Genomic DNA, 72089 nt, shown 5'->3' with positions numbered 1-72089 from the left:
CTACGTCTGGATGCTCTCCTGATAAAATCTTGGTGTGCACCGAAACTGGTAACAGTATATGATGATTAAGACCATCCTGTCATCACATCAATATGTGGGAAGTTTGTCGCATACGCCATACAATCCTTTCCAAGAGACTTGCGTGGCACATACCTTGGGCCGTAGAGTTGTTGTATGAGCCACAGACGATTAATAGTATACATGTAGTTAGGAAAGCCAGAACAGACATTGGTCGCATAAATGTGGGAGTGTGAAAAAGAACAACATCGGCGTCATTGAAGGGACAATTTGAGATAAAATTGTGCATCCCAGCGGAAGCCAAACCTAACCTTTCTGCTAGGCACTGACGTGGTCTACCACAGAGCCACGCCACGCGTAGACCCTCTTTTGGAAAAAGAGCTCCTGCAAACGTAATGTCGCTTCAACGTTCCTTGTGTTTGTGCTGTGGCTAGACCCGAAGCCAGAATATTTTTTTGGGGGGCGGGGGAGCGAGGCCGTGGTCGGCGACGTTCAAAAACAGATGTACTAATTATTTTTCTCGTTACAACAACCACCTTTATACGCATGTCGGAGGTGGAAGAGGTAGGTGCATGGACGTGCTTTTTGGTCAACCCTGTTGGCTACAGCACTGGGGCTGTCTGTGTAAATTTATATCAAAGCAATAAGCTCTAAATACGTACTCCTAAGGTGAATTAATGTCTCTGGTTGCAGTGATGGCTCCATTTTTATAGCGGACTAATAAACATTTTTATTGCATTAATATTCTGCAAGTTGTACTCAACCATTACTTGATCTCATGATAAGAGACTAATGAAACTTTCCTGTAAAATTCACATCACTGCTCTGTACAGTGCACTTAGCTTCAGTGCTCTAATATGAGTGCTGACGTCACGCCGGAACATGTTACCCCGTAAACCCCAGTCTTGAAATGCCCGGTGAGCCCTCTATAAGCACATAACTTCACAACACATCGATCCACTTTGTCACACCTGGTTGAAAGCTAAAAATTACATAGAACTGCTCATTGATCACTTCAAATCATGCTAGTTCGATTATTGTGGGGCATCTGCCGAATTTTTATTTCTATTATTACTATTCAGTTCTACAATCGAATGGTCATATTTGGAACGAGACCACCACGAGTGTCTGTCCACGAAACTATGTTGTCAGGCCCCGAACACGTCCAACAGCAATATGAAAACGAATCTGTTGAAATAGAGCACCGGTGTTGGTGCCACCGTCAGCATTGTCTGAGAGGGAAATTGTTAATGGTAAAGTGTCATATGGGCAATCTCGGCATGAGTTTGTCATCTCCTTCACCACCATCTCTGTATAATGTTCATATCAATAAGATATCTCGGCGAACTGTACATTCTACTTGCGGGTATTAGCGCGAGTAGGGTCGTTAATGTGGCTCTTTCAGAGATCAAACAAGCCGGCTTACCTCCATCGTGGTGCAGGCGATAACACCTCCACACCTCTTGGACCAGCCATCGTATGCTCAGACAGAAAGAAAACGCCCCGCCCGTCTCTAACAAGCTTTAATTGACGCATGAGAATAGTGTGGTGGGTTCCAGTGGCAACTGTGAACTTTCATTTTACGGGTGCGGTTGCCAGCGCTATTATCGGCAGCTATCATTGTGTGGCTTGTACATCTGTTTATGTGCTACGCTCTCACCGCCAATAGTGCCCCTGGAGGGAGCTGTATTTTCTGTCCTCTTGTAGTCTTGGGTAAGATCTCATACAAAACAGCCATCAGCGAGCCTCACCTTTTATCACGATATAATTTGTTGACAACATATTTGTTCAGGCAGCCTTTTGATTAAACATCTTAAGTTCAAGCGGAAATTTAATCCCGAACTTCTGCGTGGCTAGCACGTGTTTGATCAAAAAGCCGTGCCTTCATCTGAAACTGTATTGTCAGAGTAACCCTGCATTACTATCGTGCACTCGGACAATACATTCCGGCCTGAGTGATAGACTACGTGGATATAGTATTCTTGTAGGCGTAATGCCCATCAGTCGAGGCAACGACATGGATCTTTTAGTGACGACAACCAGCGCAGAGAGGGGAGGGAATGATGACGAGGTCATCACCCCCCCTCTCTGCGCTGGTTTCTCCTTACACCCGAGGACCATGCATGTGAGCCCTTACACCCGAGGACCTTACATGTGAGCCCAAGTGTAAGCTGTGTGGCAAAGGTCATCTGACAGCATATCGGAAACGCAAGGAAGCATTCAGGACCCCTTATACAATAAAGAAGAGACAGTGGGAGGCCTGGCGACGAATGTAAGGAGATGAGCGGAAGGCGAAAGACGCCGATCCACAAACGTGCAGAATGGAAGAGACCAAAGAACGGTCCAGGAGCCGGTCGAAGCATCAAATAGGGTCAAGAAGAAGAGCAGGTTACTTCCCAAGACTACCGGAAAGACAAGAAGGAGAGCTGCCCCCAATGACTGGTCCAGTAAACGAGGGGAGTTCCAGCAGTGCTCTCCTCAATGGTGGGAGACCCACGTCGCCGAACCGCAAGGTGGGTTGGGGAGATAGGGCCTCCCAGGATAAACGCGATGAAGAAATGTTAACCATTAAGGAAGAGAATCGCATGCTTAAAGAGCAGCTAGCAATGATGAGTCGGCAAATAGAGGAGCTTCAAATAGCTATTAAGTCGTCTAACAGAACACCGGTTTCCCTAGCATGAATGCCACAGAATCAAAATACAGAAAGGCCGGAGAAGCAGAGAACTACTCCGCCTCCAGAGAAAAAGAGGGCAAAAGAAGCGGAAAAGCCCGTAATAGATGAGAACGTAGAGACAGTGATAGACATGAAAATAGCGCAACTGGAGGACAACATTGAAGCCAAATCTACCCAGGACGATGAATGGCGTAAGGCCTTCGAGAAACGAATGTTCGAGATGTTTCAAAATCTGACAAATAGTTGCATCAGCGGGATAATAAACTTAGCGAGGAACTTTAAAAAAAATTCGCGAAGAGGGATCGCGCGTATGAACAGCTCGCCCAAGAAGTATTAGGCAGGCCGATGAATCACCTTTGTGGCAATCATGGCTCACAGATTCAGTAAGAACCCCGTTTGGCAATGAAACTGCAGAGGCTTCACGTGCAAGCGTGCGGTTCTGCAGGAATTGCTGAGGAAAGGGGATCGACCGGATGTTATAGCTTTACAGGAATGTGGGAGAAAGGCTACATTGCCGGGTTATAAATCTTATGTAAGCGAAGGCACGAGTACGCAGGTGGCCACCCTGGTCAGGCGAAACGTTACGGCGGTGCAGCATGACATTGGTAATGCACACATCGACCATGTTCTCATAGAACTAATACCCCCAAAAAAGAAAAACGCTAGCTTGTTCGTATTAAATATATACAGCTCTCCCAGACAAAGGCGACGCGACTTTGGGGATCTCTTCGCTTCTACGCGACGTAAGAGTAGGAACAACCCATTGCTGATCGTCGGTGACTTTGCCGCTCCCCACACGGCATGGGGATATAAGCAGGCTTCAATTAAGGGCAGAAAATTGTGGGATGACAGGCAAACTCATAATCTGGATCTAATAACCGACCCGTTGCAGCCAACGAGGAAAAGAAATAGTGTCACGGTTGACACCACACCCGACCTTACTCTGACGGGGAGCGGCACTAGTGCCACGTGGTGCAACACAAGCGAGGACCTAGGCAGTGATCACATGATCATAGAAATAGTGGTAGAGGGAGGCTCGGCAACACCTCAGAAACGAAGGGTAGAAGCCGTAAATTGGAACTCTTTCAGGGACCTTAGGGGCGACCCGACTCCCATTTCCGACATTGCCGAGTGGTGCGATGGGGTGTTACGTACTGTTAAGGAAGCCACTGAAGTGGTGGAAACCAAGGAAGACAACGAAGTGGTAGACACGAGATTAGTAAATCTTTGGAAGAAAAAGAAAGCTTTAGAAAACCGACTCCAACAGAGGAGATGAGATCGGAGTATCAGGAAAAAAATAGCGGCTTTAAACAGGCAAATTGAAAAGCACGCCATCACGCTCACGAAGCAAAGGTGGGGGAACGTCTGTCAGGAGATAGATAGGAATATAAGTACGTCCGGAACGTGGTGACTTCTTCGTGACCTGTTAGATCCAGAGAGCACGAAGACAGCGTCTAAACAGCAATTGGAACGGATGGCGCACCAATTTGAAGGCACTAGGAAGGAACTCTTAGAAGACGTTCGGAGCAGATACATTAATCCCACCGGATCCGAACCTCTCCCAGATTATGGAGGACGGGAAAACGCAGCCCTAGACGCCCCTATCTCCCTGGCTGAGGTGCGAGCGGAGATTAATCGGCTAAGGACTAGATCAGCGGCAGGGCCGGACAGAGTGACCAACAAAATGCTCCGTAATTTAGACGATAGGTCCATCGCTAACCTAGCAACGTACATGCAGGAGTGTTGGCAAAAAGGGACGATACCGCAGGAGTGGAAACTCGCAAATGAAATTTTCATTCCTAAACCGGGTAAAAAACTCCGTTTCGAGAAACTTAGGCCGATATCGTTAACGTCTTGCGTAGGTAAGCTCATGGAGCATGTCGTTCAGACGCGGCTCAATTGGTACTTGGAAGACAATGGTATGTATCCGGACACCATGATCGGTTTTTACGCCGACTATCAGCGTGCGACGTGATGCCACAGCTCAAGGACCAAATTATAGACAAGCCAACGCGAGACACAAAAGTTATCGGGGGGTTAGATGTGGAAAAAGCATTTGACAACGTGAGGCACGTATCGATCTTGGAGAATCTGAGCTCCCTGAACGTCGGAAAGCGAGTTTATGACATACGTCAAGGACTTCTTTTCGAACAGGACAGCCACTTTAAAAATCGGGGAAGAATCCATCGAGGACATTAAATTAGGCAACAGGGGGAAACCTCAGGGCTCGGTGTTATCACCCACCCTTTTCAACATTGTGATGTTGAAACTGCCTGAACAGTTAAAGGATATTGAGAATTTAAATCACACCATTTACGCGAATGACATAACATTATGGATGAATGAGGGCAGTGACGGCCAAATTGAAGGCTCTCTGCAAATCGCCATTGATAAAATCGTGGAGTACCTGGAGCCCAAAGGACTTAAATGCTCGGCCGAAAAGTCGGTAGCACTCTTCCTCATGCCCACCGGAAAACGGCGGCTCCACAACAGGCCTGTAGTGAACATCCACTTGTATGTTAACGGAGCAGAGATCCCCGCGGTCGACAGTATCCGTGTCCTTAGACTAAGGATTCAGGCGAACCGCAAGAATTCTGAAACTCTTGCTAGGTTGGAAGCCAGTTCTAATCAGACATGCCGTCTCATCAGACGAATAGCAAACAGGCATGCTGGGATGAAGGAGGCGAACCTTCTTAGGTTAGTGCAGACCTTCATAATAAGTAGGATAGTGTACGTGGCACCTTATTTAAAATTAAACCAAGCGGAGCGGGGCAAACTCGACACCATTATCAGGAAAAGTGTGAAAGTCGCGCTCGGACTTCCTCGAAACACTTCAACTGACAGACTTATGAAGTTGGGGGTATCTAACTCACTCGACGAGCTAATTGAGGCTACTGTGACTGCACAACATCAAAGACTACTCGGATCTAAAACGGGGAGAGCAACATTAAAGAGATTGGGCTATAAGCCCACGCGTGAGCAAGCGCGTTCAAAAGACATACCGATACAGATGAGGGACAGGATAAAGATACCTCCGCTACCCAGAAATATGAACCCCACCTTTCACGAAGGCAGGCGTAAAGCCAGGGCAGAGGCATTACAATCCAGGTACACCGGTCCACAGGACGTCGCGTATACAGACGCTGCGGAATATGAAAGCAAAGGGGCACACACGGCAATGGCGTTCAGGGAAGATGGTGGCCTGATTGCGTGCTGCACAGTCCTTGGTGTCGAGACTGTAGAGGCCGAGGAAGTGGCCATAGCTTTGGCCACCAGCCAAAAGGGGGTCAGGGTGGTCATCAGCGACTCCAAAAACGCTGTGAGAAATTATGAATCGGGAAGGGTGACGGAGACTGCCGTCCGTATAAAAAACATGGTAGGAGTACCCAAAGAGCAGGTTCTGCTTGTCTGGGCTCCAGCTCACCAAGGACTTAGAGGGAACGAGGAGGCTCATTCGGTCGCCCGAGGTCTCACCTACCAGTCGACCCCTGGAACCTCCCAAGTTACCAAACAAAGGAGCGAGTATATGCGCACATACCATGAAATCGTCGCACACTACAGGCTGAATCGGCAAGTATACCCGGGAGCGGACAACTCACTAAGTAAGAAAAACGAGGTTTTGTGGCGAAAGTTACAGACCGGGGTATTTCCAAGCCCCGCACTTTACAGCAAGTGGCACCCCGCAGTTTTCCAGTCCCAGTGTAAATTTTGTGATGAGGTAGCGAATTTGGTCCACATGGTGTGGACATGTCGAAGTCAAAACGATGGTTCTCACACTGTAGAATCATGGGAGGCCCTGCTCTGCAGCCCAGATCCCAACGTCCAGCGCGACATCATCAGTCAAGCCCTTGCTGCTGACGCGTCCCAAGGGATTCCAGCAGACAGCTAGGGGCGACGGGCCATGCCTGAACAATTGACTGACTTCTTAATAAAGTTTTCTCTCTCTCTCTCCTTACACGTTAAGGAGAAAATTTTTCTATCATTCAAATATTGGTGAGGCACTGTATTTCAGTGACAGATTAGTTGCTATTGGCTTTGCTTAGAGGTAGGTTTGCGTAGGCAACCACGCACTCTTGGAAGCCATCTCTCCACTGCGCAAACACAGCGCCCAGCCATACACCGCCAGCTGTCTATGTGGATCTCTGTGAGTTCAGATGGCTCATATAGCCGCAAAAAAGGCGACGACGTGAAAAGGCAGCTCAGTTCTTTGAAAGTATTTTCACAAGTGGAAGACAATGCCGAAAGATCACTAGAACCGGCGATAAAACGATGGTCAAAGGAGCGATGGTTGTCGCGAAATGGCGGGCGAAGCGCCGGAAATAAGACGGTGCCTCGGCCAAAGGCCAACAAAGCTTCGGTGCTGGTTCATGGTAGTCAGTTTGAGAAACTCCAAAACATCTTAAGTTTGGCAGGGTCAAAGAAAACTGCCGTCTTTTGAAACCACATATCCTAAGATCGAGACCTTTCAGGCGGTGAAGTTGCATTTCTTTAGATTCAGTTGCAGCCCGGTGGAGGAGTACAAGACACGATTTGCTCGAGGCGGGTTGAATGGGTAGAAAAAGCTATTGAAAAGATGACCATGTCATTTAGAAACGTTACAAAAAATATTAAACTTAAGGCTTCGAGTATCGTGTTCATCATTTGCACAAAAAAAGCTAGCGCGTCGCAAAAGCCGAAGGACATGAATGAATTCACACAGCCCTTTATAAATACAAATAGGTAGATCTTTACGTAAGGATGGTTGGGAGCATAAATGGTCGAAACAAATGACGAGGCTGCTTGCAGGTTTAAAAAAAAGTTACGAACACGAGAAACACAAGCTCCCACCAATCAAGCCATAAGAACACAGAAAAACCACGCACTAGCGAATTTTCACTCGTAACATGACCCAAAAGTCATGCGCTCTAGGTTGATTCATGCTCACCGGCTTGAGTGTTCAACGCGTTAAGGGAGGTGTAGTGCTTAACCATGGTTACGAGATGGGTTGCTGAGTGGTGAGAGGGAAGCTTCAGACAGGTTGGCACAGGCCTTGGGACCTCGAGAGAGATCTTGATGCTTGCGATTGTGATGATGAAGAGACGGATGTAGTTAGCGACAGCGTGAAGCCCGTAGCCTGAATTGGTGGACCGCAATGGTGACGTACGACAATCGGGTCCAGCCACCCGACCGTATCCAATCACTAACACCGACTGTATTTTCCTTTTTTGTGCGTGCATGAGCGTCCTTGCCCTCTTCGTCCACTACCACACACACACACAGGCCCACTCGCTCCTTGGCGTGCACAACACACAAGCTCCCACGCTTATTTTTTTCATCAAACAATACGAGCATAAAGCGAAACATGAGCGAATCACATAAGGGTACAGTCAACACAATTCCCTCTACATGTGACTCTAACGTCGTAGTCTAAATACGGATACTTTAGGCTGGCTCAAGTTTGCAACACACTACATCAAACAATCAACTGCACGCTCATTTCCAAGTTACACAGTCCTCAAATTATAGTGAGTCCAACTCTGAATAAAGGACACAGAAGCTACTGCAGAAATATACTCTACCAAAGCCATTTGCAACGCACATATGTGCCTTCATGCAGGCACTCGTGTGGCAGGTGACAAAACAGTAGAATGAAGCTCTTGCAAACGCGATCACGGGATAGCAATAGCTAGCATTAGGTAGACAAAGTTGGCGTGTTGTTGTGACGAAAAGTATGCGGGCGCTGTTGATCGCTTGGTTAATTTCCAATCTGGCAACAAACGACGCGGATCAGTTCCTTGAAGGGAAGCACGGAAGACTAGCGCATGGAAAAAAAGTGCGACTCCGTTGTTTACATGGTTCATGAGCAGAGCCGTCTATGTAGTGCCAAGTTAAGACAAAAAGGGGAAAATCTACCAGGAGCGCGTCTCGCAAGAACCAGGGGATGCACAGACGCTTCGTTTTAAGTTGATTGTTTGGGATTCACGTGTGCTGTTTGAAAATGCCGCAAGGTTCAACCAATGGGCCAACCGAAACATAGTTGCGGTGTGCATTTATCATTTGGCGACAATGCGGCTTTTCAAGCATGCGGGCGAGCTTGCCCTTCCCCCCCCCCCCCCCCCACAATAGGGCATTGCCGAGTGTTCTTGGGATGATTTTTTTTTAACGAAGCCAAGTTTAATGCCTGAGTTGAGAGAGCTCGATCATAGGAAACGGCTACCGGTGGACGTCAGCCAGCCAATTTACTGGGTAACAGGGCAGTGACGAGAGGTGAACTAACACGGACCCATGGACTTACGGTGGAAAGGGTATGATGACACGTGTTGGGCAGAGAACCTATGTCTTTGCTTGTTTTATTTTGTAACGTGTTTCTTATCAATTCAGTGTCTGTTCTGAAAGTGCTCCTTCAATTCGTTGTGGCCATATGAGCCCCAACGTGTGTGGGCTTGTGTGAAAAACCATTGTTTGACAGACGATTAAAAAGAGGGTGTTTGGATGTGAAACGAGGGCGGAGGTTCTGGCATGCAGCTAGACAGACGCCTGAGCGCTGCAATAAACCGTATCTTCACGAGACGACCGCTCTTCCTGCATGCTGCCAGCAAGCGCTTGAGTCAAAACACTTGCCGAACCTCGAACACCTTCTCTCCTTATGTAGTGTTGAAGCTGGTTGAGGAGAAGAAATTAATTGCACTTTAGCACATATTCTGCGCAAGATGCTGCACTTCTTTGGAGCTGTGGAATGCAATGGCCTGTTATGGCTTTTTGTAAGGACTGCCCCTTTTATTGCATCCAAAGCATCGAGTTGCTGCACAAAGGTTTAGCAAAAATTTACCGATTTACTCTGACACATAGCTGGGTACTACGGACGCTTCTGCTCTTTAGTGTATCTGATCTGTCTTGCTTTTTGCTTCCTTGAAGGTGGCTTGAACTAGATGCTGGTCTACTTCAGCATACGTAGGAGTCGACTCATTTCTTTGTTCTGAGTTAGCAATGTCATCTTCACCTCCATTATGTCCAGTTGCTTCAACAAAAACTGTTTTGCTGCTCATGGCTGCAATAGCGCTAGTGGTCTTCGGCTGAACCGAGAGCCAAGGAAGGCGATACTGTGAAAGATAATGTCGCGCATATGTGTATTTAGAGTTAGACCTACTATAACAAGGATATGTAGAGTTGTATTGTTGCTCAGTTTGAGGGATTGTGTTAACCGGCTTTCCTGCTTGAATTACAGACTCCGATAAGCACACAGGCTGCTTGATGGCTGCAGGCGACTTTTTCGATTTTTGTCAATGCACAGATCGCGACGCTTTTTTTTCGGAGAAGCTTTCATCGTGAATGTACCTGCACGCTCTTGAGGCATCAAAACCGTGCATCAAAGAGGGAAACATTTTGTATTAATTCTGCAATTCTTTTTTGCTGATAGCAGACTTCATAGGCGACGCTGCTGCCCAATATTTTTGTTTCCAGTCAGCGTTGGTGAAGGGTATAGGATCTCTTACTTAAAAAATCACCAAAAGAAATTCGCCAACTACAGAGGGCGAGTCTCTTTCAGACCTGTACTGTCATTACAGGTTTCCAGCCTTTGCATACGGCCACCAGGGATGTTACCGATAATTACACCGAACATAAGAAGCTCCATGCACCTATTAAGCTGCTTTCTTGTGTACTTAAGTGACGACAGATACAACCTTGCCTCTGGGAGCTAAAGTGAGGGCTTGTCCGCCAAAAAATCATTGTTCTGGTACCTCCCGTTAGTGCGCGTAAAGCACCACACTTCAATTAACGACTGCTGTATTACTTCCGGTATCACGTAACGCTCTCATGTTTTGTCTGAACACATGCACTACGAATGTTTGGATGAAACTTTTGGTAAAGTCTCCGTCCTATATGTCGATTATTCTTGTCGCTCGTTACGACAACGAAAATTATGGATGCGTACGTGCTTCGAGACACATGAGAATCGGCTCACTCCTGTTTCATGCTTTCGCTTGGTGTTAGTACTTCCCCTGGCTTCTGCGCTAACACGCCCCCCACTTGATTTGCGGGCCTGCTACGCCCGCATTTGGCCGCAAGACGCCCCATTCTCATACAAGGCTGACAAAGGGGTGCCCTGTTTTTTGAACGACACGCCGCAGCGGCATAACCGAAGTGGTGGTGAATAAAGCATTTTGTTTGTGGATGTGGCGGGGAATCCTTGTATCTACATTCGCTTTAGGCAGTAGGGTCTCCGCGTGTCTCTCGGAACTGGCACACATTATTCTATCGCTGAGCTTTCATGACATGGCCGCATGCTCCTGACATTTGTGCCAAGGTCTCGTCGTTTTTCTCTTTGCTAATTACTAGCAGCTTGTAACAACAATTCTTTAGAAACTGCTCAGCAGACATAAAAACCCTTATGGTCTCAAATGTTTTATTTGTACCAGGCAATTCGGTTCATCAATCGAAGTAGCCCTGAAGACGAAACACAAGCTTGCTGCCTGTTTCGAGGTACTCAGGCTTACACAACTGAAACTCTTCGTGGTGCCTGTACGCTTAAACCGCAGTCACTGTAGTAACGCTTTATTATCTTTTTCATAGTCTAGCGAGTCAGTGAAAACAGTCGTCCATACACTGTGAGTGTCTCGTCCGTAGGAAGCATACCTAACGCGGTGTCCCAATTCACTCTCGGTAGACGTACCCTGTTGCCGTCATTGTGAACCACCCGCAGTACCCGAAGTAAGCATCGAAATACACTTGTTTTTTTGTAGAACGCTGAAATAAAATTCCGGGTACATATTTGCAGTTTCACAGAAGGATCAGGAATGACAGCCATCACACTTCATCGACAAAGCTCTCCACAAGACGCCCGGATGAAACATCGACTACGGAATCATCCCCTAGTAGTACACAGCGACCATCACCATGACAGAACCGTCAGCTGACCTTGACCTTGACATTTACGGACCTGTGCAAGAGTGGTACAACATATTCCAGCTCCAAGCAACGGCGGCGTCCAAGTCGGAATGGGAGATGGTCACAAACTTCAGCGACCACATAACCGATAAGGCACACAAATTTTACATCACTCACATCATCCAGATCATTCAATCGTGGTAAAAGATCATAGAAGAAATTATTATCTAGTTTCAAGACTACAATAACAATTCAATTACAGCACGCCAGTTTAATGCATTCGAACTCGGTCATTGTAGCCCTCGACAGCCTACACGTAACTGAGCACGGAGCATACTATTGCAATCCCCTTTATGAGATCTCAGAAGTCTGGTCATAGAAATACATCCCGGCCGCTTTCCCGTAAGACCCCACCTTCCACGTCGGTTTCCATCTGCACAAATAACACCAATGCTCACCTTTTTGCAATACAAAAGGCAGCCATTATTCAACCACCCAGGGAACTTTACTCCTCATCTTGCTTACTTAGCCACCACTTAATTTGCGTAATGTAGCTTTTCTGGTGGTCGTCACTCTTGCTATACCCCTCACCATATCGCTAAATGCCTGACAGACCATTTGAAATATCGTGCAATTACCTTTTCAAACGCTGCCATTCTGAAAGCAGTCACACTTTTGGGACATTTGCCTCAGTATTGCCGCTAAGAAACATACACTTTGAATTGAAATCAGATTACATGTTTACGGAAATGTTATCTTCTACAGCTGGCCCATCAGAAAGTCTAACGAGTAAAACTACTGAACACAAATGTCATTGAGAATAACGAAAATGCAGCTACCTAATTCGTTGACACAAAGCATGTTTGCATCTCACTCGTCATTTGCGCTGAGACTAACAACACTATATGCTAATTCAACGATGGTGACCACCTGCAATTTCCAAGTAGCGTCCACACCAAAGCACGCAATGGCAAATCTACAAACTGACGCGACAACGAGAGAAACTGTAGAAAAGGAAGCGACCAATGAAAATTTCAAGAAATGTGTACTTGGGGCTTGAAAAACATCGAAAAATAAATTTTTAACACAAATGTCATGTTAAGACAGCAAGATGGCAAGTTGGGCCACTTGGATTACGTTCATAATTGAAACTTTTGTTGAAGCGCACTAAAACACTGCCGGATAGTAGAGGTTGACAAGGACAGCGCTTGCTCTCACAACTGAAGGTTTATTATTCAGAAAAGGTATTCGAAGCGGATACATAATCTCTCTCGCATCTGCATCAGAACAGGGTGCAACATAAACCACGTTTGTCAGTATTACAAAAATTGTACATATTATGTATTATTTGTTATATTGTACAAGTACTAGGTGTCGAGATACACGCACTCTTTATCATGCAGCACAATCGAAGCTTGGCTAACACAGTCATGTCCCCTCTTTCTGATGTCGCAAGATTCCACTATCTCACGCATTAGCTGATCCTTGCGTGGAAATAATATTTTTGTTTCTTTAAGCTCAGGATAACATCCGCAGTTTCTACAGTGATCTGCAAGATGACTGTTGCCTGATGCCTTAACAGATGCGCTATGTTCTCTAAGGCGGTCGTTCACGCATCTTACTGACTGGCCTATGTAGACTTTTCCACAAGAAAATGGCGTCATACATACTTCTCCCTTTACGCACTTCACGAACATGTTTCTGTTTTTTTTACGGAGCAAACTTTCGAACCTATGGGCTTATTAACGCGTGGACAGAAGCTTGCTAGTTTGCTTTTTGCCGAAAACTCCACGTCTACGCTGTATCTATTTCTAACGTGCTTTAGGTTGTGTGCCAACTTGTGCACGTGTAGAATGACACCCATTTTCCCTCGCTTGGTAGGCCCGTGTGCTCAGATATGGGTGCACGTTAAAGAACCCCAGGTGGTCGAAATTTTCGGAGCCTCCACTACGGCGTCTCTCATAATCATATAGTGGTTTTGGGACGTTAAACTCCGCATATCAATCAATCAATCATTTTCCCTCGCTTCTCTGTCTCCGACCTAGATCTTTGTTTTTTGCCCTTTATTTCTCTGGCTAGGACCGTGCACACCGAAAGAATTTACTGTTTCAGGTAACCGGCCTTCTGGAATTTTCCACCTGACTCCTGAAACTTTCATTGATTAGATGCTTACACGATTTCTGCAAAGCTGACATAATACAATACTTTGCTATCCCCCCTTTTTACCAACTTGGAGTGCCCAGATGCGTAATCTAGCACTGGCCTTGCACTTCTTGGTTGATTACGCCAGCAAATGTGTTCCCTACCAAGTTCCAATTTGAAATCCAAGAATTGGAACTCGTTATTTTAAGGCTGCTTGGTAGTGAACTTAAGGCCCATGCTACTTTCCTTCAACACCTTTTACACGTTGACTACCTCTCGGGAACGATCAATGCCATGTGTGAATATCAGAAAGTCATCCACATACCTGAAGAGATGTTTATCAATTTCAGAAATGTTCTAAGAGTACTGCGCGGTAGAAAACATGGACGGGAAGAAGGCAAGGACAAGCACAAGACAAGGAAAAGACAAGGACAAGATCATGTACCACCAACTGGCCCAATCATTCACCTTGAACCAGAAATGTGCTGCTCAATTTCCCTGTCAAATTTAATCATAGTGCGTAAAGCGAATAGTATATATTGCTACGGGGCGCCAAAAACGAACATTGTAGAAAAGAGGACGATGTTTAGGGCAAGCTCGTTCTGACTGGGCTCCATATTGTATGCCTGCCGGTTTACCAAAAGTAAAGGTATTTTTCAGACGCCTTCTCCCCGTACATTTTAGTGGAGAGTGCGGGTCTTCTCACAGTCAACACCACGACGATTCTACGCAGCGGACGTTCCTTGGCTGCCTGTGCGATGCCTGATCAAGACGAGCACGAGGATTCTTCGGAAACTACCCCAACCGTGCTTCGTCCAACTACGCAGCAACCAACAGCACCGAATCCAGCTGCTACTAACCGCACCGTCGTCCTGACACAACCGCGTGACCCAGGCACCTTTTCGGGCAGTGACAGTACTGACGTGGAGGAATGGCTTCAGCTGTACGAAAGGATGAGCACTCTTTACAACTGAGATCCGACGCTCATGTTGGCCAATATTATTTTCTACCTTAATGGTACAGCTAAAGTGTGGTTTTCCAACCACGAGGAAGATATCACGAGTTGGGATACCTGTAAGCAGAAACTCATTGATCTCTTCGGCAAGCCCATCGGGCGTCGTCGTGCTGCGCAGAAAGAACTAGCGTGCCGAATGCAGTCCTGTACCGAGTCGTACGTTACGTACATGCAACATGTGCTCGCCCTCTGCCGGAAGGTTGATGACAAGATGCCGGAATCTGAAAAGGTCGCGCACATCCTCAAAGGAATCGCCGATGACGCCTTCAATCTCCTCGTATTTCGAAACTCATTTACCGTAGGCGACATTATTAATGAATGCCGACGCTTCGAAGATGTGAAAAGTCGCCGTATCACTCCACACTTTTCGCGTCTACCCAACACGGCTGCAACATCTACCTGCGAGGACGCCCGTTTGCCACCAGCCCCTGCTGCTTCTGACAATATCGTGCGCATCGTGCGCCACGAAATCGAGGCAGCGTCTCCCCTGTTTGACCAAGTCCAGGCCCCCAATGACTCTCGCGCCACGATTTCTTTGATCAAGAGTGTCGTAACGCCAGGAACTGGCCAATGCCGGACTTCAGACGCTATGCCCCGTTAACCGACCTGCCTACCGACTGCCCAATACACGTAGTATGTCCCGCGGACTGAACAACCGCCCACGTCACCGGAACCCGGCAGATTGGCGAACCTCCGATGACAGGCCGATCTGCTTTAACTGTGGACGAGTCGGCCATACTTCACGTCATTGCTGCACTTCCTGGGGTTGGCAGCCATGGTCGCATTATGCCAACACCCGACGCCCACCTGCTGGCTCTCTGATGCCGATCTACACGGCACAGGATGATGCTTCGTCATCCAGGCCCGCCCAACCAAGCCGCTCCCCGTCACCCTCTGGACGCATGTCTCACTCAACTAACCGAAGTCGCTCCCCCTCACCCTCCTACCACCTGTCCTCGGAAAACTGACGGGCGCAGCTCCTTGAGGTGAGCCTGCTTCGAAGACCCGACCCGAAATTCCTCTACACACGATACCCGGACACAACAACTTGAGTAATGTAAATGTTGACGGTACTTCTGTGGTAGCACTCATTGGCACCGGTGCTCACATATCAGTCATGAACTCCAGCCTTTGTGCTCGACTCAAGAAAGTGCTCACTCCTGCTCCGATCACTGTTGTCCGAGTAGTTGGTGCAACGCAAGCGGTGACTGGGATGTGTGCCGCCCGTGTCACTGTTGCTGGACGTCTTACCACTGTTCTGTTTTACGTACTGGACCACTGCCCACATGACATCATTTTGGGACTCGATTTTCTGTCGGAGAATTTTGCCCTAATTGACTGTTCTGCTGGTGTTGTTCAGCTCGTCCTACCACACGCCGTTGACCTTCCTGATCCTGCGCCGCCAAAGCTATGCTCCGCCGACTAGGTTCGCCTATCTTGTCGAGCTGTGACGTATATCGACGTCTCTTCTGATCCACCTGTGGCTGACGGTTATTGTGTCATTTCACCTAATCCTAAAGTCCTCTGTTTGCTCGATGTTGCATTCCCCCACACCATCATCACAATGAAGGACAACGTGACATGTCTCCCTATTGTGAAGTTTGGACTTTGCTGTGATGTGCTGCCACGAGGGATATCCCTTGCAAACCTTGCCCCGGCTGGTGACTACCACATATCGGACTTAACAGATTATACACCGTCATCTGCAAGTATTCAGTCGGGCAGTACAATAGACTGCATAACTGGAATGATTGCCTCTGATCTCCTGGCCGAGCATGTGTCTGCGCTTCGTGGCCTTCTTGCGTCGTATCAAGACGTCTTTGATATCTGCGACCAACCCCTAGGTCAAACGACCGTCGTAAAGCATCGGATCAACACCGGTGATGCAAATCCAGTACACCGGCGACCCTATCGGGTTTCCTCCACCGAGCGCCACGTGATCCAGCAAGAAGTCGACAAGATGCTTGCCCGAGACATCATTGAACCTTCTTCAAGTCCTTGGGCTTCGCCCGTTGTGCTTGTGAGAAAGAACGATAACAGCTGGCGCTTCTGTGTCGACTACTTAAATGTTACAAAGTTACAAAAAAAAGACGTGTATCCTCTGCCGCGGATAGATGACGCTCTTGACTGCCTTAGTGGAGCAAAATGTTTCTCTTCCATCGACCTTTGTTCCGGGTACTGGCAGATATCAGTTGATGATCTGGACTGTGAAAAGGCGGCATTTATTACTCCCGACGGGCTCTATCAGTTTAAAGTAATGCCGTTCGGGTTATGCGATGCCCCGGCTACATTCGAACGAGTGATGGACGCTCTATTTCACGGTTTCAAGTGGTCAATCTGCTTATGCTACCTTGATGACGTCATTGTTTTTTCGCCAACTTTCGAAGCTCACCTTGAGCATCTGTCAACAATTCTTTCGGTTTTCCGCAAAGCAGGGCTCCAACTAAACTCGTCGAAATGTCACTTCGGCGGCCGGCAGCTCACTGTCTTTGGACACCTTGTCGATTCTTCTGGTGTTCGTCCCGATCTTGAGAAAATCCGCGCCGTCAAGGACTTCCCTCTGCCGACCTCTGCGAACGACGTTCGAAGCTTTGCGGGCCTTTGTTCTTACTTTCGTAGATTTGTGCGGAATTTCGCTGACATCGCATGCCCGCTCACGGAACTGCTAAAAAAATGTGACTTTTGTGTGAGGACCTGAACAAGCCAGAGCATTCATTGAACTGACGAGTAGACTTACGACGCCACCGATTCTCGGCCACTATGATATATGCGCTCCAACAGAAGTGCGTACCGACGCCAGTGGCCACGCAATCGGAGCTGTTTTGGCACAACGACAGCATGGCTGCGAGCGCGTTATTGCATATGATAGCCGTCTTTTATCGCCAGCAGAGCGAAATTACTCCATCACAGAACGCGAATGCCTCGCACTCGTCTGGGCAGTGGATAAATTTCGGCCGTATTTGTACGGACGCCCGTTCACGGTTGTCACTGATCATCACGCCTTATGCTGGTTGTCGTCCTTAAAAGATCCTAGTGGATGTCTCAGCCGGTGGGCTCTACGGCTACAGGAATATTCCTACATGGTTGTATACAAATCAGGTCGCCACCATGAGGATGCTGATTGCTTGTCGCGTCATCCAGTAGACCCAGCAGACCTTTCTGAGAGCGATGAGCCTACTTGCGTTTTGGCACTTTCTGCGTTTAGCAACATCGGAGATCAGCAACGCCGTGATCCTCACGTCAAAGATATAATCCTTCGGCTTAGTGGTCCCACAACTCCTCCGCCTCTCCGTATGTTCCTGCTACAAGATGGCGTCTTATATCGCTACAGCATGCATCCTGACGGACCTGAGCTGCTGTTGGTCATACCACAACATATGCGTCAGACTGTCCTTGCACAGTTACATGATATTCCGACAGCTGGTCACCTGGAAGTTTCAAGAACTTATGACCGCGTTCGACGTCGCTTCTTTTGGCCCGGTATTTACCGATCCATCTGCCGTTACGTCGCCTCATGCAAATCCTGTCAACACCGCAAAAAACCAGCAACCCTTCCAGCGGGATGCCTTCAGCCAATTCAGATCCCATCCGAACCTTTTTATAGGGTAGGTGTTGACTTACTAGGACCGTTCCCTTTATCGACCAGTGGAAACAAGTGGATAGCAGTCGCCACGGATTACACCACTCGGTATGCCATCACGCGAGCCCTTCCTACCAGTTGTGCGACCGACGTCGCTGACTTTCTTCTAGAAGACGTCATATAACACCACGGCGCTCCTCGACAACTGCTTACCGATTGGGGTCGCTACTTCTTATCACAAGTTATCCAAGACATATTGCACTCTTGCGCTACAAAGCACAAGTTCACAACGGCGTATCATCCTCAAACCAACGGGCTCACGGAGCGGCTAAATAGAACCATCACGGACATGCTCGCCATGTACGTTTCTTCCGACAATCGTGACTGGGACTCCGCCCTTCTATTTGTAACATTTGCCTATAATACGTCTCGGCATGACACTGCAGGTTTCTCGCCATTTTTCCTCCTGTATGGACGAGAACCTACGTTGCCTTTTGACACGCTCCTTCCAGCCGTTACCCACAGGTCAGAACATGCACGCGATGTGATCTCTAGAGCTCTAGAAGCACGTGAAATTGCTCGCCGGCGTCTGAGCGATTCGCAGGAACGACAACGACAGGTCTACAACGCGTGCCATCGTGATGTCCACTTCAGTCAAGGTGACACAGTCCTTCTCTGGACACCATCGCGGCGAATTGGCCTGTGCGAAAAGCTGACTTCACCGTACTCGGGTCCGTACCGTGTGGTGCGCCAAGTCACCGACGTGACATATGGAATTGAATCTCTTAACGCCACCAGCGCGCGATCGTTTTCTGACGTTGTTCACGTCACGAGGCTGAAGCGATATTACTCGGACCAACCAAGCACCAAGACGGTGCCTTCGCCGCTGGGGGTGATGCTTCGGGGTGCCACAAAGGAACATTGTAGAAAAGAGGACGATGTTTAGGGCAAGCTCGCGCTGACTGGGCTCCATATTGTATGCCTGCCGGTTTACCAAAAGTAAAGGTATTTTTCAGACGCCTTCTCCCCGTAACAATATGATGCCCATTTCTTGTGGAAAAGTCTACATAGGCCAGCCAGAAAGATGCGTGAACGACCACCTTAGAGAACATCGCGCATCTGTTAAGGCATCAGGCAACACTGATCTTGCAGATCACTGCAGAAACTGTGGATGTTATCCTGAGTTTAAAGAAACAGAAATATTATTTTGACACAAGGATCAGCTAACAGGGGAGATTGTGGAAACTCACCCCTTCCGAAAGAGGGGACATGACATTGTTTGCCAAGCTACTATTGTGCTGCATGATAAAGAGTACGCGTATCTCGACACCTAGTACTTGTAAAATATAACAAATGATACATATTATGTACAATTTTGTAATCCTGACAATAGTGGTTTCTCTTGCACCCTGTTCTGATGCAGATGCGCGAAAGACCATGTATCCGTTTTAAATACATTTTCAGAATAATAAACATTCAGTTGTGAGAGCAAGCGCTGTCTTGCTCAAAAATTTTCAAATATGAACGTAATCTAAGTGGCCCAACTTGCTATTTCGCTGCAAGATATTTTTTGTACTCAGCGTTCTCTGTAACCTAATGTATTGTCGGACCCAGCCTCGTTGGCTTCAGTAATCGCTGTCACGGTGTGCAGTGCAAGGGTTGCTTCATGGTACATTCGTCAGGGAACGTGCCCGCCAGATTTACAGGGTTTCTTTGGGTGGATGCACCCTACTGTGGGGCATACTAGAAGGGTATGCTGCATCATCAGTTCGGAGCTATTGTGGCAGGTCTGTTGCTTCAAAGACCATCTCAGGATAGCGTGCAGCCGGGAAAAAGAAGGGCGAAATTGGCGTCGATCATACCGGGAGTGGTGCAAGACCAGTGACGCAACAGTGGAGGGACTGTGGCGAGTAGTGGTGCCTCATTTGCCGAAAAGGAAATTGCCGAAAGGGCAATTCAACAAAATTTTGAATTTTGCAACAGCACTGTGACACCAAGAAAAGCAGTAAGTTCACAATGAAACAGCGTTTTCTTAAAACTACTTAGGTGTGTGTGACTTTTTTTGAGGAACTAAACCACGCACAACCCCTCAAGAATTCAAAGAAAACTCATATTCCTATTACATAATATCATCACTACGGCGTGCCATCACCCTGCAATGTTAAGCGGCGTTACAGCATTACTGTAGCTATAAACAATTCTGTCTCTAGTGGTTGCCCTGATCATGCCTTACTTTCCAGTAGAAATGGTGCCCTTTTGGAAGTTCATAGGGGCCAAATTGAATCAGTAGCCAATAAAAATGAAACACTAGGGCGCAATCGTTTGCTGAACGAACATGTATTCTTTGTTATCGAGAACAATATGAGATAACGCTTGTGGTGAATCTCTGTATATTATACTGCATTATTCAAAGTTCTAGATTATAGATTCTGGTTAACAAAAAAACAATGCTATATAAGCAGAACAAGATTACGGGATGGCTGTTGCAATTAATAACAATTTCTGCTGAACGAAAATACAGATGAAACGGGACAGAAAGAAGCGCCTAAGTTACATTATATGAATGCATTATTTAGTACTATAACATAAAAAATACCCTCTTTAACGCCAAATGAAATATAATTTTTCATGGTCCACAAAAAATAAACGCTATTTGCAGCGTGAAAAGAGCTACATATTGCAAGTGACCATTTAACTTTAACGGCTAAAAGTGTATAATACTCAAGGTAGACATCATCCCAGAAATGACAGTTCAGAAGCCTCACTGAATAAAAAGAAAGACACTAGCAGTACCCAGAAACAGACTCGGGGATTTCCGCATCCCTTGGGCTGACCGTTACTCATAGCGGGCAAAAGAAGCGATGCGCTTTTGCATTTATATGGTGCCATAATTGGATAATTACTGCGCTGGCATAGGGACAGTGTAGTCGATGATGCTTCCGTCTCAAGCAGACAGCAGAATTGATCAGGAGTGCTGGTTTTCTGAAATATGATAGATTGTCGGCTCTCTCGTGTTTTCACATAAACAAGTGCGACTGATGAATGCACTCCCCGAGGCATTCTAATAACGCCTCGCCTCCGAACACTTGCGGAATCCCTAATCAAGCTGTTCGTTTATCAGCATGCTAATTTACTCATATTAACCGCGTAAGGTGCTCGCAGCGTCAAACATATTAGTATTAGAGGCTAATAAATACACCATAGCGAACAAAATAAAACAATGAGGGAAAGTGAATTGGTGTGTAATAAGCAAGCTCATGTACATACTGCAACAGTAAGAGCCATTCATTATAATAACGCGGGTAGCGCTATTTATTTCAATTTATTAGGAAAGTCGCACTTCACCATGTAACGTATTTTATGAAAAATTTGGCAGCATCGAAAAACTTCGAGATGCATGAAAACAGGTCAAAACAAGTCAATTACGTTGTCACAAAAAATAAGCTTATTTATAAGTGAGCAATGCGTTGTTGCTTTTCAGTAACACTGGGCAACTGTGGTACTGCTTATCGTGAAAATTCTTCAAACTGTTTCGGCTAGCAAACATATGTAGAGACGTGTTACACTCAGCGTTGTATGTAAATTTCTACCAAAACTCGCAGAACTTGCATTGTTTCTTCATTTTGCCGTACTGGGGCTAGTAATTATGCCATCAAATGTGACAGGGGGTGGGAAAGTAAAATAATAATGTGCCCCGTGCTACTAATTGCGTAACGAGTGGGTCACTTTCGACTTTGAACGCAATTCAGTTAGGTCAGCTATAACTCTTTGTCGTCCTCAGCCACAGTATTGTTAACCTAACATAGTGCCTTGAAAAGTGTAGCGGGTACCTCGCTTCTCCACCGAATGACAAATAATGGCCTAGAAGGCGACTTGCAACGTTGCAAAAGTTTTGAAGATTTATCACAGTGGGCATGCCGCGCAAGTTTACTTGTGGTAGTCACCCAAAAAGCGTTTACAACGTGGTCCGATTACGCACCTCTTTCAGTTTTCGCTATTGCTGTACTGAGTGTTTCACGAAGGCCTAGCGTACTTTTTATTGTTTTCATATTTCCACTGCCAAAAATGTTCTTGTGACTTGACATTTATTGCATAGAATAGCACTGATAATGCTATGGTACGAGGCAGGCTGTGATGTAAGCCGGGAATGTGTTAGAGGAAGACGAAGTTGTCGGATCTGGCCCGTAAACTTCATTTTTGCCTGCCATTGCTGGACCTATCGTTCTGTAAAAAACTCCACCAACCTTAATTCAAAGGTAACAAATTTTGGTGGAGGCGCTGCGTAGCCGACCAAGCTATATGGTTTTGCAAGTGCGTGATCTATGCACTTGCAAAACGCCACTTTGCAGTCGCCACTTTGCTGGGCTGCCTCGGCTACGAAAAGCGGCTAAAATGCTTCTCAGCGAAGAGGGAACCTGGATCCCTGCAGCTGCCGACCGTGCACCAGTCTAAGCATCACCACTAGTGCAAGCTTCAGCCGCAGCTGATCTCTGGTTGCGTCAGTACCTGATAGTGTCTCGTATACTTGGTGACAAATCTCGCGAGGTTGTGGACGCCTGGCTCATACACTTCAAACGCGTGAGAAAATACTACTAGTGGGACGCCGTGACCAAGCTGTTCAAATTAGTATTCTTATAGACAGACACAGTGCTCTGTGGTATGAAAACAACAAGGATGCCCACACGACATGGCATCGTTTTGTCTCAGAAATGAGGGAGTGCTTCAGACACTCAGTATTAAAGAGAAAGCAAGTGGAACAAACGGTACTGCACAGAGCCTATGTCTCAGGAGAGAAGTGCCCGACCTATAGCGAAGCTATCTTGAAGCTCTGCGAGATCCTCAGTCCTTCTATGTCAGGGGAGGACAAAGTTGACCAACTGCTGAAGGGAATTGCCCAGGATGTACTTAGGCTCCTGATCACCAAAGAGAGCCTTTGCACAGTAGCCGACCCCACGAGCCACAAGCACTCATTCGAGACTATGAAGATGTGGTGTCTCACAGCGAAGTTCGGCCGTCTACTGAATGTAACCATTGCATTGTTGCGAGTGTTGAAAAGTACGCGCGAGATCATGTTGACAAATACACGCTGATTGATTTCGCATCCACAATACGCGTGATTGTTCGTGAAGAGCTCACCCAACACGTTTACCCAACGGTGTACGAAGCTTCTCATCATCACGTGACGATTGCCGCAGCAGGCGTAGATGACAACAACTACAAGGCAGGCACACGGCCGAGGCCATAGCGCAGTAATGCTGGGTGTATGGACGAGAAAGTTAAACTTAGAGATGCCTCCTTGTGAAATGAAGGCGGGCATAGAGTTTCCTAAAATGAACGGGAGAGGGCTCTGGTGATGTGATCGTTCAGGGGCGGTGGGAATGATAGGTAGTACGCAGGGTCGTCTAGGCTTCGTACTTCGTGGCTTACGCAATTGTGGCAATTGTGGAACGCAATTGTGGCTTCGCGTATTGCTGTGTTTTGGGGTTATCCTAATGAAAGAAGAAACCATCTTGAACTTGTTAGCTGATTTGAAGTGGTGAGCCTAGAAGTTTAAGGTAGTAAAGTTCAACTGCTGAACATATGCTGAATTTTATTTCTTGCCAAAGCAGACTCAAACCACGCGAAGTAAACCAGGACCAGAACTTCAAAGATTGTACAATTTCGTGTACTATATTTATCAATCTCATGATGGCTTTAGAACTCTGAACTCCATCTTCCCTAGACACTAGCGCCAGAGTTCCCTCTAGTCTGTATATAGAAAACTTTATGAGTGCGGGGAACATCGAGCACCACGCCGGAGTTATCTCTCTCTTAAAAGTGATGGGTGCTCGGCAGCACTGATATTTGTACCCAGTAACCACAACACTGGAAGCGCACCTTCTAAATGCTCGAAAACCGGTCTACATGGTGCTTGCCTCTCTATCAAGCGTTCAGATATTGTGCTGCTTTAGCCGTACTAGTTGACAGTGAAAGACAGGAATTAAATGTTGCTTGAACTGGTAAACCTAACGTTCAGCTTACAGTTGAAATAACAAGCAAATAAGATGTCTGGATGATTCTGAAGGTGAGGACTTCATGTTGTTGCATCGAAATATATTGCATGGTCCATGCATGCATAAAAATTAGAAACTTTTTACCCCTGAAGTGTGTTTTAAACAGATATTTTGGCATAGTTTCTTTTTGCCAAAGTACTATTCTTACTTAGCTTAGAGCACAAAAAATTCTAACCCCTGTTGATTAATAAGTGAGGGCGGAAATAATTTTTTTTGAAGGGTGAGCAAAAGGTTTATAGAAAACTCATGCCATGATGTCCATAGCCTTTTAAATTCACTATAGTGTGCTCCAAACACAAGACACGATATTTATTATTCGTTCATCGGTCGTTTGGTAAGAACAACACGAATGATCACTAGGAGGTAGGATCGAGACATGTTCAAAAATTTTTCGGTTTGCTCTGTCATTGTATAAGGTGAAGGCAACAGGCAAGTATCTGAAAACCACGCAGGGTTGGACGAAGAAAGTACAGCTTTCACTAAATCGTCATCTAGTAAAGGTTGCGTGTCTTCATTGTGATCATATTCACTCAATACTGTCTCAACAGCCACGTTGTCTTGATTTTGGCTTGGAGCTCAACGGATAAAGTTGCTAAGCACGCTCGTCCTTAGAAAAAACAAATCTCTTCACCATTTTTTATACATGAAACGTGGGCAGTTGGACAAGATTGGAAGTCATACAGCAACTCTCCATGGACTCCTATGGCTCCTCAACTGCCCGAAAAGTGACTTGAATGCTTGATGAGCAGAACGCCAGTAAGAGTACATAGTAAGAATAAAACACGCGTTCTCTGTGGGGCCAAGAGCAGTAAGCCTTCCTCCCCTCGGAAGGGGTTGTGACGTCGCTTTACGAGTGAATGGTAGTGCTATTCCAACCATAGACAGTATTAGAATTCTAGGCATGCACATACAAGCAAATGGAAAAAGAACACTGAATCTATGCGGAGACTCGAAGCTAGTGCGAACCAGACGTGCCGCCTGCTTTAACGCATTTCTAACAAGATTGCGGGGATGAAGGAAGCCAATCTTTTAAGATTAGTTCAAGTTTTTGTGATAAACCGTGTACTATACGTTGCTCCTTATCTTAAATTAGGTAGAGCAGAAAAAGATAAAGTTGAAACCATTATAGGGAAAGGCATCAAGACTGCGCTAGGGCTTCCCCCGAACACCTCTACAGCTAAACGTCTTGGGCTGGGTGTCTTCAACACTTTAGATGAACTAATAGAAGCCGCCATGATGTCAAGCACCAAAGACTTCTGAGAAGTAGAACCGGGAGGAAAATCATGGAGTGCTTGGGGTTCGAGCCCGCGGAGTGTTCCAGGCAGACCACTAGCATACCTAAATATGCTAGGGCAAGACTGAAAATTATACCGCTGCCGAAAAACATGCAACTGGCGTTTAATAAAGGCAGACGCAAAGCTATAGCTGTAGCCCTGCAGGCAAAACTTGAAGGTCGATCTGGCGTGCTTTACACGGACGCTGCAGAATACGAGAGAAGGGCAGCACACACAGCGGTAGTGGTTCGCGAGAACGGGGACCTAGTCTCGTGCTGCACCTCTAAGAACACAACCACCACAGAGGCAGAAGAACTTGCGATTGCTTTGGCAATAGCTCAAAAAGGCACACGAGTGATTGTTAGCGACTCTAAGTCAGCCATTAAAATCTACGATATGGACAGGATCTCTGCTACAGCCGCCCAAATTCTAAGACAAGGACCAGTACCCACAGAGCCAATCTCACTAGTATGGTCCCCGGTTCATCAAGGTCTGAAGGGGAATGAGAAGCGCACGCGATCGCCCGAGGGCTCACTTTCCGGTCGATCGACGCTGACCCGCCACCTCCGCGCGAGCAGCCCCTCTCCACAAGAGACGAACTACGAACGTTTCAGGAAATCACCACACACTATAAATTCCACCGTAGGATTTATCCAGAGGCAGCTAAACAGCTGAGCAAAAAGAAGGTGTGATGGTTAAGGACGTTCGTCACTATGTTTGCTTATAGCGGTCGAGAAAGGATTAACATGAACAATTTATTTGATGGCATGGGTGGAACGGCTGACGGCGCACGGATACGCTACCGTGTGCAGCGCCGTTGAGTCGGACGTCGTGGCCAACCCAGCAGTCAGGGTCGCAACTCCGGAGGTCCAGGATCAGGCCATGGCTCATGAGGACCACACCCGGTAGGTCTCGCCCACGAACCTGCTCCCGGCCACTGCACCCAGGCAGGAGCCGTTCAGCAGGCCCCGTCCTTGGACCTTGTACAGGCCAACGGACTCGACCCCGAAAACACACCGGAGCTCGACCTGGCCGACACGTACGGGTCCCACGTCAGGCTCAGGAACGCTGCCAGGATCTCGTCCTCTCGTGCGGCGCACCGCTTCCTCTGCCTTCGTGGCCTCAACCTTCGAGCTCTTTATCACCGCCCGGGCGTAGCGGTTTCACGTGCGGGTTCGGGCAAGCACAGCACCGTCTGTGCCGTACTGAAATGCTGCTCGCCCCAGCTGCGGTGCGGCAGCTCAGTCACCGGCGTTCCTCGCCTTGGCCAGGGCCCCGCCAGGTACCCTCGGGTGCACACTGCAGCTCATGAGCTCGCGGCCAACGTCCGAGTCTGGCGCGTCACTCGGCACCGCTCGGCGATCCTCGATTACGCTGCAGCTCATGAACTCGCGGCCAATGTCCGAGTCTGGCGCGTCACTCGGCACCGCTGGGCGATCCTCGATTCAGCCAGCGACTTCCCTGGCAACTGGATCCTCGGCCACCCTGGACCTTGCACGGCTCCGTGGTCCGTGCACACACCCGCGTCTCGCCCGGCAGAACGTCTCGCTCGTCCCTTGCTGATGTGCGACGCTCTTGTGACACCGGCGCTTGATGGCATAGGTGCGACTACTGAGCAGTCAACCCGCATCGGAGACGCGACGCTCCATGCGGGGAATGGCCAGCCCGTCCAGCGAACAGCTTGCGTCGAGACGCAATGCTCGGCGCAACCGTGACCATTAGCCAGGCCGCGTTCATCGCTGTGCCGAACGGCTGACCATTGAGACGCCTCGCCTAGATCCGCGATGCCCTCGGTAAGGAAGAGAACAGCAGGCCAGGCCGCGCCCCGAGATGTAGTGCTCGTGCCGGCAATGCCGCCCCAGCTGGTGGTTGGACGGCAGCAGCGTGGACGGCCGCGTTCCCTGGCCGGAACGTGGATCGCCTGCGTCCAACGCTTCGGCCCGCTGTCTCCCGTCTGCCGCTGCTCCGGCTCGTCCCCAGCCACACAGCCTACTGCTACGTAATGGTCGCACGTGGCCCAATCGTGGCACGCCACCTCTCTGGGCCATCACTGGCCATCAGCTGATTGGCGCACAGTTGGCTCGTAATCGCACGTGCCTTCTTCTTCTCTTCTTCTTCATTTCTTGTTGTCGCCTTCGTGCCACCTGCCCTCCGCTCGTCTTCTTCAGTTTTGGTTTGACGTTCATCGACGTCTTTAAGTCCTTTCCTTACAATCTCCCCCTAGTCAAGAACGTTGTTTAGGGGGAAAACAGCTTTTTACAAGCGCACGGGGTGGAGTAAACTAAAGCAAAAAAAGCCAAAAGAATAACATTATTTACAGAAGTCTATTGCGTAGTCCGTAGAGTCTTCTGCAGACATCCGTCCTACCATGGTCAAGGCTTCTCCCGTTAGACACAAGCTTAGTGACAGGGCCCACTTGTCGGTTGGCCAGCCTTGGCTCATGGCAACCCTCTCAAATCTCTGGATGTACGCGTCCAGTTCGTCCCTACTCTCATTGAAGGGCGGAATCATTTTGTGTGGGCTGCGGAAACTCTGACCACCACCCATACTATCGTCCGCAGTACTCGTGCTCGGACGCTGCGCTTCTGCGACACGACGTCGCTCTTCGAGCAGGAGCCTTTCAGCCTCAATGCGAGCTATTTCACGCTCATGCTCCACCTGTGCTGCTAGACAAGCCTCCTCTCGATCTTTCGCTCTCTGGTCCCTCATTTCTTTTTTCTTCAGCGCTCATTCATGCCAGCAAAGCCTCTCCACTCAGCCCAATCTACTTCCCTAGCTCAACTAGCTTTCTCTTGTCGCCCTTTCTCGTCTGCCGCACACAAACAACATGAGGCTTTTAGATGTAACGCGAGAGCTTATTCCTGTCGCGGACGCCAGATATTGTGATGGTTAAGGACGTTCGTCACTATGTTTGTCTATAGCGGACGAGAAAGAATTAACATGAACAATTTAAGCGAACAAAATAAGCTTTATATTGTGCACTAGAGAAGGAAGTGACAGGAGATTTCACGAAGGAGATTGCGGACATCTCTGATATGGTGGCAAGTTTTGAGCCTCATAGTTTGGGTCCCCGTCGTCCCGACGTGATGCGGTCGTCGACGTGCGCGAGGGTAAAGGTGGCACGGCTGGAATGGCTGACGGCACACGAATGCGCTACCGTGTGCAGCGCCGTTGAGTCGGACGTCGCGGCCAACCCAGCAGTCAGGGTCGCAACTCCTGAGGTCTAGGATCAGGCCACGGCTCACGAGGACCACACCCGGTAGGCCTCGCCCACGAACCTGCTCCCGGCCACTGCACCCAGGCAGGAGCCGTTCAACAGGCCCCGTCCTTGGACCTTGTACAGGCCGACGGACTCGACCTCGAACAGACACACGGGAGCTCGACCTGGCCGACACGTACGGGTTCATGTCCGGCTCAGGAACGCTGCCAGGAACTCGTCCTCTCGAGCGGCGCACCACTTCGTCTGTCTTCGTGGCCTCAACCCTCGATTCAGCCAGCAACTTCCCTGGCACCTGGATCCTCGGCCACCCTGAACCTCGCCCGGCTTCATTGTCCTCCATACACACGCCCGCGTCTCGCCCGGCAGAACATCTCGCTCGTCCTTTGCCGAAGTGCGACGCTCTGGTGACACCAGCGCTTGATGGCATGGGTGCGACTACTGAGCAGTCAACCCGCATCGGAGACGCGATGCTCCATGCGGGGAATGGCCAGGCCGTCCAGCGAAAAGCTTGCGTCGAGATGCGATGCTCGGCGCAACGGTGACCATTAGCCAGGCCACGTTCATCGCTGTGCTATACGGCTGACCGTGGAGACACCTCGCCGAGATCCGCGATGCCCTCGGCAAGGAAAAGAACAGCAGGCCAGGCCGCCCCGAAATGCAGTACTCGTGCCGGCAATGCCGCCCCAGCTGGTGGTTGGACGGCAGCAGCGTGGACGGCCGCGTTCCCTGGCCGGAACCTGGATCGCCTGCGTCCGACGCTTCGGCCCGCTGTCTTCCGTCTGCCGCTGCTCCGGCTCGTCCCCAGCCACACAGCCTACTGCCACGTAATGGTCGCATGTGGCCCAATTGTGGCATGCCACCTCTGTGGGCCGCCACTGGTCATCAGCTGATTGGCTCACAGTTGCCTCGTATATATTCGCACGTGCCTTCTTCTTCTCTTCTTCTTCATTTCTTGTTGTCGCCTTCGTGCCACCTGCCCTCCGCTCGTCTTCTTCAGTTTTGGTTTGACGTTACTCGGCGTCTTTAAGTCCTTTCCTTACAGAAGGAAATTATGTGGCGAAAATTGCAAACATGGGTGTTTCGAAACCCTCACCTGTACAGTAAATGGCACCCGGAAGGGTTCAAATTCAGATGTGCGCACTGCAACAGCACTGTGGGTTTAGTGCACATGGTATGAACCTGCCCATCCAACAATAATACAAGTAGAAACGTAGAATTCTGGGAGGCCTTATTACACAGCCGTGACGCCGAAGAACAGCGTCAAGTTATCGGTCTCGCCCTGACCGCCGCCGAGTCCCAAGGGATTCTGGCCGATGGCTAGAGGGATGATTGGGGGCAGAGGCCGAAGCCTCCTCCCCCGTCATTCTAGACGGGTGCAATAAACGTTATTTCTCTCTCTCTCTCCCGCGTGCCGGAGGTGCTCCGCGATGGTCTGTGCAGCCCAGTGACGCTGGATGAATAACGCTTTGTGCTTCAGGACATGAACGCAACCGCAGCCGCCGGCCCTGACGGGATACCTTTGAGTTTCTACAAAACCTTCCTTGAAACAATACAAGTGCACCTTTTGACAATGCTAAATGGCCTTCTTGCTGACGGAATCAGACCGAATACGTTTCGAGAGAGCAGAGTTGTACTCTTACTTGAAAACGAGGGAGAGCCGTCCGATCCAAGGGCGTAGAGGCCCATTTCCCTACTTAACTCGGATTTTAAGATATTGACAGCCATCCTTGCAAACCGCATAACTACCGTTTTACCGGAAATAGTAAGCGACATACAAACATGCTGTGTCCCAGGTCGTACGATCTATTCCTCGCTTGCGCTGACTCGCGATCTTTTCACGTACGCTACAAGAACACAAATATCAGGCATTTTTGTTTCCTTGGATCAGGAAAAAGCTTTTGATTGCGTAGAATGGAAGTATCTCTTCGCTGTGCTTGGGTGTTATGGCTTCCCAGCACATTTAACCGACATCCTCCGCTTACTCTACACAGACTTAAAAACGTCATTAGTAGTGAATGGCTATACATCTGAACCTATTGCAGTAAGTTGGGGCATTCGACTAGGTTGTCCCCTTTCCGCAATTCTCTTGGTATTATGCATAGATCGATTATTGAAACAAATCCAGAACTGCACTTCGATACGCGGTTTTCCTCTACCAGGCTTGGGCGAAGTGAAAGTAGCGGCGTACGGCGATGACATCTCGCTGTTTTTTTTTCGGAAAATATATAGCTACCGAGCCTTTCTGCGAATATTCCGCACGTATAGTTACCTGTCGGGAGCAAGTCTTAATCTCGGAAAAAGCAAGGCATTGTGCTTTGGAATGCACATTGAAGAGTTCCCTGATGGCGTCCAAATTGCTCAAGGCGTTAAAGTCTTATGTGTAACTTTCCTCTCGACTGGCGAGGTAGCCCGCCCCACATGGAAAGAAATCCAACACAAAGTGGACAGACGCATCGAAGTTGCCGGAACGTTCCAACTACCTTTTATTGAAAGAGCTTATCTAATTAAATCCAGCATAACAGTGCCACTGTTTTACGTAGCCCGAATTGCTCGACCACCTCGTCGGGTTCTGCTGAGAGTGGCTACTGCGTGCGGCTCCTACTTTTGGGGTGGCCTCGCCGAAGCTGCTGCCAGAGCCTTGGTTCGCCTACCAGTAAAATGGGGAGGGCTCAGTGTACCCAACCTTGATGTAATGTGCCGCATGTTGGCTCTCAAAAACACCTGGCCACTCCTAAAGAACTCATCGTATCGAGGCAGCCAACTCTTAGTGTATCTGCTAGGAACCTCTAGAAAATTTTTCGGCTTAGTAAACGACACGGGACCAGCTGCCGAACAGCCACAGGTGTATTACACACATGTTATAAAATTTTTGCAACAATGGCGAAACGATCTTCCAGTTCAAGAACTTAAGGAAATGTTCCCCACCGACATGAGTGAATTAATAGCATTTAAAAACCTATCTGAAGAACAACGCCGGAAATGTCGGGCGAAAAGACGTTGGGCATCTACAAAAACGTCTCTCCCCTCCGAGGTCCGTGACCTAAACTGGGTTAGGAAATGGGAGGCTTCACCAACGGCCGACCGCCTTACGGCGTGGGGCATGGTGCCCTCCGCCACATGCCCGCAATGCGGTCGCGTCGAAACACTGAACCATGTCTTCCATGAATGTATAGTAGCACGCACCTTTTGGCTCATTGTTACCAATATGTTCCAAACAAGTATGCAGTGGAAGTCAAGCCACAGGAATAACTTAGTCGTACTCTTAATGGCTATCGGAGCCTTCGTCTTAGGGAAGCGAAGAAGACTGGCCGGTCTGAGGGGACGCCCCAAGAGAGCCATGTTTTCCCTACTACATCGGCTAAGAAACATAATGCTTATGTATCTTAACACAGAACTAGTCATGCTGGGAGAGGAGGCTTTCCTCCGACGTTGGTCTACGCGATTCATTATCGTAAAAAAACAACAAAGTGTCCATGCCTTTCCTCCCTTATTGAGGAGGTGGGCTAGAGCTTGTACCACTGTGACACATTACAGTGGGTACTTTTCTTTTCTTCCTTAGAAACATGTCCTTTTGTGCAGCATTGTTCTTGAGCGCGAGAGCAAATTGTCCTCACAGGTGAATGCAAAACATCACCCTTCACTGTGAATGACCTCCCCTTGTTTGTTCATATAGTCTTACTGTTTATTTAAGTTTAATCATCTCGATGGCAAAAATGTCCTGTCTTTGTTGAACAATTTTCGTATTGTGCGTCACTGCATACACTATGAGTTCTTTCGCAGTATATAACATCTTGCATTGTACATACGCATTGTTCACCATTGTCCATTTTTATGTGTGCAGATAGGCTGTGTATGATATATCCGGAAATAAAATTCTCTTAAACCAAGACTGCTACTGTAATCGGAATTTCCGTTTACCGGGTACAGGTTCGCCCAAATAAGCAGTTAAATTCCAAAGCAAAGTCTCCTGTCTTCGGCCACGTCACGACCCCGTGACATCTGGTGGAGGTGCTGCTTCTTTGATGTTCCGGACGCCCCTTCAAGCCGCGAACCCAGCACAAGCGGCAAAAAAGACATGGACGCTAACCCTGAACAGTTAACAAGCCGCAGGCAGAGGGGACTACAACCAGAGTACGGGCCCCTTCCTGAAGCAGCCAGGCAGACCCGAAACCCGACATCAACTACTGCAACCATGACTGCCCCCGTGCAGCCTGCACCACTCCTGTTGGTGAATGTTGGCGGCAACCCAAAGAGCCGCCAACATTCCGCGGTTCGCCACTGGAAGACCCGGAAAGCTGGATCGAAAGGTTCGACCGCGTCGCTGCCTTTGATGACTGGACAGACGACGACAAGCTCCGGCATGTGTATTTCGCCTTAGAAGATGCTGCTCGGACCTGGTTCGAGAATCAAGAGCAAATCCTTACAACGCGGGACGTCTTTCGCGCCAGGTTCCTCACCACTTTCGCAAGTTGGGTGCGCAAGGGAAAGGCCGCAGCTCTCCTTGAAACCCGCATGCAGATGCCAAATGAAAACGTGGCGCTATTCGCGGCAGATATGATTAAACTCTTCCGCCACGCTGACTCCGACATTTCCGAGGAGAAGAAGGTCCGTCTGCTCATGCGAGGAGTAAAGCAGGATCTCTTCGCCGGCCTTATCAGGTACCCGCCAAAGACGGTCGCCAAAATCATTTCAGAAGCATCTACGCTAGAGAAGACGCTCGAGATGCGCACGCGGCAGTATAACCGTAGCTTCTCGTCTACAAGTTACGCCGAAATTCAAGCGATATAAACCACCGAGTTGCGTGAGACTATCCGAGCGATCGTGCAAGAGGAGCTACGAAAATTACTTCCTTCAGCGCAGCCTCACGTGGAATCAATCGCGGACGTCGTACGCCAGGAGATCCAGCAATCGCTGGGCGTTACTCAACCTCAAGAGCCGCAGCTTCAAGTCATGAGCTATGCTGCTGCAGCCCGCCACCACGCCCCGCCTCCGCGTGCACGCCAAAACGCCGCCCCTACGAACTTCCGTCGCCAGACGCCACCCCCCCCCCCCCCCCGACGTCCTACCGTTCGTCAGCGGGCCAGCGCAGTGCGCCGAGGAAAACCGACGTTTGGCGCACCCCTGACTACCGCCCGCTCTGCTACCACCACACATACCGCCGATGCCAGTACCGACAGATGGGACTGCGTGGCTTCGCCGTCAATGCACCACGTCCGCAGCCAGGGGAACGGCCACGCGACATTGCCGACTACCTGACAGGAACTCAGTGAACACCACGAAGTCCTTCCCGTTCGCCGTCACCCAGCCGTCGCATGTCACCGCACCACCGGCAGTACTCTGGCCCAACGCGGGGCTGGTCTCCAAGCCCGTATCCGGGAAACTAAGGGCAGCAACCGGTGGAGGTGCGGTTGCTGTGGGACGAACTACCGAAGATCCGACAACGACGCGACGGCGCTTTCTTAACTCAACGCCAACCTGGCAAATCTCTGACGGCGAAGCCTCACTTACCGAAGGTGACTTGACTACGCAACATGGAAGCAACGGAACAAGACGACGCAGCCGTGACCCGACGCCACGTCCTAACTGTGATGCGAACGGCGAACTAGCGACCTCAACGTTATATATTACACCGATCACTAATTCGCCCAAAGCTTGAGTACGCGTCCGCTATATGGAATCCCGTGCAGCCAAATTCAATTAACGCGTTAGAATCTGTTCAGAACCGCTCAGTTCGGTTCATTTGTTTTAATTATTCCCGTACTGCTAGCATATCAGAAATGAAATCTAACCTTGACCTACCCAATTTAACTGTCCGGAGAAAACTGGCGCGACTGCATTTTTTTCATAAGATATTTTTTCACAATCCATCAATGAAGCGAGACCTCATTTCACAACCGTCATACCACTCATCGCGCATTGATCACCAGCATAAGGTTGCCATTCCGTTTTGCCGCACCAAATTCTTTTCAGCAGCCTTCTTACCGAAAACAGCCGCCGATTGGAACCACCTTCCCTCTTCCGTTGTAACAATAACAGACCCTTTGTTATTCAAGACTGCAATTTCTCAGCAATGCTTGTAACTATACGCTGTTTCCATTATCTATCTTTGTCTTGTATGTGCTTGAATTCTTATTTATACATTTTTAGTTGACTTATGTTGCCTTCCTGATTTGCGCATCTGACACTTGTTTCTTTATTTTGTCTCTTTTTTCTTGTGTGTTATAAATGTTGTACCCACCCCCTCTGTAATGCCCTACGGGCCCTGAGGGCATTCTAATAAATAAATAAATAAACGTTCTTATCGACGGCCACAGTATGACCGCTCTCGTCAATACTGGAGCCGACTACTCCGTCATCAGTGGGTCGTTCGCCGCGAAGTTGAAGAAAGTTAGGACAGCTAGAGAAGGCCCTGAAATCCGCACAGCCGGAGGTCATCTCGTAACGCCTGCAGGAATCTACACAGCGAGTCACCATTAACGGCCGTTTTTTTCCTACAGACTTCGTAGTCCTGCAGCGTTGCTCGAGAGATGTCATCCTTGGCATGGACTTCTTATGCCTCCATGGTGCTGTCATCAACCTAAAAACAAAGTCGACAACGTTATCCACAGAAGAAGCTCTACCGCCGCGCACGCCGTCAGGAAACCATGCCTTGAATGTGCTGGAAGAACAAGTCACCATTCCACCTCGCTCAAGCGTCATTATTTCAGTCGGCGCTCCTAAATCACCTGACTTGGAAGGCGTCGTTGAAGGCAGTCAGCATATGTTGGTCACCCGAAATATTTGCGTCGCAAGAGGAATTGCAGAGCTGCAAGGAGGCAAAACAACGGTTATGCTCACAAATTTCAGCAATGAGTACAAACATGCGAACAAAGGAACAACGGTCGCATACATCGAAGAAATTGTCGAAGCCACCAGTGCTTTCGCCCTCGCCGTTTCTGCGGAACCTGCTCAGAGGAACCAAGCCCCTCCCATAGCTTTCGATGTTAATCCCAGACTTCCGAACCATAAGCAAGAACAGCTCAAGGCCCTGCTTGTGCAATACGAAGATTGCTTTTCGCCGTCATCGAAAATTCGGCAGACCCCAATCACGAAACATCGCATCATAACCGAAGAAAGTGCCAGACCACTCCGTCAGAGTCCGTACAGGATTTCGACGCGAGAACGTGAAGCCATGAAGAGACAAGTTGATGAAATGCCTCGGGATGACATTATCCAGACATCCAAGAGTCCATGGGCATCCCCCGTGGTGTTAGTGAAGAAAAAGAATGGGACCCTACGTTTCTGCGTATATTATCGCCGCCTGAACAAAACAACAAGAAAGGACGTGTATCCCCTCCCACGAATAGACGACGCACTTGATCGGCTCCATAACGCCAAGTACTTTTCGTCAAGGGACCTGAAGGCTGGCTATTGGCAAATCGAAGTCGACGAAAGAGACCGAGAGAAGACGGCGTTTATAACACCGGATGGCCTCTTCAAGTTTAAGGTGATGCCCTTCGGTCTTTGCTCAGCGCCTGCAACTTTTCAACGCATTATGCATGCAGTACTGGCAGGATTGAAGTGGCAGACATGTCTTAAGTACTTGGACGACGTCGTCGTGTTTTCCTCCACTTTCGACGAGCATATACGGCGCCTTGAAGCTGTACTTCAAGCCATCAAGACTTCCGGACTGACACTGAAGCCAGAAAAGTGCAGATTTGCGTATGAAGAGCTCTTGTTTCTGGGGCACGTTATCAGCAAGTCTGGAGTTCGTCCTGATCCACGGAAAACAGCCGCCATCGCCGAATTCCCGCCGCCCACTGACAAGAAAGCCGTGCGCCGATTTCTGGGCCTGTGCGCCTATTATAGGCGGTTCGTGAAAAACTTCGCCCGCATCGCCGATCCTCTCACTAACCTTATCGAGGCTGACGTGGAGTTCAAGTGGTAAACGCCGCAGGAACACGCTTTCCAGAAGCTTAAACATCGCCTCCAGACGCCTCCGTTACTTTCCCGTTTTGACGAATTGGCCAAGACAGAAATACACACTGACGCCAGCAGCGTTGGTCATGGCGGCATTCTTGTGCAGAGGGCTGGCAGACTTGAAAGGGTTATTACTTACGCCAGTCAATCGCTATCCAAAGCAGAAGCCAATTATTCCACAACAGAAAAGGAGTGCCTCGCCATCATCTGTGCTGCGTCGAAATTTCGCCATTACCTTTAAGCCAGGCCCTTCAAAGTTGTGAGCGACCGCAACGCCTTGTGTTGGCTAGCCACCTTGAAGGACCCTTCAGGTCGCCTCGCACGATGGAGCCTGAGACTTCAAGAATATGACATTACTCTTATTTACAAGTCTGGGAAGAAACACTCTGACGCTGACTGTCTCTCTCGTGCGCCTGTCGACCAACCACCACCCGACGACCCGGATGACGACTTCTTCTTGGGAACGATAACTACCGACGACTTCGCTGAACGACAGCGGGCAGACCTGGAACTTAAAGCCCTAATAAAATGCCTCGAAGGCAGGACCGCCGAAGTCCCGAAGGTAATAAAGTGTGCACTTGCGTCGTTCTTCCTGCTAAACGGTTTTCTCCAAGAGAAAAACCTTTCACCACTTCGAGCTACGTACCTCCTTGTCGTGCCTTCAGCTCTGAGACCAGAACTCCAGCAGACCCTGCACGACGATCCGACGGCAGGGCACCTCGGTGTTTTTCGCACGCTTGTGAGAATACAAGAAAGGTACTACTGGCCACGTCTTACCACCGACGTCACTCGTTATGGGAGGACATGCCAGGACTGTCAGTGACGCAAGACACCGCCGAAAAGGCCAGCCGGACTTTTGCAGCCAATCGAACCACCTTGCCGACCTTTCCAGCAGATTGGTGTGGACTTACTGGGGCCGTTCCCGAAGTCATCTTTCGGAAACAAGTGGATCGTGGTAGCTACCGACTACCTCACCCGCTACGCCGAGACATAAGCCCTTCCCAAAGGCAGTGCACCCGAGGTAGCTAAGTTCGTCGAAAACATCGTCCTACGTGACGGCGCCACGGAGGTCCTTATGACCAACAGAGGAACTGCATTTACTGCCAACTTAACTCAACCGATCTTGGCATACAGCCAGACAAACCACCGCCGGACGACAGCGTACAACCCACAGACCAAGAGCCTCGCCGAGTGGCTTAACAAGACGATCGCCGAAATGCTGGCAATGTACGTCGATGTCGAACACAAGACGTGGGACGCCGTTCTTCCGTACTTGACCTTCGCATACAACAAGGCGGTGCAGGAGACGACGCAGATATCTCCATACAAATTGCTCTATGAAAGGAGCCCGGCAACGACGCTCGATGCCATGTTACCCAATGTCTCCAACGAAGAAAACCTCGATGCGAGTGAGTACTTTCAATGCGCCGAAGAAGCCCGACAACTCGAACGTCTCAGTATCAAGAATCAACAGACGACCGACAGCCGCCGTTAGAATCTTTGACGACGCTTCGTGGAATACCAGCCCGGTTAACGTGTTTGGGTATGGACGCCGATACGCCGACGTGGAATAAATGAAAAGCTTCTGCGACGGCATTTCGGACAGTAAAGGGGGGTTCGACGTCTCGGCCCACTTGATTACGAGGTTGTCCCCGACGGCATCACGAACTCTCAACGACGCCAATCGTGACCTGAAGTTGTCCATGTCGCGCGCCTCAAGCCGTTTCACGCGCGTTAACACACTGAAACAGTGTTTTCTTGTATTTTTATTGTATCGTAATTTATTCATTGTACTTGCTTGCTATATTGTTGTACCTTCATCTTTAGTTAAAGCATCGGGACGATGCCTTTTCCAGAGGGGGGCAATGCCACGTTCTATTTTTCAAGTTTTGTTATCGGCCCAAAACACTACACAATTCTCAGCGCAAAACGCGCGTGCAGTTTTCGAGAAGCTTCCGGACTTTAGTAGATCATTTCAAAAATATCACGCCCACTCTGCGAACTGTACAGATTATTCTGGAACCTACGCCACCACCAGCGATATCGCTAGAAGATTCGACAGCACGAGTACAAATGCCACGCAGTTCGCCACTTGTCAGTAGTTGATAGACGGCCGACGGTTCTTTCACTACTATCAGTCCATGAATGCTACTGTAATCGTACTTTCCGTTTACTGGGCACAGGTTCACCCAAATAAACAGTTAAATTCCAAAGCAAAGTCTCCTGTCTTCGGCCACGTCACGACCCCGTGACACTATCATCTTTCCACGACAGTTGCTGTGAAACCTACAAATACTGGGTCATTTTGTTTACCTGATGTCGGCTCTCAGGAGCGAGTGTGAATGTTTCGTGCGACAGTATACAAACATTCAAGCTTCTCGCCATATTTAGCGTCAGTAGTACGCATACGTCGCACATGCACACGCATTTCTAGTCATGTCTCTATCACGAAGCTGTTTGCACCACAAAAACATAGCGGAAATGGTGAGGTGGGACTTCCCAGGCTGCATTGCACAACATTCTTCTCTTTGCGTGGGACTTGCTAGGGCATCTCTTGTGGCGACGTTGACTTGCACTTATGGTATAATATTTGTGCATGTAAATATATTAGACGTATACGCCATGGGAACGGTCGTCCGTAATAACACGTAAGAGAAATTTGGTGATGCTGCTAGAAACACGCAATTTAGTGTCCAGAAAAGCCGCCTTCGGAAAGCAAGAGACGGCTCTTACCGGATGTGATGCCAGATGGGTGATGATCACCAGAGCATCTCCTTTCTCCCCTACTCTTCGAAGAGCTATCACCGTGCACGTATCCCGCAGATAGAAGAGTTAGCTTCACACTACTAACATTTACGCCACACGAGTGACTGCCTTGGATAGCCGCCATTCAGGCAATGTAACGACGTAGTGTCAGCAGGACCACGGTGCCTTTGCGTAGTGGTCGCACAAAGAGCGCTCCTTTGACGTTAATTCTGACCGAATGAGATAAGTTGCGCTGTCTTTGTGCGCAACGCAGCTGTACTCCGTGCTCTCCTCAAGGCTAGTGCCAGAGATTTTCATCAGAGACTGCACTTCAGATGCGGAGTGTTTGGCGGTAATCCTCGGTCTTTGCGACACAAAGACTGAGTCGCCTTCGATGGCCCAGTAGATCGCAGGTGTGGGGCTGTCACGGATTTCGCACCACAGCGAGACGTCTCCTCGCTTCACGGTCACCGATGCGAACGTCTCCTCCAGGGTTTGTGACGTGTGTCCGCTGACGGAAGCTAAAAGAACCCACACGTGTAAGTGAATTTTGGCCGTGACTGCGGATGAAAAGTTACAAAGCAAAAAATTTGCCAATCCCACGTACAGTGGGAGTTGATGATATGCGAAACACGAATGAGGAAGGTATACTTGTCGCTTTAAAATCAGCACAACATTACGAGGTGGAGCCAAATTATGCCATAAATGACTTCCATATCAGGATTATTGTGTTTTGACGTGTCAATTAGCTTCGTTATCTATTGACGTTACCTGACATCAAATTTGGTATAAGTGGAAATAACGGAACGGCCACGAGCATGTTCTGAGCGTATCATATAGCACAGTTTTACGTGACACTTATGGCATGATTATCAAACTAGGACGTGTCATTTACCTTCGTCGTCTAATAACGTCTCGTAATAACAAATCTGGTATATGTTGAGCTAGGTGTGAGCACGCTATAAGCGTAGCATGTAGTCATCATTCTCATGACGTGCATATCATGATTATCACGTTTGGGCATGTCATTTAGCATTGTCGTCTGTCCGCACCAATCAAACCAAATTTGGTACATGTGGAGATACCGAAACAGCCGCGAACGCATCATGAGCATGGCATGTAGTCACGTTCTTACATGAAACGCATCTCATTTATATCGTGTTTGCACCAGTCACATTCCTTGTACAACTATTCACTTGATGTAATACCGAATTTGGCGTTTGTGAAGCTAGCCGAACGGCTGCGAGCGCATCATGAGTGTTGCATGGAGTCATGTTGTTACATGACACGCATGTCATGATTTTCATGTTTTTGGGTCTGTCGCTTGCGTTAGCCATGCAGTCATGTCAGATCAAAACAGGTTTGCAACATTTAATGTGAACGAAGTCACCGCGAGAGCAGCAAGACATTCAAATGTATATCATTACATTCATGACATACTTGTCATGATTTCTTTGTTATGACTAGTTACTTATGCTCGTCATACAGTCACGTTATACCATACCAATTTCGGTATTGATACCAGTATCTATCTATCTATCTATCTATTCATCTATCTATCTATCTATTTATCTATCTATCTATCTAAGTAAACGAGTATGAAATCTGTTTATTGATACTTGAGGATAGAAAAGCACTTTTAATGATAAAAAAAGCTAGCACAGAAAATAAAAAAATATTCATTTTCCAACCACCACTGTATCAGTTTTGTTAGTGTGAATTTTGTATACTGAGAAGTGAAAGTTACTCTTGTGCTGTATAATGTGGTATGTAAAACTACGAAGAAATTAGTTAGGTTAAAAAAACTTTGGTACACAATCCAATAATCTTCTTTAGCACTGCTGTGTGTGTCCCACCGCGACAGAATTGTGTGGTTATTGCAGATCATCGTGGCCATAAGTGGCGAAATGTTCGGTTGTAGAAATGGTCATGACACACTTTGACAAGCGTAGTTTTTGCATGCACTATAAAAAGGGTATATATGAATGAAACATTTCCGCATTTTAGGATGGCTTTCTGATCTACTATAGCAGAGTACTGAGTACTCTAAATCATTAAACACTTTTTCTGAACATGCTTCTGCATTCCCTAAAGAGACACTGCAACCTCTGCAGACAGGAAACTATACGAACACCTTCAGTGAAACAGCAAAATGTTATACACAGTGTGCTTCAGAGGGGAACTCTAACAAAAACTTGTTGAAAGGTATGGACAGCCAGAATAACAGGGAGCCTTCTTGAGTGGAAGGTCTTTTACTCATGCAACCACTCGTTAGCGTTCCGAGTAATAAAACTGCGAAGCTAGGGCAGTGCCAGAACCCTTCGTGCATTAAAACAACAAAAAAAATTGTTGAGAGCTGATAGCAGATCAAAAAAGATTGCTCTAGAGCTAACGCTTATGCCGGTGAACAGAATCACCTAATTATTTAGAAATCGGTAAACTGACGTGGATAATTGAGTAAGCAAAAAAATATCTTGTGCAGTTCCACCTTAAGGTTTGACAAAAAAGAGACAAATGAATTCTAGCCTTATTTCGTGTGGGATAAATATGAATGACAGGCATTGATCATTTTAGCTGCTGTTACAGTTAAAAAGTATAATTTGTCATATATTCACATGGTATTCTATGCTTCATAGTTTACTTTCGCACACTGCCTGTTGTATTGGGAGTTTTGTAAATGTAACATACAAAGCAGACCCACTCTAAAACCGACCTACAAGCGAGGGCAATGATGCATTTGAAGGTGCCTTATTATGGTCATGATTTTCTCAGTGACAGCGTACACATTAGGCTACGGGTTTTTAAATGCCACACTTACTTGCAGTGATGTAAAAAGTAGACACAAGCACTAAACTCCTGGTATTGACTATTCTTCGTCACTAACCTTCATATAACAAAAATAGATTCAGATATTTCACGCGTACTTTTACACACATAGTGCCGCATTGCCCTGCAGAGGAGAGCTCGCGCAGCGAGAGAGGAAGACGAAGCTCTTGCCCGGTCCTCTTTACGAGCGCCTTTCATTTTAATTAAAGTGAGCTTTTCTATATCGGACTCCTGGTGTGTTTGCGTCGTGACACTGGTGGAGGTGCTGGGTACATGTCCAGGACACCTTCCAACAGCCCGGGATCTAGTCCACACAGACTTCCGCTCGTCGAAACACCCGTTCACCACGCCAGCCGCCGCCTAATAGGCCTGAGCCCAGAGTTCGGTCCTTGGACGGAAAACATGACCGCGCCGGGAAGCAGTTGCCCCACCATGACGAGCCCAAGCACGACACAGGCGACTGTTTTCACCCCTAAAACTCCTGTGGACTTCCCTGGCAACACATATGAGGACGCAGATGACTGGCTTGAGGAGTTCGAGAGCACAGCCAACGTAGACGGGTGGAACGCCGCACAGAAGTTGGGGTACGTGTATTTCCCACTTCAAGGCACATGGTTCACGAATCGCGTGTGGTCAACGTGGGACGAGTTCCGGCGGAAGTTCCTGGACACCTTCGCAAGCACCGAAAGGCGGGTGCATGCACAACGACTCCTCGAATCACGGATTCAAAAGCCCAACGAGTCTGTTGCTATGTTTGTTGAGGACATGGCTCGCTTCTTTTATCAAGCTGATCCCGATATGTCCGAGAACAGAAAGATCAGCCACCTCATGCGTGGTGTTAAAGAGCAGTTGTTTGCTGGTCTCGTACGGAACCCACCTTCAAGCGTCGACGAATTTTCGAAGGAGGCGACCGCCATCGAACGCGCACTACAGCTACGGTACCGCCAGTACGAGCTTCCCAACAATAGCGGAGAAATCAGCGCAACCGCCGTGACCACTGTGACACCAGACGAGCGTTCCTGGCGTAACCTGATCGCGAAATTGTGCAAGAAGAGGTGAAGAAGCTCGCCGCGACACCGAATGACTGCGCGATCGCGTCAATCACAGAAGTTGTTCGCCAAGAAATAAGGCAAGTGCTTTCACTTCCCGAACTGAACACTGAAATAGTTAGGCCAACATATGCAGATATTCTCCGTCGACAGCCTAGATCTAACGTGCCGCCACCTCAGCAGTACCACCAGCAACAGCCGCCCACAGTGCCTTGGTACTACAGGGAAACGTCGACGCCGATGCGACCCCCACTCCGCAAAACCAACATATGGCGTACCCCTGATTACAGGCCCCTGTGCTTCCATTGTGGGGAAGCAGGCCACATCGTGCGGTATTGTCCACATCGCGTTGCCGGGTAGCAAGGATTTCCGTCCACTACCCCTCGGCACTATTTCGACGAAAGACGCAACGTTGAAACGAGCACGACGATCCCGCGGGACCTTTCTCCTGGGTTCCGGTCAGGCTCGCTCTCCCCAGGTCATTTTCCCCAATCTAATAGAGGTAGCACCACGGACATGGCGAGAAGAAGATCTGCCAGACCATGCCGGAGAAACTAAAAGCAGCGACCTTAGGGGGGAAGGTTGCGATTTGCCGAAGTTTTGAAAATCCCCCATTACCGCCGCACGAAGCGCCGCACATTTCGAATGAACCGACGAAAGACGAGATTGTCACCGCCACCATTACACTTTCAATTGACGGTCACGGCGTGACCGCACTGGTCGACACTGGTGCGAACTTTGCGATAATGAGTGCGAACCTGGCCGACAAACTCAAGAAGGTAAAAATGGAATCAACGGGACCGCAAAGTAGAGGAGCCGGAGGCCAGCTGCTGACGCCTACCGGAAAGTGCACCGCACGAATCAAGATCGGGGATTCATCATTCGTGGCAACCTTCGTTATTCTTTCTGAGTGTTGTAAACAGGCCATCTTGTGTATGGATTTCTTGCGGGAGTACGGTGCCATCATAAATATACCGGACGGTGTACTGACCTTCTCAGCGGACCATAGCGCAGCGCTGCAGCGCAAGCCCATGCGCTCTATGGACGACGTAACTATGCCACCGTTGTCATGCCACCTCGTCTCTGTCATGTGTAACACGCAGCATACTGGAGAAGGTGTCGCGGAACAAATATCGACGCTTTTACACTCTCGAGGAATCGATATTGCAAGAAGTCTCGTCACATGTAGTGTCTGGGCAAGCAGAGGTCCTGTCGACAAACTTCAGTAACGAGCGTCGACACATTACAGAGGATGCCACAGTTGCATACTTGGAAGAAAATGTAGAATTCCGCCAATGCTTCGCAGTACAACAGGCAGAGACGCCGGCCGCTTCAACACCCCTGCCTGTGGACGTGAGCACAGAGTTATCGCAAGCGCAGAGTCAGGGTCTTCTAGATATTCTCGGCCAGTTTGAAGATTGTTTTCGTCGACCTCAAGGGTAAATCAAACTCCACTGACAGAGCACCGAATTATAACGGAAGAGACCGCAAGACCAATTCGACAAAACCCATACCGCGTGGCACCGAAAAACGCGAAGCAATCCAAGAACAAGTCCAGAAAATGCTCAATGAGCCGTCAAAAAGCCTTTGGGCATCACCGGTAGTGCTAGTTAAGAAGAAAGACGGCAGCTTACGCTTCTGTGTGGACTACCGCAAGCTGAACCGCGTGACAAAGAAAGACGTATACCCACTACCGCGTGTTGACGATTTACTTGACAGGCTGAGGCATGCACGCTTCTTCTCGTCATCTGAACTGAAAAGCGGTTATTGGCAAATCGAGGTCGATGAGCGGGACAGAGAAAAGACTGCTTTTATTACGCCTGACGGGCTTTACGAGTTTAAAGTCTTGCCCTTCGGATTGTGCTCAGCCCCAGCAACATTTGAGAGACTGATGGATACCGTCCTATCAGGCCTTAAGTGGCAGACGTGTCTGGTATACTTCGACGACGTCATTGTTTTCTCACCAACAATCGAGGAACATCTAAGACGGCTGCTATTTGTATTTCGAGCAATACGGTCCGCTGGCTTAACGCTGAAAGCTGAGAAATGTCATTTCGGTTTCAAGGAACTCCGATTCTTCGGACATGTAGGTGTTCGTCCAGACTCTGACAAAATCGACGCCATCCGAAAATTTCCGGTGCCAACAGAAAAGAAGGCTGTAAGACGTTTTATTGGCCCTTGCGCCTACTACCACCGGTTTATCGCCAATTTCTCGCACATAGCGTCGCCCATAACACGCATAACGAGAGACGATGTTCCATTTTTATGGGGCGAAGAGAAACAAGCAGCATTTGACGGTCTACGACAGCGCCTGCAGACACCACTTGTGCTTCCTCACTTTGACGAGGACGCTCCAACCATGATCCACACTGATGCCAGCAACGTAGGTTTAGACGCTGTACTCGTCCAGTGGCAAGACTCAGCCGAGAGAGTGACTGCATATGCAAGTAGGACGCTTTCCCGTGCCGAGTCCCAATATTCCACAACGGAAAAGGAATGTCTTGCTGTAGTATGGGCAGTTCTGAAGTTTCGCCCATACCTCTACGGCCATCCCTTCCACGTAATCAGCGACCACCACTCTCTTTGCTGGCTGACCAACTTGAAGGACCCATCCGGTCGGCTAGCGCGCTGGAGCTTACGCCTACAAGAATTCTGTATGACGGTCGTCTATAAGTCGGGACGACAGCACTCTGATGCTGATTGCTTATCCAGGTCGCCTATAAAGCAAGATGATGTCTCAGAAGATGATGACTTGGCATTTTTAGGAGTGGTCGACACGGTCACCATTTCGTCTAAGCAGTAAGAAGACAGTGAGTTGCTCCCTCTTATTAATTCTCTTAACGGCCAGTCTACAAGCGTTCCAAAGATATTTGCAAGGAGCCTGCCATCATTCTGCTTGCACAGTGGTGTCCTATACAAGAACTTTGCCCCCAGCGGAAATGCCCACTTACTTGTCGTCCCGACATCCATTCGCGATGAGATCCTGAGCGCTTGCCACGATGAGCCAACCTCCGGCCACCTCGAATACACGTGCACATTGGCCAGAATCCAACAAAAGTACTACTGGCCGAAGCTTCCTGGCACTACAAAGCATTACGTCCGCACGTTCCTCGATTGTCAACGACGAAAATTGCCTCCTTTAAAACCAGCCGGATTGTTGCAACCAGTTCAAGTGCCCGCCATGCCTTTTGCACAAATCGGAATGGATCTCCTTGGACCATTTCCGACTTCGCATACTGGAAATAAGTGGGTAATTGTCGCTACGGGCTATCTTACTCGCTACGCAGAAACAAAGGCTTTATCAAGTGGAACCGCAGTAGAAGCGGCACGATTTTTCATTGAAAATATCGTTCTGAGGCATGGTGCTCCTAGAATTATAATAACAGACAGAGGTACCACTTTCACGGCCATGCTCCTCAAGTCAGTGCTTCAGTTGAGTGGAACATCGCACCGAAAAACTACCTCCTACCACCCACAAACCAACGGCTTAACAGAACGCCTCAACAAGACAATTGGTGATATGCTTAGTATGTACATCGACGTGGATCATAAAAAATGGGACGACGTTCTACCATACGTGACGTTTGCCTATATTACGGCGCAGCAGGAAACTACATGGAGCACGCCATTTAGTCATCTTTATGGTCGTGAAGTGACGACAATGCTTGATGCCATGCTGCTGCACGACTGCGAGGATACAGGCACTGATGTTCAAGCCTTTACACAACGAGCTGAAGAGGCACAGCAGCTAGCACGCGTGCGAATCGCCCGACAGCAGAGTTACGACGCACAACGTTATAACCTGCGACACCGATAAGTCACTTATCAACCAGGCGAGAAAGTGTGGGTCTGGAGCCCTATTCGCCGACGCGGCCTTTGTGAAAAGTTACTGAGGAAGTACTTTGGTCCCTACAATGTTATACGGCGCCTAAGTGACGTGAATTATGAGGTCATCCCTGACAGTTCCTCGCGAGCTCAAAAATCTGAATTCGTACACGTTGTGCGGATGAAGCCATATTGCAGTAAGCCAGTTGCGTAATACGTCAACTACGTACACCGCGTATTCTGTAGCCGAGCATCGGGTCGATGCTCTTCCTGGAGGGAGGCAAATGCCGCATTCAACCTGCACAGGAGAGCTCGCACAGCCAGAGAAAAAGACGAAGCTCTTGCCCGGTCCTCTTTCGAGCGCCTTTCATTTTTAAATAAAGTGAGCTCTTCTATACCGAACTCCTGCTGTGTCTGCGTCGTGACAATATATATATATATATATATATATATATATATATATATATATATATATATGTGACGTATGTAGCGATGGTTGGTAGAAGAGAGGAGGAAGAAGTGCTTTTAGAATAAACATGGGTTATGCGCCAGGCCACGTCGCCGATTCATCATAGCGTCACACGAGTCGACAGGATGAAGACCTCCCAGCCACTTCAACAGTGTCTCCTCATCGACGCATTTCTACACAAGATGCCCTGACCATACATCGACTACGGAATCATCTCCTAGCCGCACACAGCGACCAGCACCATGACAGAATCATCGACTGACCTCCCCATCCCCAAGTACACCGGGGCAGCGGACGATGGACATGTACAGGACTGGTTCGACCTGTTCGAGTTCCACGCTACCGCTGCATCATGATCGGAACGGGAGATGGTCATCAACTTTACCGACTACGTCTCCGGTGAGGCTTTCAAATTTTACCTCACCGACATATTTGAAAACGACGAATCATGGCAAAAAATCAAAGAAGAAATGATCATTCGATTTAAAGAATACAATGAGGATTCACTTACAACCCGTGATCTGAAGGCAATCGATCTCAGTTGTCACAACCACCAGCAGTCTTCAAGCACTAAAACAGCCAAATCGAGTCGGCCATTCCCATTCCGACAAGACCTCTTCAAACATCCGCTCACTGAAAGACATCAAGGTCTATTTCCACGAAGAGTTAATCTTCCACCTTGTTTTGCTACGGAACGACAATTGACCTCTACATCAATACTGCACCATAGGACTCGTGTTACCGAACCATCCAGTGCACTGTACTCCCCGCATCGTACACTTGGCCCACCACCTGGTTTTCCGTCACTTTGCTCTTCAGTTACTGACAACGCCCACCTCACGCCTCACACGCTCACTACGGTTGGTATACAGCTGAGGAACTCCGAATATACTCAGCCAAGCCCAGGGTCTACCGTCCATATTCATGCATCAGTACAGTCAACCGGCAAAGTCGCGAAGACAGAGAAACAATCCCAAGCAAAATCCGACCAAATCAAACGTTTGTCAGTGTCTCCGTCGAGTTCCCAGCCACCTAAGAGTCCAACAAACACAGTAGGCTCGGAAGAATCAACTCTCAAGCACTGCGCTGTACCAGAAGCATCTATTAGGAACGGCGTTGCAAGAGCCTCCAAAGACCTCCCTGTCGATTCTAGTGCACCACCTTCATTTTCTTTCGAGAATCGCGACAACCCAACGACTACCAACTATCCACTAGTCACATCAACTATGAAGAAAAAGCAGGCTCGTGTTACTAAAGGAGTACCACCTCGTAAGATTCCGCAACATCAGCAGTGCCATCAAGAACTCAAAGAACTCCGGAATCTACGGCAGTTACATCAAGCACAACGACAAACTAAAATGAGATCACAAGCAGATCTGTGGCTTAAGGATGGTCGTCAGAAACGACACCAACTAAAGGAAAGGCCAAGTCAACATTTGAGCCATATTCGTAGAAGGAAACGTCAAGGAAGTCTTCTGTACGAGATATCAAGCCTTCATGTACAATCCTACCGATGAAGATACCACCACAGAAAACCACGAAAGAGACTGAACGTTACCATTTGCAAATTGCAGGTACATAGACATCGTATCATCAACTTCGGATCTCGCGAACGCAATCCTGAAGCAATGCTTCTGTCTCAGCCACGACAAAGAATACAGCACCCGCGGCAGAAAACTCGGCGCCTACGACGTCCGACCTTCAAATCCTACAAGGACGTCCAGCATCGTTGGGTCTTCGCAGCTGCTGAAGCCGTGTCATGGTCAGTGCAGTTGTGCAGGACGCGGTTATCTTCTCCATAACGCCACAGTCAACCTCGCCCACCAGAACTCCTGCGTAAACCGGACTGCTGCACTATCTCCTGAAGTCTTTGAAAGTTTACGGAACTCCCCTGAAGCATAGAACCGATTATGAATTTTGACATTTGTGACTTTTCGATCTCTCCTTGTTTACTACTTCTCGTTCGTAATCCATGCCTTCTTTCGGGGGGAGGGGGAATCGTGTGACGTATGAAGCGATGGTTGGTAGAAGAGAGGAGGAAGAAGTGCTTTTAGAATAAACATGGGGTATGCGCCAGGCCACGTCGCCGATTCATCATAGCGTCGCATATATATATATATAAAGACAGAGAGATTTTGTAGAGTTTCGCTTTCGTTGCCGTAGAAATAGGATCGAATAAATATACGCTTCCAAAAAACTGTTCATTTGTGACGTTTCCACCGGAGACCGATCTTCATCACACGTAATTTACTAGGCTCCGATGCGTTTTTATTTAGTCGCCGAGCCGATAGAGAGAGAAAAGAAATGAAGAGTCCATACTGGCATTGGTCACACCACCACATGTGCCTGTGCGTACTTCCACATACGCATAGCACGTGTATTTTGTGTTTAAAAAATACACGTGCTAATAATAAATAAAGAAATGTGCGCACCTAAACTAGTGGCCAAACAACCCATGCATATACATAAAATCAAGACAAGTTAAAAATAAATAAAAGTTAACAAATAAAAGAAAATGAAACAGAGCAAAAATACCAAGTGGGAATACTAAGTACGTCCCTGAGGTGCCCCCGGCACATACTCAGGTGCAAGGACCGAACATGTTTCCAAGAAAAAAAAACGGTACAAACAACAAATATGTATTCCATATACATCTATGGTCCAGGTGGGTAAATTAAGTACATTCGAGTCGTACATTGTGAACTTACCCGTCTAAGGTTCACCCCTCATCATCCTCCCCCCCTCCGCAGCTTGAAAAAAAAACACCAAAGTACATGCATTACTTGCGATCAATGCCACATCCCACCGATTAACCCTACCCCCTTGCCTTAGTTGCTCTTGAAGCCTGATGAGGAGGCCCAAGTTGGAACGATGTGGTGATTGCTAAAAAATATATATAAAAAATAAAAAACCACGCACAGCTCCCACATGACAAAGCTAGCTTTGACACGCGTGAGCTGCGTGTGGTATTTTAAATTAATTTTTAGGCCTAAAATTGGTACGATCTAACCAAATTCAGCCGTGTCTTCTTGAACAGAAGAAATATTACGGGGGCTTCACGTATATACCTTGAGGAGTATTCCCCATCTATTCATAAAAATAAACAAACTAGGGCGCCAAGTTACCTACCAAGTTTTTTAGTCGTTGTTTAAAAACATGAATAAAACAGTGCTCTGTCTTGAAGCAATAAAACGACGGAGGCTAGCCAAAATTAAATCTAAATACTAATGAGAGACATTTTCGTTTCACTAACAAAGCCTGGTTCACTCTAATCTTCTTGCAGCACAGCTTAACAACTGCGAGTCCTGCCTGGCACTCGGAACACACGCGATGTGATAGCGCCCGTCAGAGCTGGATTCTAGGGCTACGGCATTTTGAGGCTGAAAGTACAGGCTCACGTAGTGAAAGTCAAGTCATTACGGTCACGCGACTGGGTTAAAAGCGGCATTTCTCTCGGTTCACGTTCTTCGCGATAGCACGTTATTAATCAAGCTTTGCATGTTGTAAAAAACTGGCTTTCAACGTTTGCATACATGGTATAATACAGTGCAAGCGCGAACGCAAGGACTGAAGAGTTAGAATTCTGACAACGTGCGGAAAATTCTCCACTTTCTTAGTTGTCATTGGGCACGTTGCTGCTAGTCGTAATAATTCATTTCCATCAATTGACCCTTATTTGTACTGCAGTGCTCGTTGTATGCATGCAAATAACGTATAAATGAAAAGGCACGCTTGAAGTGACCTCGATAACGCGGGCAATGGCCGAATGAGCAGAGGGATTACCAAAAGGTCTTTCACTTTCCAAGTTCCCTCACAGTAGTTCGAATTGATAGGTAACATCAATTCCTAGAGAACTTGAGGGCGTCCACTCGCCTCCACAATGAGTGAACGCTGCTCCCAAACACTTAAGCAAAAGTCACGGTCAGCTCTCTCGTCCTTTTTCAGAGAAAGAAGCACGTTGCGCCACAAGTAAAGCTCTGCGCACGTCTTGAAAGTACAACACGTACACGCTATAAGCGCCTCCACGCTGTTCTTTGGAGCAAACACCCTGAAGGTGATTCCCAGAGGGAATTGCTTTCGAATTGAGCACTGTCACATTGAACACCCAAGGTTTATCCCGGCCTGTTTAGTTCTTTTATCTATAATTCAGCAAATGTCGAAGCAGAACGAGAACAGTAACAACGACGAGGATTGTCTTCCTTCTCGGTCGTATCTCTGCACACCAGCTACGTGAGAACGATGCGCGAGTCAGTCGGTGTCTTACAGACAGCCTCTAGAGACCCTGTTGAAGTGCGCTTGGTTGGAATAAAATATTTGGATGCCGAGCACAGAAGATGGTTCTGTGTCCTAAGGAACTCTTTGTACGTTTCTTGTTAATGCAAAACGCATTGAACGTAGATGCGGTGAATGTGCAGCCACATTCACCGCATTTTCTTGCCTAAGACGGTCACTCAGTGATTAAGCACGTGCTTTGTGTGACGACTGAAAGTTGACAACTGGCTTGCGAAACGTGACGGTTCGCTATTTAAACTTACTCAATACTACTGCCTTACCAAAACATATCGTTATTCGTAATGCGGAAGCCATTGCTCTCATGGCCCTTTATAGGGGCGCTCAACGATAGAGCCATATATGTTGCACTCATTATTGGAAACAGTTTGAGTAAGATCCGAAGATTTTTATTCAATTTGAAAGAAACGTTTGAGAGGAGTAAGCGAAAATTTTACACACTCATAAGGAACTCGCGGATAGAAAGGCTGGAAGGGAAGTAGAAAACGAAACTCGCGGCCGTTTTTTCTACTACAGATATTCGGGTCGAAAACGTTTTGAAGAATGTTTGCATCCCGTTAAGTGCGGAGTCAATTGATTCCTTCACGCAAAGTATGCCTACATATATACATGTTTCGCTAATTGTCATTTTTGAAGCTATGTCTGCTTATTTTTCTTAGTTTTATTCTTTTTATTTGTTTCTCCCTTTTTTTTCTATACGTTGCTTCTGCCCGCATGTCCACATAGCCATTTCTAAGTTACTTTCCAGCCTGGCGTGTTATAGATATGACAAAGTATTATTCAGTTGCTGCTATGAAAATCCAGATTGTTCCTACTCGTAAAACGTAAAGCGGACCTTGTCATAGCCAAGTGAGTGAGCTAGGCTGATGATTTACGTTGTCCTGCTTGTATGCATGCAATAGTTTTGCTAGGTATTAGGCAGCCCGGTGGGACGTTTTAAAAAAATTTTTTGCGAAGCATAATCTACCATAAATGGCTTCGAACCAAACTTAAGCTGTGATGTCGTATCGTATCAGGCTTCAGCCAAACAACAGCCAATATATATATATATATATATATATATATATATATATATATATATATATATATATATATATATATATATATATATATATATATATTTATATATATATATATATATATATATATATATATATGTATTGGCTGTGTATTTCCAAAGTTACTAATATTTTGATATATGTGAGCGTTGAATATTTTCGTTTCTTATATTTCTAATATTGCCTAACTCTGTTACAGACACCTTTGACGTACAAAAAAATGTTGAGCTGTCGTCCACAATCTTTTCGTGTGCATGCAATGTACAGCGCTAATGGCTCTAAGGAAATTAGGTTCCGTCTCCTGCCAAGTTCTTTGAGCTGGGTTTTGCCCTTCACGTTTTAAGACCTGCCTTGCTTATCACTTAAAAGCCACTGCGCCATTTCTGTCGTGATTTCGTTACACGCTTCCTTAGACGCGATGTACGCGCTGCTCCTGTTGGCGTCGTTACGCAACTGTAAACGCTCGACTGTTTAGGATATGTCTGTGCATACAATTGTACACATATTTAGTGTCATTTAGCGACGTTTTGGTCAATAAAAAAGTACAACAAAGTCACCTTCCCTCGACATTCTTCGCATATCTTCAACTTCCAAGTTCCGTAGGATATGCAAAAATTTTAACGTCACGCAAAATCACCTGATAAAGAAGATAATTAAAACCAGAGCAATTGAGCCCTGCATTCATTGTTGAAAGTTGTGATCAATCGACGTTTCATCTTCGAGGTACTGCTTTGAATCCTTAACTGCTTTATAAGCGAATGTGTAGACATTAAATTTGTTTAGGTTGTCGATATTTAGTATTTTTAGTTCCAGGTACAAATTGTGAGAGCATTGGCAGCTTTAGGTGATAATGCGAATGGCTTGATGTTGTACATGTTGGAGAGAAGGAAGATGACAGTAATATGTTTGGCTTCATGAGGCAACAGCAGCGAGGTTCACAAAAGTTTTCCTTCTTAAAGACTCATAAAAATTTACAATACCGAATTCAGATTTCTCGCACCTGCACTTCACATGAAATAATGAATGGTGTCCCACGCGTAAATCGGAAGTCTATATAACAAAGTTTCATCGCCGTGCACCACCTCTTAATTTCTACCTAAACAGGTCTGGCCTGGTGCCATACCCTCTGTGCTCAAGCTGTTGTCAACCCAAACATATCAGCCATTTTTTTTTCACATGTCACCGTTTCAAAAAAAATGTTTCGAAGTTTTATTTAAAAAGTTGGAATATCACTTACTACTCCTAATATTTTGTCTTTTGGGGCCGCTTCATTAGGACTCAGCGACAGGAACATCTACGGGGCACTTTGCAAATTCCTATGTAACACAAGAAGATTACCTCACTGAGCCATTGATCAGCTCTCGATTTCTACTAGCCAATGTAACATTTATTGTTTAGCTATTACACTGTAACAATTTAACCTTCAGAATTTCACATCACCATTACTCCCAAGATAATCAACAAATTCAATTATTTCTCTTTTTTCCCTTTTATTCCCATTGTGCGAAATTATTTTTCCACAGTCAAAACAAAGTAATCCTATTTTCCTAGCTTGGATAAACTAAAGGTATTGACTTACATTAACCACCGGCTTCTTCGCCCATCCCCCTTAGTGGTTGAAAGCCACTAAAGAAAGGATCAAGCAAGCAAGCAAGCAATGCAATAGTTAAGATGATCGGAATGAATGCATATTATAATGTCATCAAAGTTGTCAAATCAAAATTACGTCTAGATTTGAATAGTACCCGAATACCATAAGATGTTTTCCGCTGCAGTTCTTGAATATGTAAGTTAAATTTTAACCTGGAATTCAGCTGAATTCGGAGGAAAGAACAATTATATGATATGTGGATGCGATATGAGTTGATAAAAAGCGGTGTAACTTGGGAGTTCCTAAACGGCCTGGAAGCAAAAATAAAAACTTTGTTTTAGAAGGACTTATCAAAAGCGTATCTTTAGTAAACTATACACTAACGTTAACAAGATTAACAATAACGGTTGCTGTGAGGTTGCTAAATGAATTACTCTACAGTAGAATAGTAGTGTCGTCAGCATATAGAATGCATTCAGTTGACGATGTTAGACATTGAGGAAGTCACTAATGTAGGGTAGAAATATTAGCGGGCTCAGAATACAGCCTTGTAGAACACCGATAATAATAAATTTGTTTAGTGGAATAGATATCGGAGATGAACACTAATTGCTCTCTATCAGATAAATAACTGAATAAAATATTAAAATAGTTGCTTTCAATGCCATGGGAAGATAGTTTAGTGAAAAGAATGTCGTGATTAAGCGCATCAAACGCTTTAGTACAATCTAGAAAAACAGAACCAAGGAAGTTACCCGAGTCAATTCCTAGTATGCATTCTTCTTTAAAGTAAATAAGGGCTAAACTAGTCGAATACCTTTATCTAAACCCAAACTGTCTCGGATGGTATAAGTGAAAATTCGAGAGGTCGCTGGACAGTCGAACATGGATGAGCTTCTCAATTACATCCATGCATGCCGTACCTTGGAGCTGCATCAAAATGCATGTCAGTGCAACAATTTATTTGCATCAGGTAACAACGGCGGTTATGCATGAAACCACGTAATGCAATAACAAATGGTAACAATAGAATGCAGGAACGTGAAGTGACCTCGCTAAAACTTCACATTTCTCTATTAGAAAAAGTTCATCGTCGAAGAGCTCACGATCGAGGGAACACCATTTATTAGAATACGGTAAATAAAAACAGTATATAATGTTATTTAGTGGTGTTTTACATCCAAAACCATGATCAGCTAGAGCGACGAAAACAACTGGTTGGTGCATCAGACAAGAATAATTCTGTCAATTTTTCTTCCTTCACGTCTGGCTTAGCATCATACAAAACGTGCACAATCCACTTTGGATCAAATTTCTTAGCACCAATAAATTAGGTCCTGCAACACTACGTTCATAGGCCACTTACAGTACAAGTATTTATTTTTAGCCAACGACTGCCCCAAACCCTGTCTGAGCCAAGTGGCGTGCTTGCGAACACCAGATTTAAACCACAACAATATTAACCTGCACACCAGAAGCTCATTGTTCGTTCTAGGACGTAGCTTAGCGCCGGTAGATAAAGGCTATGCTTCTCAGATAGGACCTTCTCACACCGGTGCTGTTCCATGATAAATCGCCCGATGCTTTTGTTCTGTGTCAACTTTCTGCCCCCTTCAGCAACGCTGCTTTATGGAGATATGAACCGCAACGGAGATTTCTTGGCCTCACCGGAAAGTGGCGCTACTGTCCGGACAGTATCAATGGCGAAAGAAAGGCAGGTTATTAAGCAACCAAGCTTGATTCGCTGGGCAAGCCAGAGCTCTATTTAGGGGCAATATGCCAGAGGAGAGCTGTGCGTATTATCTCAGAGTTCATGGTGTAATTTGTTCTGCAATGATGGAGAATAGATGTGGGTGCCTCGGAGTGAAATTACCCTTCACATGAGTATAGCAAGTGCCTCTTGATGAAACAGTTATTTCAGTAAGGAAAGTGCTTGTGGTGTAGTAGATAAAGGGCTTGTGATCTTGATAATTTGATCATGGTGCTCGTTACGGCGCTGTCATTGACTCCCAACAAGAACGATTCATTCAATCGTTCAATGTGTGCCGTTCTTCTTTAACAATTCAGTTATACCACTCCCCTAGAGATGCATAGAAATAAACCCTCGTCCACATCTGCAGTTTGTATAATTTATTACCGTCTACGCTTCAGGAGCAAAAAGTAGATCGCTAAGTTAGCGTCTGCATTTTATTCGATGGTTGACTTCTATTATTGTTCAAAAAACTAGAGAGGGCGAAGCATGTAGGAAAAATTGTTACAGCTGAACTAACGCGAAACTGGGAGAGGGGCGAAAGAAGCATCCTTTTGGGAGGAACTTTCCTCTGACCAGGTTCTTCTGGTGCTTAGCCTGAAACCGTGAGCAAGTTGGGAAGGGTGTTCCTGTTCCACTAATGTGGGTAGAAAACTGTGTACTTTAGAAGTTTACCCTAGAGAGCTTCTTCTTCTCTCCCCTGTTCTCATGGAAGCTCAGTTACAAAAAAGGTGCGGTTTGTAGGAAAACGTGTCTTAGCTCTTTTACGTTTTCGGCAATTTTTTTTCGGTTAGCTCCTGCGTATATTCTTCTGACTTGACCGGTGATGGGTGGTGCAATTGACCCCTAGTGGCACTTACTGTTTTTATGAAGGCTCATTGATTGATATGTGGGATTTAACATTCCAAAAGCACGATATGAATATGAGAGACACCGTAGTGAAAGGCTCGGTAATTTTGACCACCTTGGGTTCCTTGACGTGCACATAAGTCTGAGAAATGGGCCTACATCCCTTTCGCATTCATCGAAAATGCAGCCGCCGCAGCTGCCGCAGCCGGGATTCGATAACGCGACCTGCAGTTCAGCAGCCGAGTACTTTGTCTACTAGACCGCCGCGGCATGAATTATGATGGCCCGTGACTACATGCCTATGTATCTGACAGCTCAATTGGCACTACAGAGTTTCAACTTATTTATTTCTAATGGCTTTTATTTTACGCCGTCTTAACTTCACTACGGTAAAAAACTATAAGTACTGGCCCTGATGCCTTACTTGATTTCATCATATGTTAATTTTCACTAGTTTGTGTCAAACAGAGACACCAGCCCCCTATACGGATTTTTTGTTTCAGTCTTTCAACAGGCCGCATATAGTTTAACGCAGACCTGCTGAAGTAAGTAAAAAAATAACCGACACTACATAAAAAAAGAAACAGACTTCTGGGCCTACAACTACATAAAAGAGGAACGATCTATTCAATCGGAACAAAAAAGTTCATGCTGATTGGACGCTCCCTTGCACCTAGCCTTGCCGGAGTCCCCATCAAGTCACTCTCAAGAAGAAATTGGGAAGCATATAGACACTAGTGCCACGCTTTATTTTTTCAACGTACCGAAGAAAGGAGTATGTCACGCTCATGTTACGAAGATGCTACCTAGAGCCTCCGGACATGCGTAGAAATAATTATAGACCGAACGTGTTTTTTTTTAAATAATGCACTATTACATAAAACAGACAAGCTCAAATATTTACACGCTCCAGTCAAAATAAATCACAGAACTTACCATGACTGCGTCATTAAATTATACCGAACCAATACTGACGCGTTTCGATACTCTTTTATCCCAGATGTCATTGAAATGTGGAGCTAACTGCCAATTTACATTGTTTTTAAAAGATATTACTGATTTCGAAAATCTTTTAGAGGCGCATTTACTTGTTTGTTGAATTGATTTCTTAGTGCCAAGTGATGTAAGTGCATTCGTGTTCATTACTAACGTTTTAAAAATGTACAGTGAATTTAGAATTGTTCTTGAATTGTTATTTTGAATGCTGAATTGTCATTTAGGATAATACCTGTTTTTATTGTGCATTGTCAAAACCTACGCAACTTTATGTACATTGTAGATTATTTATGCATGTCCTCTCTGTTATGAGTCTCTATGAAGGTTGACAGTAGTATTAAATAGTAAATAATTAAATAAATAAATAAATAGGTTTCGATTCGAGAGCATGTCAACGCAGTTTGACTGCAACGTTGGGCAGGGCATTTGTCCACAACAGTAATACATAATAAATATCTAGTGAATAGCCAAACTTCGTCCCACCGACTCATTCATTTTTATTTTGTCCCTATTTTATAATTGACTTTCTGCTCTTCGAAATTCGCACGTAAACAATACCAATTTATGCAATTTTAGAACATCCGTGATTTATTATGTTACTTTTTGTCCACAGCACATCATGCTCTAAATCCAACGCATATTTTTTTCTATGTGTGACTTAGGAAGTTGTGTTAAATTCTATGCTTCTACTATAATTCTACTCGTTTATTATACGCATTTCGTCTGCAAAAGCGGCTATTATTACTTTCCTAATAAAGCGTTCAGTTAAGACGTTTGTTTGAACCAACAGAGTATGCTTTTGTTGTCGTGTTCATTTACGTTACTTAAACCAAACATTGACTCTCCGCATTCGCGCTTACTGTTCATGTGAAAAACTTTGTTGAGCTGAACGGCGAGCTGCAGGTGCTAATCTATGTGGTGGTGTGAATAGGCTAACAATACTGAAAGTAATTAAAATGACGCATAGCAAGCACAATTCAGAAATAAATACATAGAAGTTTGAGACAGCGCATGACATGAGCAGGACCAAGTCGCCTTTGCTGTTTTCGTTAGCTGTTTACGTAATTGCGGTTCGTCACAAATCAAGTTGGCACATTGCCTCACACGTTGTGAGTTCAGAGAATCCAGAATTTCACTGGATCCTAGCGGAATGTTTTATAGTTCTCATTTGACGCACCATTTAGTGTTAATGAGGTAAAGCTGCGGGGTTTCGCACTGTAAACTACATTAGCCGCTGTTGGAAATTTTCTAGTGGCTTAGAGTGTTTGCGCAAGACAGAGTAGCATTCACAAAGAGAGAGAGAAAAAAATAAAAAAATGAAGAAAGAAAAAGAGACAAAGAAGGTGAGACAACAACTACAGAGAAGGAAAGGGAATTATATATATATATATATATATATATATATATATATATATATATATATATATATATATATATATATATATATATATATATAGGGGAAAGAAGTGTATACCTAAGCGCTCGTATTTCCGTGTTTTAACACAATAATAATAATCTGTTAGATCTCAATAATATTCTGTTAAAACACGGAAAAACGAGCCCTTAGGTATACACTTCTTTCCCTTAATTAATTTAACGAGGGTCTCGTACTGGCAGACTTGGTGTGTTTAGGTTGTATAAGAAGGACAATTAATCAGCTGCCCACTCATAATAAGTTCACGTGCTACGTGACGCCAAACATGCGCATAAGAGTGTTTTCACATTCGTCGTTTGGCTTATAGATGGCGCTGACTGTCACTCCTACATCTAAATTCACATATAAATCCAAAAAAGTGGATGGAGGGAAGGCCGCTGTGGTAGCTCAGTGGTTAGAGCATCGAACGCGTTTTTAAAAGGTCGTAGGCTCGATTCCTGCTTATGGCTGGTTATTTTTTCATCCACTTTTCTTTCTTCTTATTTACATTTCATTGGTTCTAATAACTTCCCCTGTACATTCCTTTGTATTACTGTCTGTTACATGTCAATATTATATATATATATATATATATATAATTTTTGAAGTCCACTGGCCATGCTAGTATTGTGTGTAACTACAACTTGCGTGCTCACCAATGTTTTTGTATTCACGCACTTGTGGCACTTTCCAAGTAGATCTTGAAAGCTGCAGTAATGATACTACAGTTCAGGAATATCAATAGAAATCACCATCCATGCAGCAAATAATTTGAAATTTTTGCACAGAAAGCAGCAGAGATAGGGACAGTGCCTAGGCGTTCAATGAGTGCTGATTTTATATTTCAGAGTGATTGCAATGTTCAGGACACGTTTACAACTCATTGAAATCTTCTATCTATAGAGGTCTACAGTTTCTTCAGTATTTCTCTTTCTGTTTTTCTTCCCTCTGTGTTCGATATATATATAACACATGTCAGTGGCTCATGTTTGAAATCTCTCAAAAGGCAGAACAAAAAAATGAAATATAGCTGGTTCCATAGAGGAATACTATAGCAATATTGAAAGGGTGTTAGGTGTCGTAGTTAAACTCAGTAAGAGATCAAAGATGAACGCAGTGCAGGCTTACGCACCTACATCTAGCCATGGTGATGCGCTAGTTAAATGTTTCTATGAGAACGGGAAATCGTCAGTGAGTGAGATAAAATATAGTATACTATACTGATTGGCAACTTCAATGGCAAGGTAGAGAAGAACCGGCTGGAGACCAGGCAGTAGGAGAATATAGCATTGATACTATATTGTAGCATCGGTACGAAGAACTCCGAGGGAAGTTATTCGTAGATTTCACAGCACGCAACAACTTACGGGTCTTGAATAGTTTCTATCAAAATCGAGAGAAGCACAAGTGAACATGGATGAGCCCTAATAGCGAAAGTAAGAACAAATTAGACTTTTATGAGTGCACAACCTGGTATCGTGCAGGATGTGGAAGTGCTTAGTGAGGTAAGATACAGTGTTCATAGAATGGTAAGGTCAAACATTCGCCTATACTTGAAAAATGAGCGCCAGAACTATTAGGCAAGAAGCCAATCAAATAACTAGCACTGAGGGGGAAAGTACAGAAATTCAGAGTTTCGCTTCAGAACAGATATTAAGCTTCTATCGAGGAACTCAGCCTTAGCGCTGATGCGATGAATGAAAATCTCTGGAATATCATTACAGGGTTCACAGTTGTGGTTGGGAGTACAGTAGCTAGACAGGATACCGGCAAGCTGTCGCAGGATACAAATAATCTCATTAAGAAATGTCAAAGCAGGAAAGCGTCAAACACAACAGACAAAATAGAACTGGCAGAGCTTTCAACGTTGAATAATAAGCGTAAGGAATGCAATGTGAAAAAGGTATAACGTGGAGAGGATTGAACACGCTTTAAAGAATGGAGGAAGCATCAAAGTGAAAAGAAAACTTAGGAAAGGCAAAAGCCTGATGCATGCTCAAGGGAAAAGGAAGGCAAAGTAACTGCCAATATGAGTTGGATAGTTAAAATAGTAGAAGCGTTTTACAGAAATCTGTACAGTAGCTGCGAGAACCACGACCATAATGTAAGGACTCGCAGTAACTCGGATGACATCCTACCAGTAATGACAAAAGAAGTGAGAAAAGCCTTAGAGGGAATGAAATGAGGCAAAGCTGTTGTGAGGAATCGGGTAACAGCAGATCTGCTTAAAGGCGGAGGACAGATTGTGTTGGAAAAACTAGTGGGTCTGTTCACAAAGAGTGTTCTGACAGGGAGTGTCCGAGAATCTTTGAAGAATTCTAATATCATCTTAATACGTGAGAAAGGAGTTGACAAGGACTTGAAAAATTACAGGCCAATCAGCTTGCTCTCCATCGTATACAAGCTATTTACAAAGGTAAGTGCAAGAAAAGAAATACAACATTCGAATTCAATCAACCAAAAGAACAAGCAGGAATGCGAACATGCTACTCAACAATATACCACATTCATACTGTCAATTAGGCAATAGTAAAATGCTAAGAATACGGCTAACCACTATACATAGCCTTCATATTTATGAGAAGGCATTTGACTCAGTAGATGTATCAGCTGTCATGCAGGCACTGTAGAATCAGGGCGTCGATAAAGCATATATAAACATCCGCAGAAATCTACAGAAAATCAACTGCCACCAATAGTGGTGTATGAAGAAAACGACAGAATACTAATCAAGATTGGTGTAATGCAGGGGGTAAAATCTCTCCAATGATAATTACCGCGTGCCTAAAGGATATATTCAGAGGCCTAGAGTGAGAAGATTTAGGAATAAGGGTTAATAAAAAGCATCTCTAAGATACCTTAAGAGACAAGAAGACGGCACAGTGGATCAAGAAACAAACCGGGGTTAGGGATATCATAGTTGAAATCATGAAGAGCAAATGAACATGGGCTGGGCATGTAGCGCGTAGAGAGGATAACCGCTGGTCATTAAGGGTAACTAACTGAATTTTCAGAGAAGGATGGTGGTTTAGGGGGCGACAGAAAGTTACATGGGCAGAGTCGATTGAGAAGTTTGTGGGTATAAAACGTCAGCAGCAAGCACAGGACCGAGTTGACTGGCGGAACATGGGAGAGGCCTTTGTCCTGCAGTGCTCATAGACAGGCTGATGATGAAGAAGATGATGATGATTTTAATAACCAGTGACTTGCTGACGACATTGCATTGCTGATTATTTCTGGGGACGAATTGCAACTCATGATTACTGAATTAGACAAAGAGAGCCGAGAGGTAGGTCTTAAAATTACACTGCAGAAAACAAGAGTAATGTACAATAACTTGGAAAGAGAACGGCGCTTGCTGCTATGCAATAGTGTCCTTGAAATTGTGAAAGACTGTCTACTTAGGAGAGGTAATAAACGTGGAGCGAACCCTTGAGATTGAAGTAACTAGAAAAATAAAAATGGGCCGGAGCGCATTACGCAAGTTTTCTCAAAACATAAATGATAGTTTGCCACTACCTCTCTAGAGGAAAGCATATAACAGCTGCATGTTGCCGGTACGTACATGAGGAGCAGAAACCTGGATACTTGGAAAGAGGGTTCAGCTTAAATTGAGGACGACGCAGCGAGCATTGGAAAGGAAAATGATTTGTTAAACTTTAGAAGACAACAAAAGAGCAGAATGGGTTAGGGCTCAAACCGGGGGTTGAAGATATTATAGTTGAATTCAAGAAGTGTAAAGGGACATGGGCCGGGCATGTAACACGTAGGCAGGATAACCGCTGACCTTCGAGGGTAACTGACTGGATTTTCAGAAAAGGCCAGCGAGTCAGAGGGAGACAGAAAGCGAGGCGGGCAGACGAGAATAAGAAGTTTGCGGGTATGAAGTGGTAGCCAGCACAGGACCGAGTTCACTGGCGGAACATGAGAGAAATTTGTCCTGCAGTAAACGTAGGTAGGCTCATGAAGATTATGATGATGATGTTGATGATGAAAAAGAGTAGAATGTGCTTGATTGGGATAATAAGGTACCCCTTTCTTCCCAGCCAACCCCTCTCTGTTTTCAACTACCTGTTTCCTCTGTCCGCTTGCTTGTTAGGAATCTTAGCCAAGTGAAATAATTGACCTGACGTTCATCAGTTCCCTTATCATGCCTTGTCGGGGCATGGTCACGTTTCAGAATAGCCCGTGATCCGAGATCAGTCTGCAGGTGCCAGCGTTTCATTTTTCTTTCACAAGTGCAAAGGTAGCTTTCCTGTGAGGCAGTCTGCCCAACTTAAGGGGGAGTAATCATTTTTTTTTCAGTAATGCGTAAAACAGCAGTTTCGAAGCATTGCGATTTTGAAATTAGAGACGTTGCCCAAATAATAAGACCACCTTCAAGAAGCAAGCGCTAGCATGTTGATGATTACAATGATTTCATCATGATTTTCAGCAAGTAAACGTCACATCGAGTATTTGTCTTAAAAGCAATCACCGCTGTAATTAGCCGTAAATTCGCAAAGAGTGAATGTAGCCACTCATCTTGTTCACAAGATGTCTTCACTGTATAGACAGTCTTATTGTAACGAACATGAACTTACAGAAGCTGCCTGTGATAGAGCCATCAAAGAAGGCTTCTTGTGAGGGTTCCCTGCTGCGTTTGCACAGGAGAATCGCCGACATTGATTCATTCAGCTCATTCTAAAATAATCACAATCACGATACTGTACATACTTTTCACACATAACCTACAGTTCACCGTTGCCGTGTCTGACCAGAGATGAACATTCTGCTTATGAGTAGTGGGGTATCGATTCGGGCCTACGAATTCCACGTTTCATTTAAAGCAGACGTTTCTAATCAACCAGTTTTGTATTTCTTAACGTGTCTTTCAAGAACACGACATATAGATCACTGTGTTGGTGTTATTGTCAGCTTGACTCAATGGAAGAAAACCGGCCATTTCTTTTGGCCAGTGCTTATGTCGACTTGAGTGCAAATTAATGCGGCCCTGTAACACACATGGCAAACGTTTTGAATCAGTAATCTTACCTTGTGTGCACATAGTAGGGTGGAACAACACCTTGAATAGATGATTTCATGGTAGCCAGACATCATCTACAACGTCTAAATTTCTTGTTTATAGCTCAATAAGTTAAATACGTTTCTTTTAATAATGAACACACCAAACGCGGCTCTCTGAGTACTTCTTGTCTCGACGAACAGTCACCGGACTATTGTTTGATGTTCTCGCACGTTCATGTTAGACACTGCACGTAACTACGGTACTACACAGGCAATTTTTCAAACACAGCACGACGTGACTCCGACACCTACACTGTGCTCGACTGGCTGAGGAACCACCTACGAATGTACCTTCTTGTATCCTAAAGCAATGGTGGGCTTTCCATTTCACACTCTTCCCCTGATACGCATCTTGAGAGCAACATGGCTTCCCAGACGTCATTCGTTGTTTAATAAATTGACTTTGTTAGAAAATACTCCATCTGTGTTTCGCTGCTGTCAGTTGATGAAACTGATGATCACTGTTAGATTGAATAGCACAGGGCTCCATACACCCCCCTGAGGAACGCTACGACAGCTGAATGTACGGAGGTGTTCCAGGCTTCCATACTCACAAAAAAAGGAGTGCTTGTCGAGAGAGGTGCGTATAGATCTACCTAAAGATTAAGCCACGCACTCCAATCTTTTCTACTGCAGAAAGACGGCTTCTAGAGTTATTTTATGGGCTCCTTTGGTGCCGTGAAACAGAACGGGGAGAGAAATAACGCCAAGGCCTTTCTCGTGCTCAGCGTATGTGATTAGGACGACGACGCTCTCAATCGATGATCAACCACGTCGAAAGCCGGCTATGAAATTCGGGTACAACTCATTTTACTCCAATTAACACTCTATGCGGCCCAGGATTATTCTCTCCATCACTTTACCCACACAATCAGCCAATGCGATTGGGCGATGGGAGGAGAGTTCCAATGAGGACTTGCCAGGTTTTAGCAGTGATGCAAGAATACTAGTTTTCTAACTTAAGAGGACAGTGCCATCTAGCCATGAATTGTTATGTAGCTGAAGCAGAGCTATTCTCGCGTGCTCACCCAGATGACACAGGGCACTGTACGAAATTCCGTCAGGTCTCGCTGCTGTGCGTTTGCGCGAAGCGAGATCTGCTTTAAGCGCCTGAATGGGGAATGGGAGGCTCATACAAAAATCACCTGTTGGCGGGAAACTGCTAGAAAGTATGCAGTGATTGAACGCTATATTTTGGTCGGGTAATATGCCACTGAATTCTTCAGCAACTTCCATATCTGATCAATTTGAATAAAGGGCTGAGGCGTTGAACGATGGCCTGTGAACGGGAGATTACCGCAAACGTCGTACCATCCTCTATCACTGTGATAAAAGCTTACGAGGGTCAAGTGACTCGCAGAAACTAATTCAGAGTAGTAGTTCTGGTTTGTACATCTGACGTTGAACTCTCTTCTGCATACGTCTAGCAATCCGTAAGTTTTTTAAGCACTTCGCGTGCCAGTACCTTCTTTCAGCTCCTCGTCGTGGGGCTTGAAGCCGGGCTAGTTTTATATCGATGTTCGAAACTTTACAGTACATGCGATCGTACAAACAGTCTCTTGTACAGTCCTCTTGATTGTCTATTGTAAGTATAATATGTGTTCTTAGTGTTGGTCTTCAAAACAAGACTGTTTTTCCAGTCCACTCTTTTAACCGTATCGCAATTTTCGGAAGGAGAAAATCCTCAGACCTCGACGTATGTTGAAATATATCAGTGCCATGGGTTTCTATATCAGTGAATCACTCCGCATGCTCCACTAGACTTCGCGAAACAGAAGCGAAGTCGAGGCAGTTGCTGTATATGCCGCAACAGAAAAATGTAGGACTGCCATCGCTCAGTTACCGAAGTTCAAAGTCGGAGGCAAAACACACCACATTTCTGCCCTTCATGATGGTCTTCTGGCTTTGCCATAATGCATGATGACCGTTAAAATCTCCGATAATAACAAATGGGTCAGAAGTGGGTTCTACGATGACTCATTGTCTTTTTTGATTGAACCGACTTGATGGTGATAGGTATGCGCCAACCACACTGATGATAAGCCTCCTTTTTTCCATTCTTAATTATACGTATTGATTTCAGCGATGATGTAGTATAGGTGGATAAATGCAAGTGAGGTAGAACCTTGCTGCTTTCAGTAACACTAGTTGACATAAAAGGCTCGTATTCAGAGAGTCTTATTTGAATCAATAATTTCGGTTTACAGATGACGATGACGGGAAACACGATGACGTAACAAATCGACGAAAATAAGCAATGAGCGAAGTTAGTCCTGTGGCGTTCCACTCGAGAATGCTGCTTTTCGGAACTCATGTCTGAAAGACGGGGATGGATTATCTTTGGTCTAGTCTAGGGCTGCTAGGAATAGACTCAGCGCGCCCAGTACTTGAAGGCCACTTTTTGCTGATGGTGTATTCATGTTGCATACCAACACGCAAATGGTGTCTACTAATGATCGCAGCATCACCATCACGTGATGATCTATTTTTCCGGCCGTTGCAGCATCTTGTGCTCGTTCATGAGGCGGCTTCTGTCGAGGCTCAACAGCTCGTGTAGGCTGTAGGGGTGGTAATTCTTTTGGTGAGAGCCATCTTCCAGTTTGTTTGTTTTTCAGCGCATATGTTTGTCGTCGTAGGAGATGCGTCTGATAATTTGACTTGAGATTCTGACTGTCTCGTTTGATTTGACACTCTCCTTTGTGAAGACCTTCGACAATGACGGCGTCTTCGCTTTACTTTTTGTGCAGCTTCTCTGAGAGTCGAGTTGTCTCACTACATTTGTCTTAGAATCTATTTTTTTTCGTAATCTGAGGACACTCTTGAAGGAGCCACAGTGACAAATGTGGCAGTTGGGGCACTTCAACATCTTTGCACTACAGTTGTGTTCTGAGTTGTGTTCGGTGCATCGGGGGCACGCTGCGGAATTTCTGCAAACGCCCTTCACGTGACAAATGTTATGGCAGTTGAAATACTGCATAGGCCTCGGAATAACTCGGCGAACCTGGTGACCAAAATGGTCAACCTTAAAATAAGAGGCGAGACAGTCAACCTCGAATGTTATGCGCACACAATCTGTGTTCTAAAGGAGAGCTGGATACACAATGACATTGTATTCACTCATTGGCTGTATTAGTAATAGAAAATCTTCATTGGATATTTCAGTGTTTATATCATGGATAACTCCTGTTACGGTGGCACCTTTCGCTGGTATGATGGACCGGACTTTGATGTTTCCCAGCTTCGATACATGCCATCAGGTGTTCAGCGCACTCGGATTCATCACGCCAATTGCCAAAATCAATTTTTCGTGTTTATTCTGATGTGCTTAATCTCGTTAGGCACAGTCTTTTTAAAGTACAAAGACTTTGCTTGCCTGTTGAAGACGCGTAGATTGTCTGTAGCGCCCCATCGCTGAGTCGCAGTTTCCACAGTGGCTGTTATTGACGCCGACGTTGCGCTGATGATTTTTCGTTTAGCCTTGCGGTTGAGCACAGGTTCAAAGCCGTCTTTCAAGGATTTTTCGCCTGATGCAGAGCACAGCTCAGTGTCCTCAGTCTCACTAGATGCATCACGACGCATCCTCGAAGCAATGTTCATGAATGAACCGGTACCGGGCGTGATCTCCGGGGATAGTACATCCATCACCGTGATATATGGGCGGCAGATTTCGCTATTGCAGTGAAATTTGAAACGTTACACCTCGCTACTAGCTCTCGAAATATTCATTTTTATGTCAAGCAGATGCTAGTGGGCTTCAGTGAAGGAAAGTGCGATAGGATGAAGATGCTTTGCAATAGTGTCTCTGGTTTTTCGCGTTATCTTTTTTATTGAGCAAAATTAATTCAGAATTTTTTGTTTCTGATAAGGATACATGATGCCGCCACAAAAGGAACATTAGAATGAAAGAACAACGTTGATGTCGACTTTATAAAATATCAGTATACCACATTAATGAACGTTTGCTGCACGCGGAAACTTTTGGTTCACGCTTCCACAATCCATCGCCATTTACAGACAAGATAAATTAATGCCCGCTTCAAGAAAAACGTTGTATACGCGCCACTTCTTGACGTTTTAATTAAGTTAGGCTAAAATATCGCACCCTCCGCGAGAATTAGTCACTTGACAACTACTTGGCACGAAAATACAAGCGCCACAGCTTTCAATCACGCCGGCAAAGGATGAATCTTGCCTAGCGTCTGTACGTGATGCCGCGTAGTTCTAGTATTTTTTATTGGAACACTTATCAATTTATGTCGACGCGCGGCATAAAGCGTGCATCGTAGAAAGCGGCCCAATTTGAGTCTCTTAGCTGGATGAGCGAACACATCCGCGTTTAACGTTGTTTTTACACGTGTATGATTTTTTTATATTTCGTTTTCTTACCGAGAAGACTTCATTTTATTTTTTCCAACTGTGACTTTAGAAAATAAAGCGAAATAATAACATTTTTCTTCGGGTAGCGCCCGTGGCGTGCAGGCACCGTCTAAACTGGAAGCAACCGACGACGGGCAGCCCGGCAGCGAGATTTCCTTACACGTGGAGCTGTGATGGCAGCGGTGTCACGTGAAAACTTGGCTGACGGCTACGTGTTGTGCGGGTTCCAGTAGCCACAAACGTCAACGACATCATGCTCGACGGGATTTTTTCACATGAATGACGAACATCAGCGCTCTGGTGAGGTTAATTTTTTGGGGCGCACATCCGCGTTAATTATTATAAACTATGAAAGGTATGACATCGTGAGAATTCATCTTACCGCCACTACGTGAGCCAGAAATACGCTGCAGGGCAAAAGACTGTACTCTATAACTTTATCTGATAAGTTCTTTTCAGCACTGTGACATTTACCGCCCCCCTTAGCCAATAGGAAGTGTGCTTATCCGTTGCACATGTATTATTTCCCTTAACGTCACCTGCGCGGCGTCTCCTTGGTGTCTGCTCGCTTGCGTAGTGCGAGTGTAGTGAACATACCCAACGTTAAAAAAAATTATGGACTATCTCCCCGAAGTGATCAATAATGGGATGCAAAGCAACAGTGGTGCGCACGCGGTTGACACAGCTATAACAGGTGTGGACGCGGGTACTCGAAGAACGGTTTGAAGCAAAACGCAGTGTATCCTTTAATCGAATAAATGTTTCTTTGAAACGCAAAAACACAGGTGGTGGGTTGGGTTTCGTGTATGTTTCATCACAGTTGTACAAGCTAAAAGATAATTGCCACTCTACGTGCGGTCGAGCATTGCGGGTGGTGGAGAGGGTGAATCGAGAGGGAGTGTGTTGCGAGCCGGCACAGGGGCAACACCACCTAGGTTTGTTGGAAGGAGAAGGCAGCTGCTGCGAGTCAGAGAGAGAAAGTGACATCAACATTCAACTGTGACTCGACCTACTTGGCATCCTTCCAACAACTGCGCACATTTCGCTTCCATATCTGATTACATAATGTGAGATTATCTTCAACACGATAACAATAAAACTGTGCTTCATGCGCACGACCCGCCGACGAAGACCCTTGAAGGCCATCGCCTCGTAAGAACTAAATAAAGCAGTAGTAGTAGTTGGACTTTTATTCAGCCACAATTTACAGGCCGAGCACTTCGACCGCCTGGGTACCCAGTCAACGCTGTTCTTCTTGCCCTTCGGCGTCGATCCAGTCTAGCCAGCAGGTGGTGAAAAGGGATGGGGTAGGGCAATAGCTGCATTGCTGCACAGTTGGGCATTAAAAAAGGCAGTGTGACAGGTCGGCATATGGGGAGGGGCGATTGGGACAGCAGGGGTTTGACCTATACTTATAAGAAAAAAGGCGAGAGGGGTTTATCAGGCAACTCATTTGTATGTGCCGTAGAGTTCGAGCCTCAAGCGCAGTGAGTGATGGATGAGGGGGAGGGTAAAGACGCTTGTAGAGCCGGAGCTGGAGATACACCTCCTTGATAGTGTGATGCAAGGAGATCTGCCCATCGTTATACGCGGAGCTCTCACTGTCTTCCGAAAGTGCGGGCCAGGGAGTGAACGGTGCCCGGTGCAATATATCGCGGGGCAAGCTGATGAGCTAGCTCATTGCCTTTAATACCTGAATGCCCAGGAACCCAGCGGAGGAAGAAAGTGGAGGGTTGAAGAGCAGAGGCCACTGGCTCGACCTCCTGCTGAAGGCAACGTGTTGTTCTGTATATGACAGATGGCGGCGTGAGAGTCGGAGTAACTCTTTTACTCGGGGAGAGAAGGGAGGGAGGAAAATGACTACATCGCGTGGGCCATGTAAAGGACCTCGAGCGAAAGTACATTTGGCGGGTGCATGTGTGGCTCGTTGGTGTGCGTGTCAGGTGCCGGAAGTAAAGGATGGTAGATAACGTAGCCACACCTGCCCCGAGGAGCCTTAAAGAGGCATCCGTGTAGGCACCTCCCTGTGTAGAGAGAGGAGGAGAATGATGTGCTGCCACATGATGCCGGCCGGCGTGAAGACCGGGAGACATATCGGATGGGAGGGGAAGGATGCGAAGGTTAGAAGCAGCGGTGCTAGCGGCAAAAGGCAAGGTGAGAACAGAAACGGGAATGTGAGGGATGCCGGCTTGGGCCAATAGCCATTGGCCTTGACGAGTGAGAGAAAGCCGGGCAAACTGAGAGTTGTGGTGTAGAGAAATGAGACAACGTAATGGATGAAAGAGGCCTGTGGCAAAGAGCTTAGTGGTAGAGGTAGTGACAGGGAGGCTTAAAGCTGCCTCTTCCGAGTATGTTGAGTTGCGTTTATGTGAATTGAACGTAGGCCACAAAGTACAAGAACTTGTTAAGGGCGAGCGCATGTGCAACCCGGCACGCATGAGCTTCGTGGAGTCCCGACTGCCGAGTGACAACGCGTCGCAGGAGGTGAGTCCCCGAGTGGCAAGTCCTCACTCACATCGTGATGTAGGCCTATGCGGTTTTTTTGTCGCGTGAAAAGGGAAGCCAAGAACTTGGCATTGCTGAACAGTCGGGATGAGAGAGCTGGAAATATGTAGGGAGATGAGGGTGTTGTAGGAGCGCTGGTACACAGACTGGTTTAGCAAAAGTAGTTCACATTTCTCCGGTGCAGGAGACAGGCCAGCAGTAGCGAAAAAAAGCGATAAAGTCCAGGCCACGTTGCAAAGTATCCTGCACGTGGCCGGGACATCCAGATGTACACAAGAGAGTAATGTCGTCTGCATAAAGGTATGGTGGAGGTCAGGTATTTCGGACAGTTTGGAGGCAAGGGGGGGGCATAGCCATGTTAATTAGAGTAGAAGATAGTACGGCACCTTGAGGAGTGCTGCGGGGGAGGGAGTGTGGGTTAGACAAATGAGTATCGACTCTGAAGCGAGCAACTCCTTTGGAAAGAAAGAGTTGGATG

This window comes from Rhipicephalus microplus, chromosome 2 (assembly GCF_043290135.1).
Source record: "Rhipicephalus microplus isolate Deutch F79 chromosome 2, USDA_Rmic, whole genome shotgun sequence".
NCBI lineage: Eukaryota > Metazoa > Arthropoda > Arachnida > Ixodida > Ixodidae > Rhipicephalus > Rhipicephalus microplus.
Note: the sequence above shows the minus strand (reverse complement) of the source record.